A 53022-nucleotide genomic window follows, 5' to 3' on the forward strand; every position below is an offset into this window, starting at 1 on the left:
TTAGTTCACTGCACAGCAGTTCACTTACACCCATTTCACGTAAGGCCCCTGAAGTTTCTACAAGCACATGGTTTTTTATGTCCTCACCTGAGCTCGCAGCTGCTGACTGTCAGTGCAGTTCTGCTTCCAAACTGCAGGGCAAAGCACAAGCAGAAAAGGAGGCAGCAGCTTCGTCTTTATAGACTGCATCACTGCTGGCAGAGCAAGATTGCTTCCTGTAACTGTTAAACAAAGGAAATAAGGCTGGACAGTGAATGCCGGGAATGCCCTGCTTTCCACAGGAAACACATTCGTGTGTAGTGAACACATCACAACACCAGAAGCCGCCAGGTTCCTGGGGGTGGCCATCCATCCCCATGACCAGGGGCCAGCAGAGTCCACAGGGGAGCTGGGGACGCGCCTAATGGTGTGAAGCCCTGGGACAGCCTGGGTTTGTCCAGCCAGGACAAGGTGCTGGGCAGCAACGCAGCACAACAGGCCCTGAGCCACATGGAGATGTGCAGGAGCCCTGACAGCCCTGCACACTTCAGGGTGATGTATTTGGAGGGCTGGTGGGAGATTACGGCTGCATTTTGACCACTGATAATCACAGTGACATTGAACCTCTGTGCAAAAGCATCTTAACATATATTTTCCAGCCATTTGTGCTGTTCATGGTAGAACAATCCAGTGCCTTCCTGTCTTCCCAGCAGTCTCCAACTACCATGAAATAACTAGCAGAGCCAAAATGTCCCTCCCACCCCCTACAAATATCTAGGAAATTCCTGGCTCAACCAGGGAGGCTCTGAGCACGAATGACACAATCGGGACATACAGGACGAAATTGAGAGTGAGTAATCCGACTCCAGGCTTGCCTGCAAAATGGAAACATACTGTGAACTGGTGTGCTAGGCAGCAGACTGGTTGTCCTTTTACGATAACACATAAGTCATGCTGTGGGCTCAGGCACTGAGCTGGTCAGGGGCCGGTGACGGGCTTCCATGAGGGGACAGCTTTGCAGAAGACATCCATTGGTACCCACCAGTGCTCAGCCAGACCTCTGCAACTGCTGGCGCAGCCCATAATCCTGAGTGCACAATGCCATGCAGCAGGTTCTGGGCACCAAAATCCCAGATAAACTCCTCAGAAAATGTTCTTCAAGGCTGCGAGTGCCTGGGACACTCATTACCTCCAGGATGCAGCTGAGCAGCTGGCACATGCCGGTAATGGTAACCGGGACCAGTGACGGAGCACCCTGGTGCTGGTGCCTGTGGGCAGGAGCTGGCGCATCACCTAGGGACCCAGAGCTCTACAGGTCTACTGCTGTCAGCAGCACAGCATGGCCCCAGTTCTGGCATTCAAGGTGTGTTTCTGGGAGGTCCTGGGCAGCCAAGCCTGGCCCCAGCACCCCAAGACCAGTTCAGCCCACCAGGACCATGCCAGGAGATGGCAGCAGCATGTCACCTTTAACAGCTGGACAGGCTGACTGCTCCAGCCTCAGCTCCAACTTGTGGCCAAACCACTCATGTAGTTTTTTTAATATTTAGTCTCTGACAATTTAGCAAGACCCCTTGGCGTCTCTTCTGCCTCCCCCTTTGTCAGCAAAAGCTCTGACCCTTGTTTTATGCTTCCACCACCCACAATCCTGAGTGGGACATTAAATGCAGACCCGTGGGCAGGCTTACTGCCCGCATGCTGCCAGACAGGCCGGTGTCCCAGTGCCCTCTGGCACACGTTCCATTCAGTCGGTACTGCACAATAGCCTGTCCACATGAAACAGGCCCGTATTCCTGGCTCCTTGTCCCTATGGGCTAACATGCTGGGATTTGCTAACAGGAAGCCTGTTCTCATGCATTGCTACAGCCTGAATCACTGCACTGCACCATCCAGATAAGTCATCACCACTGACCTTCATTTGTTACCAATATACATTCCCATGCACTTTGGGAACAAACATGGGGGGGTCTTTAAACCATTTTTGGATGAGACCTGTGGCAGCAACTATTCCTGCTTTAATGGATGCAGCTTTTTCCCTTGTTTTGAGGAGGTTCAGCACTGGAGAAAGAACATGTGTGGCTGCATGGGCCCCAAAGAGCCCCGGGGACCACCCTACCCTGCACACAGCCTCTCTCCACCACCACTGCAGGACTCCATTACGGATGAGGCAAGGGTGCTATGTTGGTACTAAGATAAAATTTCCTAGATGGAGGTACTGTAATAACCTTTAAAACTTCCAACTGCCATTTATCATGGATTATGTGAAGTTTACCCTGTCTTGAGGAAAAGACACATGAAGAGGCTTCCTCCTTCCCTCCCCATCTTCATCTCCCAGACATTCACCTGGAAAAGCACTTGTCAGTTCCTCCAAGACAAACACAGATGTTTCCAGAGCCTGCTCAGGGCACAGCTCTTTCAGCAAGTCTCTATTATGTTCCATTTGCTGCGTGCATTTTTACTCACCTTCAGAGAGAAAGTGTGTCTTTCCTCTTTAAGTGAAACTAGTAGCAATCTTGTTTGTCTGTGTCAGAGAGCCTATTTATTTTATTTATTAATATAAACTAATGCTATTTAGATAGATGATGCAGAGATACACATCTGTATATGAAAGCAAGTTGAATCATTACATAAGTATGAAAAATAAAGGAATTCATATAAGTCTTTAAAATTAGCCTGAATGTGACGCAGGGAAAAGGTCAGACTCCGTGAGAGCACAACATGTGGAGTAATTTAAATAAAAATGTCAACGTAGAAACACCAAAAATAAACAAACACTGCAAGAGCACAAACTCCTTTAAAGGCAGTGAAACTGAGACTCAGCCACAAAAGCTGGAGTAAACAGATATACCTCACATAACGTGTGTTCCTCTCCAGAAAGAAACTCAAGTTAGCTGGCCCTATCATCAAAGAAAAGAAAAAAAACATCAGTCCTTACAAGATTAAATGTCAGCGGTGGGCACAGAACAACCACAAGCTGGAGACAATGCATCCAAGACTTTATCTGAGGATGTGGCAACAAAAATCACCCAGCACAAAGCAAGCAGGGGCACACGAGGGATTTTCCCTGCACGCCTACAGTCCTATCCCATTGTCCTGGTTTTGACTGGGATAGAGTTAATTTTTGTGTGTGTGTCCTAGTAGCTGGTTCAGTGCTGTGGCTTGGGTTTAGTATGAGAATAATGTTGGTAATGCACTGATGTTTTAGTTGTGCTAAGTAGTGCTTACACTAAACTAACGACTTTTCCAGCCTCCCGTTCTCTGCCAGGTACACAAAGCTGGGAGGGGGCACAGCCAGGACAGCTGACCCCAACAGACCAAAGGGACATTCCATATCCTATGACATCATGCTCTATATAAACCAGGGGGGAGTTGGCTTGGGGGGAGCCAGCGATTGCTACTTGGGGACAGGTGAGCACTGCTGCTCCGATGCTGGGATAACAGGGCCAGTAGTCTGGAATTAGAGGGGAAGGAAGCCAAACAACTGGGATCCCTTTCTAGGGAAGGGGGCATTGACAAAGCAATTGGAAACAGGACACAAGCCCTCAGCCTCTGGAGGCAACTCCTGTCAGGTGTCAAGGAAAGGTAACCCTTCAAGGAGGATGTTAACATGCCACCCACGCAAGTGGATCACCATGGAGAGAGGTACCCAGTACCTCAGGGAATTAGCCATGCTGGAGGTGATTTATAATGATCTGGACATCAAGCAGTTATCCAAAGATCCAGATGAAGTCAAGTGCACACAACCCATGTGGCAGAAGTTTGTAAGGAACACACCACCATCGTATGCCAACTCATTGGCAGTAATGACCTGGAAAGACAGAGAAGGGCAAACAGTGGATGAATTGGCTGGTCAACTCTGGCAATGCAAAGAAAGTCTCTCTTCCTCCCCACAGGCCTGCACCTTGGCTGTGAAAAATCGCTCTGAAAAACTGTCCCAGGAGTTCCAGCAATGCAAAGAGGATATATCCTGATCCCCACCTGTATGGAACAGTACCTCAGCTATCAGGAGTAAATGTCCCTCTGCTCAAGAGAGAGAATATAGTGGGTATACACCACGGGCCGCAGGCCACCTGTGTGACCATGGAGAGGACGTGAGGAAGTGGGATGCAAAATCTACCTTGACCCTAGAGGTACTGGTACGTGAGTTGCAAGGAAAAACAACCACAAAAGGACATTCTTCTAAGAAAACTGCTGCTCCAGTCTCCAGTGAGCAGTTCTCCAGACACAATAGAAGGGCTGGTCTTAATAAAGGGACTTCTGACTCATATCTACAAGAAGTGAATAATCAATACGATGACCACGACTAGAGGGGCCCTGCCTCCAGCCACGTGGAGGAAAGGGACAACCGGACTGTGTGGGTTCAATGGCCTGGCACATCAGACCAGTAAAAGGCTTCAGTGGACACTGGTGCACAGCGCACCCTAATGCCATCAAGCTATACAGGGCAGAACCCATCTGTATTGCTGGAGTGCACCGGTGGCAATATCGCACCAACCGAGACTCCCTGACTCCCACCGGCTGGAGAGCCAAGGAGTGATCAGTAAGACCTGCTCATCACCCTTTAGCAGTCCCATATAGCCAGTGCAGAAGCGGAGACTAACAGCAGACTATCACGGCCTGAATGAAGTCACTCTGCCACGGACCGCTGCTGTGCCAGACATGCTAGGACTTCAATCCGAACTGGAGTCAAAGGCGGCCAAGTGGTATGCCACAACTGATATCGCCAATGCATTCTTCTCCATCCCTCTGGCAGCAGAGTGCAGGCCACAGTTTGCTTTCACATGGAGGGGTGTCCAGTACACCTGGAATCGACTGCCCCAGGGGTGGAAACACAGTCCTACCATTTGCCATGGGCTGATCCATAATGCTTTGGAACAAGGGTGACAGACTTCCCCACCTTCCCGCATCACCCAGTGTTTGCACCCAGGTCCCTGAGCAAAAGCAATCCTACAAATGGGTTCGCCTTTGCCAGGGGCAGGAATAACCCAGACTCTCTTCCCCAGCATATTTTTTGTGTGCACTACAGGGACTTTATCCCCTTCCACAGTACAGTAAGAGTTTTGACTGGGCAGGGCCAGCTCAATTGGCAGATCCCAGGTTTTTAGCAGCTAAAGGAAAAGAGTTTCTTATTCATCATTCTTGGATATGCCAAGAGAGGAGTCACAAAAAGGCGGTCTTTTGACAGCCGATCTTGGCAGGGATTTTAAAGACTAACTGACAACAGTTTGGAGGCAGGACCTTTATCAGCACTGCAGGTAATAGCACTCTTCGCAAAGTGCATGAGGAAGTTTGCCAAGGCTGCAGGGTCTGCGGGTCATCTGAAGCAGCTGTTTGAACCTTTAGCTATTTAATAAAAAAAAGATCAGAATGCCCTTTTCACATATTAAAGGCCAATGAAAGGACATTATCAAAAGCAGATTTTTCTGGATGGATAGGCACAGGGGGCTTCCAGTAGTGAAAAACATCTTAGAAACATTAAGCAGGTAAAACCAATGGGCCTACAGGTTTTGAGTGTGGGAGTATTTTGGAGTGATGTTGCCCTTTCGCACATTTGTCGTACACTGACATAATATTAATCACAGAGCAGCTGGAACGAGCGCTCTTCAACACCTTCCTGCATTAAATCCTGTTGAAGTTCAACTTGTCCCATCTGTTTCATTGCACGTGACGGCTTTGAGATTGCTACACTTCCAGCCAGCAGCTGTGGTCTACGCTCATCAAATGAACTTCGTACTGGCTTTTAAAAGCCAGGCTTGAAATAGGAATTAAGATAAATAAGCAGGCCTGCTGATTCCCACCAGGCAAGGATGCATAAGAGGTCTAACCAAGAGGAAATTTTCTAGGTAGTAAATTCCAGAAGCAACTGATGACTGTCACCAAATTAATCTTTGACCCAAAGGTAATCACAGACCCGATTTGGGACACCATCAGTCGAATATTAGGTGGTGCTGGTCCAGAGCAGGAGAAGGGGGACAGTGCTAGGGTTGGAGGCAGGGCAGCCCAGAGATCTCTCTCCCATGTGCGTACAGGAGAATGGACTTTCAGCTCCAAACCTGAGTTTGCGAGGGAATCAAAGAGCCATAGAAATGTTGGTTGGACCTCTGGGGATCTCTAGTCTGACCTGCTGCTCAAAGAGGCCTATCACCAGCACCAGGTCAGGTCAGCTGGGCTTTACCTAGCTGAGTGGTGGAACCTTCAAGGGTGGTGATTTGAATACCTCCCCAGGTAACCCACTCCAGTGCTGCACCAACCTCCTGGTGAAAATGTTTTTCTTAATGCCTACCCTGGACAACCTGTGCTGCAGCTTGCTGCCATTGCCCCATGTCACATCACCTACAACAGCTAAGAAGAGTTGGGCTCCATTGTCTTAGTAACTCCCCTTTAAGGACTTGTAGGCTGCTACAAGACCAGTCCTCACCTCATCTTCACCAGATTAAACAAGCCCAGCTCCCTCAGCCCCTCCTTACTGGTTCTGTGCTTTAGGTTCCAACATCCTGGAGCCCTCCATTGGCTTTTCTCCAGTTTCTCTACATCCCCCTTGAAGAGCAGGCCCAGCTTGCCTTATCCATGACAGGAGCACAGCTGGCTACTATTCACCCTGGCATCCACCGTAACTTCGTGGTCCTTTTCATCCAAGTGCTGTTCAGCTTGTTGCTGCCCAGCCTGTACTCATGCGTCAGGTTAGTCCACCCCAGCTCCAGAACTTCGTGCTGCAGGGTACCCAAGTCCGCACGTTTATCCAAGTGTCCATGGGCTGAAGTTCTGTCAGTCAGTGTCCCAGCCACGCTCCACATCTGGTGTCATCTCCAGGCTGCAGAGAGTATGCTCAGTGCCGTTTTCCAGGTCATTGACAAAGGCATTGAACAACAACGGGCCCAGAATCAACCCTGAGGGTGCCCTGCTTGCAGCGGGCTGCCAAGCAGGCACTAGCCCTTGGTTGTTGCCCTTTGGTAAGGAGGAATAGCCACTGGATGTACTGAGTGTAGAAAACACGTCTCGCAGAGCTGGAAACAGTACTGTCATAGGCGGCCACCCAAGGTGCCTTTTAGCAGCAGGTTTGGGAAGTAGCTGTGGTTTCAGCGGTTGCTCTGCAGACACAAACCAAAACCCTGCAAGAGAGCTTGGGTGAAACATGCGCTGAGGCTGGGCATTCTCTTTTCAGACTAAAGCACAATAAATATACTGAGGTAGAGGGAAATAACGGATGCCATGACCCCATGAAATAACTGTATTCTTCATTTTGGCAAAACTAACAGAGAGATTGAATGGCATGTTCACTGGCTGAGACAGATGGGTGGCAGAAACCAGAGGGTGGGACTGACATGAATTCCTCTCAGACATCTACCCGTGGGCACCAGTGTCCCAGCCTGGCCAGCTCTTGCATTAGAGGCTGGCAGCAAAGAAGCAGGAAAAAGAAATGAAACAGTGGAGACCGTAGCAATAGGAAGAATCCACATGTTTTCCACTTCACCAAAACTATTCCCAGTCCTACACTCCCCTGAGTATTAGCTACTGTACCCCAAGTATTTGCTAACCCACCGAAGCAGCCCGAACCAACTCTTGGCCTTCCCAACAGCTTTCAGAAATGGAAGCAGGGCACATGGGGTTAATTCCATTAATTACAAATCTCTACATGTCCGTCTGAAGATATATTTTAATGGAAAATAGCGTTGATTAAATGTATGCCTTCCAAGAACAATGTCTGCTATATCATAGATCATCTCCCATCTCCCTTGTTGCATTGCAACTCTGATCCCGTCACACCAGCTCATTTCCCCCAGGGAAGACTGTCATCCCACACAGGAAATACAGTGTGGCAGGAGAGTCCAGGCTGTAAAAGCAAAGGGGAATAAAAGATGCATTTTCCAAGACAAATATCTTTGTGCCAGCCAAAAAATGTTGCTATTCACTTTTTTAAAAAAAAAAAAAAAAAAAGAAAAAAAAAAAGAGAATAGCAAAGTCGTTTCTGTGGGTACTTTTCCATTTTATTAACTCCAGAATTAACTCTAAATCTATTTGGGGAGAGCATTTTCTACAAATGCGCTGTCTTTTAGGAGCTGAAGAAAGTAGAAACTAGGAGTGGGCAGCATGAAAGAATCACTCTGTGTTTACTCTTCAAGTACGCTGTTTTAAACAGAGTTAGGAGAACAAATCTACACCATACATATACCCATCTGTTTCTGTTCACATTTTTATATTCTATTTTTTAAAAAATCTCATTTCACAGAAGAACATGTTAGTCAAACATCTGTTCCAGCTTCGGGATTGTCACTCTTCATGTTCATAGTCGTGCTGTAGTCATGGGATTTGTCCCACCAAGTTTCAGTAATGGCAACTAGGTCCTAGCTTTCTGGCAGCACGGTGGCTTCTGACTCCTCCTGTTCATTGCCTCATGCTGAGTGCATTGGTGCAGAGGCACTTCAGATGGGCTGTTGGCCATGACATCTTAGAGGAACTTCCCTTAATTCCTTTGAGGTATTTCACTGGCATTTCCCTTTTGGCTCCTATTACCTCAGGAGCCCCTGGCTTTTCTCTGTAAGACTTTGTGTGCTCCAGTGTACCTAGCATGTCTCACAGCAACAGGCTGAGGGCTCTCACTAGCACCTTGTCCCTCTAGCCTTGGCATGTCATCCCACAGCTTGTCACTGGCAAGCCTGATGTTATATCCCTCCCCCTTAAATTCTAGTCTTAAGTTTTATGGTATATAAGCTCTATGTGTTATTTCAAAGTAACCTTTGGCAGAGTATCTTACCTGAATATTTCAGAATAGCTTCTAGTAAAACATGAAGCTATTGAATAAATATTCACAAATTATCTCTTATAATCCTAAGGACCATGAAATTTGTTATTAAAAACACTGTTTTGTGTGACCACTGAGATTTAGGATTGCATTACTTGTTACATAAAAAACTTCATAGAATCAGAGAATCCTAGAACCACAGAATCATTTGGGTTGGAAAGGACCTTTGGAGGTCATCTAGTCCAACGCCCCTGCAGTGAGCAGGGACATCTTCAACTAGATCAGGTTACTCAGAGCCCTGTCCAGCCTGACCTTGAATGTTTCCAGGGATGGGGCATCTACCACTGCTCTGGGCAACCTGGGCCAGGGTTTCACCACCCTCATTGTAAAAATTTTTTTCCTTATATCTAGTCTAAATCTACCCTCCTTTAGTTTAAAACCAAATATGAAAATCTAAAATGTCTAAATGGTGTATTTAGTATAAATTTATAACAACTCTTCCTTGTGCTCTCAGTTTTATTTTTTTCATGGTTCACAGCATTTGTTTGAAAGACAAATTGTAAAAGGACAGAAAGAGTACAACTCAATGCAGAACAAACCAAGTCCAAGAGAAGCTGGCATTCCAAAGCACGGGCAAAAGGCAGCCCTAATTTCGAAGATGTACTGAGCCCTTTTACTGCCTTCCTCTTTTTCAGAGAAGATAATGGACAAGGGAATTGGAAGAGGGAAGAAAAGCAGAATAGCTATAGAGAAGGAAATAAAATGGGATGGAAAAGCAGATTATTACTTACCCTCCAGAAGCTAAGAGATGTTACAGGGACACCCTACCCAAACGACCCAGCAAGAACCTCCCTTTTCTAATGAACCCTTAAAGGTTGCATTATTTTTTTTTTTATCTGCCTCAGTCATGCAACTCAGGGTATGCAGCTTTCATATGGCCGCTAAACAATGCCTAGACAGGTGGTCCTAAAATACCCTATATCTGTTTATTTTTAGATCTTGTGATATTAAAACAAATACTGACATTTAAGAAGAAAAAATGCAGTGCCTGAGTCAGTGAATTCTGAACCCTAAGAAATGACAACGTAGCTATGTGTAAGAAGTCTGGAAACAAGTGAAGCAGAAGGAGCATTGACCCAACTGAAGCTGTGTCCCATGCTCATTTCAGAGGACAACTTATCTAAGCAAGCAAGGGCTTTTAAGAACATACATACATACATTTTGGCTTATAGCGCTGTGATTGGGAAAGTGATCCAATAGACTTGGGGCAGGTGGAAGCCAGTGTTGCTGTACAAGGAACATTTGCAGAAATTGTTTTCTCATCCTTTCTTGGAAACTAAACAAAATTTGCTATAAGTAAAAGCAGCTTCCAAACCACAGATGAAAACCTTAAATGCAAACTTTACCCTGTCTTCCCCAACACAATGCAAGTAATAGCCAATACATCCAGGGTAAGGCTCAGGCTCCTCATTCATGCTGGACAATATATTTTCCATTCCCCCACTCCTCTTCCTGCAGAGAAAGAAAAGGCTTTCTACTCCTATTCATATTTGTCTCTCCTTTTTGTATCCCCATGACTCCTGTATCTATTTCATGCCTAAAGTAGTTATGTGTGAACAAGACTAATGATGTCAAGCCTTTAAATACTGTGAAAATGTTTTAAAGTCTTAAAATTACTATACCCTACATGTGTCATACTGAACATCCCGTTTTAACACATTTTACTTAGAGTTGACTCTCCATCTCTTCTTTTTAACCTGTCATTTAACAGAGTAAACATTTGGGTAAGAATTTTATAGTAATAGCCTCTTTCCTAAGGGGAAAAAAAAACAAACAAGTGTGATGGAGAGTTTCCTGCTTAATTGCTGCTGTATAAAGTAGAAACTACAAGTAATTTTATGATTTATCAACATCATAAAACAAATCTTGAAGTTATAGCCTTTATGTAGAAATCTCTAAACCTAAATTAATTGCCAGAGGATATCCGGGGATATTTTGTAGACTTAGTGTTTTTTCAATACCTCCCAGAAAAACAATTTCCTAAATATAAACTCAGTACTTATTCCAACACAAGATACTGTATTTAGTTGATTTTTTTTTTTTTAGTTCAAATATCAAAACCTCAACTGGGAATCAGTTTTAAACTGGGAGAAATTAGAGGCAAAGGAACAAAAAGATGAAAAGATATACTGTAGTAAACAGACTTTTAAAAAGCAACAACCAAACAGGAGAGAAAAAAGCAGTACAAGATGCAGGGGATGATTAAAAACACAAGAGAAAGGGAAGGAAGCAACAAAGCCAGCATAACCCTACCTTTTCCAAAATGCAGATAAGTCAATAGCACACATATAACACATCCTCTCATTAAAGACAGAGAAACTATGAGCCAAACCACTGATTCCAGAGTCAGGATGCAAGGAGACAATTACTGAAATCTACGAAGTATTTGCAAAACAGGAGGAACAAAATCAGATATAAGACAATTGAAGGAAGTAAGAACAGGAAATCAGTTCTACTCCATGAACTTAAGGAAGTATTTGGCAGATCCTGGCTCTGTTCAAGCCAGTCCATGCTTCCCCAGCAGAGCTCAGCCATGGGAACTGGTTGCCCAGGGGGAAATTGGTGAGCTGCTTGCACCGCTGGATGCTCCTGCAGTAAAGATCAGTTTGTTTTAGAAGACTTACATGGCAGAACTAAGAAGAAATAAGAAAAGCTACTTCCTTTGCCTCACTACTGGCACATCTATCTGAGAAAAAAAACAAAATCAACAAAATCAAACAAAAAAAACCCCACCCCACCCTGATAGGTATATACACAGTGCAAAAGTTTACTTCACAGCTGTTCAAAGGAAGGGAGGTGTTTTCATCCAAATTAACTGAGATCTGCCAGGTTAGAACACACGAATACATATGAGCAGCAGCACCAAGTTGTATCTTCCAAGATGACTGCACAAAGGAAAGTTTTCTCACACTAATGAGCTGTTGCCAGCCCAAACATGTCCAATGTTACGTAGGATTGTCCTGCGACATTTTGTTGAAAAGGAGGTAAGACAGTTGACTGGCTTTTGGTTTCATTCTTACTGTGTTTTGGCTTGTTCTCAGAAATAAGAAATTCCCTTGTTTTAACAGAATTTTTAAGGTATGGATTGAACAGTGCCTTTTCACTGAAATCTTCCAGCTTTAAAACTTCTTCAGTAACATTTTCTTCATTTTTAATTGAAGTCTGTTGGGAGTCATATAAATCATCTTCCAGCATTTCTATGGCTTGGATTTCCTCCGTTGGTATCAAAGCTGAATGCATTTGACTTCTGATATCTTGATCAGTAATTATGTAAGGAATGGATGGTGAAAAACATTTAGCAACTTCATTTTCTTCATTATACAGGACCTTTTTACCTCCATTAACAATGCCTTTTGTATTCATATCAGTACATTCAGAAACATGATTTTCACAATTCATTAGTAGTGATCCTTCCTGACTTTCTTCAGGAAAACAATGTTCCAAAACACTTATGTCTTCAAAGTCTATCTTTTTAGCCTCAGATGTCACTCCCTTCAAAAATGAATTTTTCTGTCAGTACAAAGAGATAAATTGGAAAGTTATATAGGGATAGAGAATGTATTTGTTTATTTTTTAATATACAAAACATTGCCATTTGAGCTCTGCTTGACTCTTAATTTTAAAAGTGCATTAACAAAGAGTTCTGGTGCATTTCAGCTGAGATGCAGTGATATGTGAATGAGTACTAAAAATGACAATGTTATTCTGTACATTTCTTAAACACTTTCATATTAGGTTTTCTGTGCTTAATTAATACATAAGGCATTTCAGTGAAGCCTCAGAATCAGGCTCGGACTGATCCCATCTTTTCCACTCTAACCAGCCCTTTTTCAGACAAAAGTTTAAATCCCATTCCCCACAGATTACACTTTCTATGCAAACCTGATCAACTCAATTCAAATAAACAACAAAACTTTAATACTGAATAAATATCCAACAAAATGTCCAACAAAAAAACCCATGGAAATGTTAGTACAATTATATACCAAATCTTATTATATGTTGCACTACATTTTTTGTGGAGAAGGGAGGAGCTATCCAGATGTGGGAATCTGACTCAGTAGACTCAGTAACCTGAGCAAATTTAATTGACTTTATTTAATAAACCGTGTCCACCAATCACTTTATAACTCCAAAACATTATTTCTTGTTATCATATAAGAATATGAATACACTTTATAAAGATGCATCTTTTCTATTAGTTTAAAATACAATGACGAGCATTTTATGCCACTTAAACAGAAGAATGAAACTCAACAGTTTTTTTATTTAGTCGTAAAATGACTGTCAGAGAAGGACTTCTCTCCATTTGATCCCTTCTGTAATATATAAAATTGGAACCATTACCATAGATGCATCAAGAGGCCATTCCACTGCAATGCTCTCTGCAGGATTGGGTATATCAGGCCAGCAAACCTTTTTCAACCTATCATTCAGAAAGGAATTTTAGTCAAATGATGAAAGAAAAAGATTATTAAAAATAAAAATAATAAACCTCCAAAAAGCCCAAATACTGCTAAAATATCAAACTTTCACAAAGGAAGTCTTTCCCATATTAACACAATCTTTTTCATTAATATTATTTTCCCTCACATTTATTTTTATTACAAAATACCTCAACAAGTAAAAATCTTGGGTTACAGAGGCATTGCATAAAAATTATTAATGCACAAAGGTAATTTATTTTTAATTATACAATCAAACACCATAGATCAAACAACAGCATGCCAAAATAAGGCTGTATACAAAACCTGTTGTGAGCATGGTTTAGGGTGGTTCTTCAGGGAAAAGCCACCTCAGGTAAACTTTACCCTTGAAAGTGTCCCTAGCACTACACCACACTAGAGATACGCAGAGTTCTTATGTTAACAGCAGATAAATGGTGCTACCTGACACTGCAGCTTATAACTGTCTGATGGAACAGTAAAGAGGAAACAAAATTAATCGCTCATTGATACTGGATATATATGTAAGTGAATGAAAACCAGGCCATAGCTTGACTTTTCACATTGCATTTTGATCTACAGGAGAATATAAATACAACTACATCTCAAAGTATTCTCCAGAATCAAAACATAGTTTCTTACTATTGTAAAAATTTAGAATACAGAACACAGATGAAGATGTAAAAGAGCTGGAAATTATACTTACTACTTCAGCTATACTTACTACCTGATGCTTTGCATGACAACAATCTTGGTTCTAATAGCTTAGAACACCCCAAAATAGTTAAGGTTTTTAACCTTCTTATTAAGCTTCAGCCAAACAACCCAGTACTTTTCATGCTAAAGAAAAGTGCATTCTGTAACCTGAAAAAATCCTCACAGTCATCTTTCCGATGTTGTAGCATCCCCATGCTCTGAGGAAGCAATTTACAATCTGGCAGGGGATGTCTGTGACATCAGATAAAAGAATTGTGAATCAGGTATAGACATGGATCCATACTCATGGATCAAGCATCCAAATGCCTTCACAGGATGTAATTTCTAGTTTCTTCATGACTTCTTTACAGCTCAAGGGAAGTGTCACGAACTAACAACAGTAATATTGAAGTAGATAAGATAAGCAATTGGGGTTATGTGAAATATGTTCTAGTGGTGTACTAGCAGCTATATTAAGACTGCCTGGGAAACTCTATTTTTGGCATTATTAACTTTTCGGTATGCTCCCCCACTTAATTGACCATGGAACTGCAAATGGCATGTAGCATTTTCCATGAACTGATACAGGCAATATGTAGATCTGTTTCTCGTATTTCTTTTGTTCTGATTTACTGCACTATCTAAAATTAATATTTTTTTTGGACTACAGCACACTATCTGCAGTTACAAGATAACCTGTACACTTAGTTGCTTGTTACTCCAACTGCTTATTTTCCTAATTTGACATTGGTTTGGAACCCAACAAAAGCATTTATAAGATACATTAAATGTTGCCTTTTACAAGGTAATTTTAACTGATTGCATTTGTTTTAGAAGGTAGAAAAATGTACTTACGCATGTTTTTTCAAAATGCATGTTATCCAAAGGCCCAACAGAAACAACATGCCTAATCCAATGGGTAGAGCAATGAAAATAACATCTTCTTTATCTTTAGAGGGAAAAACAAAACAAAAACAAACCCACAGATATTTATGACTTCTTCATGTATTCCCTTAAGACAGCTATTTTCGTCATCCAAGTCACCTAATTCACAAAATTCTGAAAAGCTCTGTCAAAACTAGCCAAAATAACTCAGAATACTGTATGGTGCTCATAGTAAGATGAGTATTTTGAATCCAACAAATCACAGTTACGGAGCCAAAAAATCAGGTCATGATGAGACTTCTCAGGATATCTCAGGAACAGATGTATTGCATTATAAAATTTCCTTTATTTAATAGAATCACACAATAATTCAGATTGGACAGGACATCTGTAGGTCACCTAGTCCAACTTTGAAATTAGAATCAGGTTGCTTAGGGTCATACCAAGTCAACTTTTGAAAGTCACCTAGGATGAAGAGTCTACCACCTCTCTGGGCACCTGTTGGTTTAGAGTCACCTAAAATTATCATATAGTGCCAATTCTACCTGTTACTACAAAATAAATAGTAGATTCAATGCAGGAGATAAGTTTTAAATACACAAAAAATACAGTTACTCTGCCTCAGTGCACAGATTTCTGAGCTAGCTTCCAAGTACCTACCAGAGGTAGGTACTGACAGCAAGAGACCAGACGTCAGCATAGTCTAACTTACCTTGCATTTGAGTAGCAAACTAGCAGATGAATTTACAGGCAAAAAAAAATGAGCTTTGAGTGCCGTGACAAGTTTAAGGATAGCTCGTGCACTTTTTGTATCTCAGTCGGGTCACCACTATGACAATTAATGTATGTATTAAAAACATTCTTCCAGAAGCAGAAATAAGAAAGAGCCTGAACTTCTGACCTGCAACCATCATACCAACCTCCTTGGTAAAATCTGGCTAAAACAAATAGTAAGAAATAGGAAAAGATATTTACGTACACACACTGGCCACAACCTGTACACTCATTTATTACTTAAGCTTATATAGAAGAAGAGATGCAATGCAATGCACAGCTATTCTAAATCTACTACTTCAGACGAAAATATCTGCTTTTTAATAAACTGTTAGGCACCCCATCCCATAACTGACAGCATAAAAACTGTTGCTCCTACAAACATCCATAGTATTCCACAGCTTTATTGACAGCAAAATAAAGATTTTGGGTTTTGACTTCTAATCTTGAGGTTTTAGTCTGTGAGATGATCAGTTAAATCAAGTTAAATTCAGCTAGTGTTGGTAATTCTTGTTTTAACACTAATTTAAAAAAAGCCTAAACAAATAATGTCCTATATTTCTTATTCCCAAACCTGTTTTTAAAATAGTAATTAGCAACCTGGAATATTACTTACTGAATTTCAAAGTCTTGAAGGTTTTTGGCTCTCCACTGGTTCCACCAGCTTCATTGCTTGCCATTATATACACGGTATATTGCGTATTAGCCAATAAGGACTTCAGTCTGTATTGCAGAACATCAGAGTTCACAGTTTCATCTTTTTAGGAGAAAATTTATGACAATAAACACAAAAAATGTTATATCAGGGAACTGTACACTTATTTAGCATCTTCTACAATGATAGATCACAAAGTATTTTAAAGACAATTTGAAATAAAAAGCGACCTTATCAGTTCTTTGAGAGAGAAAAACTTAAATTACCAAACAATGTTTATCAATGCTACTTAAAAGTTTAGGGCAAAAAAAATAACCCATTATGTACGTACTTTTAAAAATAAATAAGCTTTTTTTTTGGGGGGGGGGGGGGGGGGGGGGGGGGGTGTAATATTAAAGATAGGCAAATTATGATCTCCTGTAGTTTATTTAATCACTGAAACCAGTACTCTCAGAACTTTATTTCCTGGAACCTGCGCTCAGAAATTAAAGAACTTAAAATAGTTGGCTCAAGAAGTCAAAAACTTAAAATAGTTTCTGCAGCTTGTGAAATTTAACTATATTTCTAGAACATGCAGTTAGACACCGATCATCCAAAAGGTTGCAAGCTATCAGTGCTGGGATATCACCCCAATAAAGTCAAAGGAAAGCCAAACCCAACAGGAGTTTTTTTCCAAGTTTCAGGATGCTTTTCTGAACAGAACTCAACATTTCCAATACCTTCTCTGTTACTGGAATTAGTATGGTGTGCTTAATTTTTCTTTTTTTTTTTAAAGCAGGGCATATATCATAACATTATATGCCTACAAACAGTATTAAAAAGCATGTTCATATGTTGAAATCGGTAAGTCCCTGAAACATTTTCTGGTGCATAAAGTCAAAGCCAAATCATGTCATCATTCAGTTCAGTCAAGAAACATTCAGGAAATAGATACACTGCAACATGGCCTGAGATTAAACAAATTGAGTTCTTTTCAAATCAAGGAAAGGAAAGAGAAGTTATAGAGTTAGAAGGCCATCAGTGAAGTCACCTTGGCACAAACTCCATGTTCTGTTCTTACCAAAAAGATGTGACATCAGAGAAGCCTCAAAAAACATCAGTACACTAGGGTTTTGCTGTTTAAATTTAACTCCCTGGTTTGCTATTTAAAATTAATTTCCTAAAGCAACTAATGTGAACCCTTAAAACGGGCACCTTCTGCTTGATGTTAGAAGTAATATAGAGACATATGGCTCCATAACATGAGGCTGCAAGTCTTGAGGAAGACCCTGCACAGAGCAGTCAGTATTAAATTACTCAGAAACCGATATGGCAGGAAAAATTGCATGTAGAGGACTGAATCTGACAGAAGTAAAATCTTAGAATCATAGAAAATAATCAGCTCCTTCTTCGTTCCCCTGACTCCAAACTGGATATCCAGAAGCAACTGAAAACCTCACAAGATTTCTAAGTTTGAGATCTTTTTAAAAAAATATTATTAAGTGTCTGCTAACAGTGATGTCTAAAACAGAGGAAAAAAGAACCATTTCTAATGCACTGAATGATGCAACAGCATTCTTCGCAGACTATACAGGACGAACAAGTTTAGGTCACCAAAACACTTCTCATAATAGATTCTGCTGATATTTACACTAAAGAAGTTCTGAATAGATAGGATTATACCGACTCCTTGTATGGATACTACTCCTGAAGTAGGAGATTAAAAATAGGCTCAAAAAGTTAGCTTTCAGCCTCCAGAGCAGAAAAGCAATACCAAGCACAGAAAATCAAGCACGTTTGAAGAAAGAAACTATTTCTTGGCAGCTTATTTTAGCTTCTTGGCTATCATTTGCTATTTTGCTTTTATTATAAAACTGACTGTAAAAACATTTTAACCAGAAAATTTCCACCATACTGTTCCAGAAGCTGAGGGTTCAGGAAGGGCATCCTTCCAGGGACATGCATAGAACTTATAAATTCACTGAACTCTCATGAGGTTCAAATTCACCATTTTGCAAGGGATCTAGGACTCTACAATATATTTTAGCTCCACTTTAACCTCTCTACTTCTGTCATGACTTTTTCCATTGGCTTCAGAAGTGTGTCATGATGGAAGAGAGATTTGAAGACTAGTATATATGTAAAAGGAGAAAACAACAAGTATCTGAGAAATAACGCTCTCTAAGTGGGCATAATCCTGCAAATTTTATTTTTTTCCTGTTGATGGAGAACACTCTGCAAAAAGCCTCTCATATATGAGTTTCCATCCTGGTCCGGAAACTGAAAAGGAATGATAGTGCTGCCATACTCTGACTAAACTTGTCACCTGGACGTCCATCAGATTTGCATCTGAGAAGCAGAAAGGACAATGTGGTCGACAGTCATGACTGTATTACCATGGGTAGTACAACAGTAATAGTAAAAAAGATTTATTAAAAGCAAGCAGTGCCGTACAAAATAAGTTCAGAACAAAGAAATTGAACAAGAACACATATGTAGTACTAAAGCAGGGACTATTCACTAGAATACAGCATCATTTCAATTAAACCTAAAAAGGTTTTTATTCTTTATGTAAGCCACATTTCAGTACCAGTACTTTCAGATATATTTATAACATACAATAACATAGTATGCTAATAACTACAAAAATAACCCTCTTCAGACAGCAGATAGTCATAACCCTGTTGAAAGCCTTGATTTTCAATGTATACTTACTCAATTCTTCTCCATCCTCAGGTTTATAAAATATTGTATAGTTACTGATAAATCCATTTCTTTTATCCTTTGAAATCTCCTTCCACTTTATTGTAACTTCGTTTTTTCCTGGAATGCCTGTGTCAGCCACAGGTCCTTCTGATGGCTCTACACAGAAGCATTATAAATTAGAAAGAGTAGTAAAATAGTCTAAGTACTGCAACGTTATCCATCTGTGTTGCTTCAAACGTACCAGTAACATTAGGGACAACAAATGTACAAGTAAATATTTCATCTTAGTGCTCTGATATAGCCCTTAACTTTTCTCACCTTCTTTAACGTGTGATTTCTTCTGATAATACTTTCCCTCATCTATTCTGGTGTTTGCATAGCTCTCAGTGTTACTGCATCTAAATACCTAAAGATCATTGAAAGGCTCTAACCCTACAACATCAGAGAGAGATCAAGAGGTAAAACATCCTTATGCGCTCATGGGGGAACTCAAGTGCAAGGTCACTGTGTACACAGAACATCTCTGCCTGTGCTGAAATTCAACTAGGGTCTGCAGCACCCCCAGTCTTTGCCCATTACAGTAGACAACGTTTTTCTACTTATACAATACACCCTCATGTGCATTGCTCATAACTTTGAAGCAAGAATTCTATATGTGTCAGTTTTAAAACAAATATCTTTCTTCCCTTTCTCTGACAACCTTTAGTACTGTCACAGCTCCCCAAATCAGAAAGCACTTGAAACAAAGTTCTAATTCTGCTAGTATTACCCAAAGTTACATTACCTCCTCCTAGTAATTATCGCTGTTTAGTAGTGCATTGTAATACGCCTGCATGCACACTTACATAGACCTGTATAAGCACACACACAAATTTACATTTTCACATGAAATCTTAGAATTACAAGAAAACTACCTCCTTATAGTTGGCTGTAAAAAAAAAAAAAAAAATCACTGAATTCACTTTAAACCTGTACAAATAAATAAACCTTCCTTTCCTCCCCTCACAAAACACTATTTCATCCACAGCCCATCCAAGCGCAAACATCATGGCTTCTTACCATTTTTTAATGTGCGGGACTGCAAGTATTTTGTTACATTATAGAATTTAACAAAAAGCAAGTTTTTCTAACCACCCATTTTATTCTTTGAATAGAATTTCCTCATATATTAGGACTGATAAATGCAGTCAAGCATTAAAATCAAGCTTAATTATATAACTAAATGAGCTGTAACATTTAAGAGATTGCCAGTTTAAAGAACTGTTTCATGTTTGTGGCTATACTCTTTCCCAGTGCTTTGTATACAGTATGTTAGCTTTACAACAAATGAGTGGATTCACACAGCAATGTATCTGTATCACAAGATATAAATTTTCCTTACTGAACAATTCACTAGCTGATCTATTAACAGAAATCAGGCAACCAAATCCTGTTTTTTTCCCAGCATCTACATCTCTCCTTCAGTAATGCCAGTACCAAATTGCTCAAAGGTAATACACCTTCAGAGACAGACTACAACACATCTTTCACAACATTATTATTTTAAAATACATACTTTTTTCTTGAACATAAGTTTGTATGGAATATGGAGCTGCTACTTTATTTCCATGGAGAGGATACACCGAGATGTTATAACATATAAATGGTTTAAAGTTCTCTGTAAAGGAAAAAAGGGAATATTTGCATACAATTTTCTATGTGAGATTAATACAATTGTAGAGAATAAATCATAGTGCAGTTCTAAATATTCTGTTACAGACCTCTATTTTCTTCTTTTTAGCAAGCACAATATATACTTATTGCCTCAAACGCTCATTGCTGCCCTTAATGCAATGAATTTTATTTAGTAGTATTCATAAAAGCACTTGGTTTCTAACTTTTTCACTAGAAATACTCTGTATGGGTAATTATACTTCAGTCTTAAACAGGTTCTCTATACTCAACTTCTAACGGTTTAATGTTTTGGAGGAAGTTTTTGTTTTCAATAACCAGTATAAAATTATTCTTCCAGGAATACTTTTAATTTCACATATCTTTAGTTTACTGCTCTGCAGAAGAGTTCATGCATCAAGCAGCTTAGAAGGCACAATGGAGCCCCAGCTCTGAACTCTATGTTGATGTTCCAGTTATGCCAACTGCAGATCTGCTTCTAATCACCTTGACTCAAAAGTACAACTGTGCAAGTGAAATCTCTGCAGTAGAATTTTATATGCGTCAAGACATAGTTCAAGCTTCTGGAAATGAAGTTTTGAACTCTGAACAATCCAGCAGCCAAGTAATCAACGGGGTACACCTCCTATTTACAAGTAACTCTCGTCAACTCTGAGACGACACATCTCTGGCTTTACACCCCCTGGGATGAAACCAGTGTAAAGTGTTTGCTAGACCATTACTCCTCAAGCTCTACATCTTGTTCAGCAAGAGTAATGGCCATCAACAGATCCCTGCATTATATCACCACTCTGGTGCTTTTTCAGTCCCTTACACCTATCGTAACCCAGCAAAAGTTATGACAGCCCACATGTCATCCTTAATTCCACGAAAGAATACCAGAATCAGACCTGAGTAACAGCACGTCTGAATTTGCCTTGACATTCCTAATGTGACTTGTGCTTAGGGTAAACAAAGATCTCCTAATCATGCTGAGGAGGAAAGTAGGTTTTTGTATATAATGAAAACTATAAACAGCATTTACTCCTCACAGTAAGTTGTTGAAATAGTGCAGTTTTCAGCATAAGACTAATGACTCACCTATCTCAGTTCAAGGTGTAATAAACTGCTCTTGAATTTTACTTCAAATAGATTTTTGTTAGTTTTACTGTAACACAGAAACTGTATTTATATCACTGTTGTCTGAGCCAGTGAGACAAATTTCCTGGGCAAGCTAGCTATATTCATCATTAACAAACCGAGTGTTCCTTTCCACTTTAGAAAATGCAGGGTACTTGTCTTCTGCAAACTTTGGAAATTCTTTTCCTTGGTGTAGGATTCAGAAAGGATGTTTTTTCCTTGATGTAGGATTCTTATATGAGCAAGAACTGCTTTCAAATCTGATAAATTTAATTTCACTAACGGAGAACAAAAGAAGTAACAATCCAAAATTCACTTATCACATATATCACATTAAACATTTTCACCATTTCTCCTGTGTTTGTGAAAAAAAAATCCAAATGTAAAAAGAAAAGCAGATGCATTTGACTAGCACAGGTAATGTGCATGGGATATTCACAGTGACATCAACATTCACAGTTTTGCCTTTGCACATACCTCTTGAACTCTGCATGTTGTTTGGTTTTTCATTGAAACTACATACACATAGCCAAAACACTACTACTCAGAGAGATTATCTGTTTAAAAAAGTCAGCTTCTAAACCAAAAAAAGTTTACAGATCCTCACCTATTTGTCAGTGCATCATAAGGCCACTGAAACCTCTTAGAAATGCCTTAGGTCTTAATAGAAACGTGATTATGTGATACTTACACGGCAGACTGACCAATCACTCTACTTGCTTATTTTGAAGTAGAATTCTCCCCCAAATCCTCTTTCAGGTTTCTTGCTCTCTCTCTCTCTCTCTAACACACATGAAGGCACGTGATCTTTTCCCATCTTCAAACTTATTTTTTTAGTTCTAGATTTCTCTGCTAAAATAGAGTACATCTGCCATAGGCCTCCCTTCTTAAAAATTCATGGCATAAGATGAAGCCACAGAAGTGCTTTAACCTGAAATCTGTAGCCTACTCCTATATGGGAGCAAACACCACCTTGCTTGCTGTGTGAAAATTTGAGAGTTAAAATTGCTATTAAATTACATGCAAAGATTTCAATAAAGTATGTCATAATACTGTTATTTTTTAAAATGGACTGAGGAAAGCTGGATGAGTTCATCGTTATTTGTTCATTGTGCCTACCTATAAATAAATATACATAGATACATATATATATGTCTGTACATTGTTATGGCTGTAACTGAAAAAAGAACATACTTTTGTTAGTTTTCCAGTTTGTAGAACTTGATACATATTGCCATGACCTGCGAGAAGGATCTGTCTCCAATTCCTCATACCACTCAACTACATATTCAGTTACTTCTGGCTCAGAGGCTATCCATTCCACAACAACTTCTTCATTTGTTGTAAAGGTCCTCACTGTTTCAATAATCTGAGAAGCTAAAAATTTAACAGAAAATGTCAGCAATTTTATCTTCGTAAACACTGCAGCAAGAAAACAATTCATTTATAGCAAGCTGAGATTGTTTCTTTAGAAGAGTATGGTACATAGTCAAGTTTTAAAAAAAGTTTAAAAAGTTACTTTATACCTATGTTCACATGCATTTACTCAAAATACTTCAAAATTAAGCATATAAGAATTGTTACAATGAAAAGGGTTTGTGGGGTGGTTGAGGAGATAGTAGTCAAGGAGATCTACACATACAGAATCAAAGACCAGTCTCTCCTTTAGGATCTGAATTTTACAGTCTAAAATTTTACAAACCAATTTAGTACCAATTTTACAGGTAGTGCAGATAAGCAAGTTTTGATTGAGATGACAAAGGCAGTAAGAAAACAGTAAATCAAGTCAGCAAGGTCACGAATGACAGTGAAGCAAAAGTGAACCATCAGCCTGCAGAACAGAGGTAATGAGAGTTTGAGTGAAAACCCAACCTGGCAAAGCAAAGTTGAAAAGACCTGGTGAAGCAGAGAGAAGGGATGTATGTAGGGGAAAAAAAGAAGCACGTCACAGCATGGAAAAGTTGGAAAACATATATTGTGGGATACAGAAGTAGATAGAGGGGTAGGCAGCAACCTCCAGCACAAGATGACATCACATCTACATATCCTGTTTTCTGATTAGACTGGAATTTGATTGAGCAATTCCACAGTGACATTTGCACTTACTTCATGAACAACTGACATAGAAATGATTCAAATGTGTCAAATGCAACCTCTCTTCTGTATCATGGGTAGGCAGCAGGATGTTGCAATACAAGGCTCACAGACATATCAGAATTAAACATAAGAGCCAAAGAACACAACTGTTATGGAAAAGCAGACCAGCTTCTTGACCCTGGCAGTGGGTAGGATGGGGTGCTTTGGGAATGCCTATGAAATGAGACTAAACACAATGTTTCTATCTTTGTTTCCACTGATGCATCTTAGGGATGTCTATTAAACACATATTTGAATGATGTTGTTAAATGCACTGCAGTGCTCTGTGGTAACCAATTTTATGACTTAGTAGAGGGATGAGATGGAATTGTTTGGGACTCCACAAATTCATTTGGGAGGTCCGAGGTTAAAAAAACCAAAACCAAAAAACCCTCAGACAGTAATAAAATAGAAATTCGAATAAGACATCAGGAAGTGCTGATATCTTAACAACTATATCTCAAAACAAAAACCCCAACAGTAACAGTCCATAACAAAAACATAACATGTGGTAGCAAAATACGGCAAGCAGGTAATGTTCCGGTAAAAAGTAACGGACTACACAGCTCTGTGCAAAATACAGTTCTATATATCCATAGATCTATGACAGAAGTCCTTAGCACAATTTTGCTTCCACTATAACAGAACTTAAACTTAAAGATGTCCGGAAGGTAATTTTTTTAATGAGAAAAATATATCAAAATATTGAGAAATCTTACATTTTTCATCAGTGGATGGAATCCTCAAAATAGCCTCAGGAGAATTTCCAGCAGTGTTATAGGCAGTAATAGATACTATATACGCCTCTTCATTTAAAAGTAAAGTAATTTTCTTATCAGTAGTGGTGTTTGTCATTTTAAGTGCAGCATTGTTTTCTGGAAAATACTGTATTTTGTAGCCTAGAATTCTCCCAGAAAGTGGAAAGCTGTTTAATGGCTATTAAAAAAAATATGCAGTAGTAAGTGTTTCATAGTGTTAACTGTATAGTCAAAAGTATATACTGCATTAAAGAGTCTAAATCAAATTACAAAATGAATACACTATGTTTAGAAAAGCAAGGTACTTTCTTCAGTCCCACCTTCAGGACAGTCATCTGCAACAATGTACTTGAAGGAAAGGTTCAAAATTCAAATCCTGAGATTTGAAACTCAAAGAGCCTCTGGTCACTCTACTAGAAGATTAAAGTGAATTTAAACACAGCTTTCGTAAGCCATATTATTCAAAAGCAGTTATAAGGACTTTCAATCAGATTTTCCGTGATCTGAACACAATTAAACCCTTCCATTAAGCACAGATTATAAAACTCTATTCATCTACTGTTCAGTAAACAAAAACCTTTTCAATTCTGCTGTATTTCAGCGAGGTTTTTCTCTGATGACAGCAAAACCCCTTGGCAGTGTCCTAGAACACTAAAATATTTCAACACAACATCAGCTGCAGAATACCAATATGACTATCAATTCACAAAAGAGTATATACCTTCCATATAAGATGTACAGATCTATTTCCAGCTGAGTGTGAAGACTCAATTACCCTCCACAAATCCACTTTTTCTGAAGGAGCTATTTAAAGACACGAAAATACCTTGAAATTTGTTGTTACATTAAAAAGATAGTGCAATATGGTAAAAACAATCAAAAGATTTCAAATATACAGTCTGAGCAACTTATTAAAAATAAGTTTTCCCTTGTGTAATTTGTGCCTTTTTTCCCTAATTAGTACAGCTTCTGTCTTTCCATAAATTTCCTTTTGCCTTCTTTTATTTGCAAGTTCTAAAGGATATTTTCTAGTCTTGTTTTATAACTGGCAGTTTAATTTCTCTAGTTATAATCCTTTTTTTTTTTTTGACATATTTGCTATACTACATTTCTGCTACTGTCCTACTTAGCAATGCTCATTCTTCATCTTCACTCTTAATTTCTCCTCTCTTCACTGTCTACCTAGTGACTCATCTTCTTCCTCAGCTCTATGTTGCTTGTATTACCTTTCAAGTCTCCTCCACTCCTTGCTTGTCTTTCACTTTTCCCTCTTCTCTATTTAAACAAACTACACGTGCTCTGTTTAAACTACAGAATTCTAAATTCAAAAGACTGATAATATGCTAAAAATACAGTTTCCCATTAGTAAATCCTAATGCCCCAAAGTATAACCAAAGAAAAACTTAGTAAATAGTTAGCCTACCTTTCTCTTCTGTGCTTGCTGTTTTCCCTCTACTCCATTCACTCCAAAATATTGACACATCACTGATACACCGAACGGCAACTGAATATTCTGTGGAGTCCCACAGACCTGTGAGATTCCATGAACCTGTTTTCTCTGCAGAATCCAGTAGGACAGTGACAAATTCCTGAAATTGGACACATGAACAAAAAGTATTTGCTATAAAATTGCACAGAGATATATGACTTAGTTTTTTAAAACTACAAAGGATGCAGTTTTCATGTTTCCCACCCCACTCCTCTGAAATCCAAAACTACTTGTTTCATATTTCATTTTTCTACGTAGCATCTTCATTCTTCCTGTAAAACTCCAGGGTTTGAAAAACTTGAGCCAAAACTAGGTCTGTACTGACCAACCTGTGGCTTGAACTGTGTGTGGCTGTCACACAATTCCAGAACAGCTGTGCTGGCACAGGGGGGTGCTGGATGGCTGCAGTTCCCACTGGTGGGAAACAACTGGATAGTGCTAAAGCCAGTGTCACCATAATGTCCTGGATATAGCTCCACCTCACAGCAGAAGCATCCCTGGGGAAGCAGCGATCACCTGCAACTTGTGAGCCAACTGCATACTTGCTTCTTTTCTTGTTTTTCTTTTCTGAGTTACAGGGTCTTCTAGCTCTTAGCCATATAACAGTATGGCTGTAGGCCACCCCAAAGATTATCAGCGTATAATTAAAATGAATAGAGAAATGAAAACACAGAAAATTCTCACACCAAGAGAAAAAAATAATACAGAGTCTTTAAGTGATGAGGAAGATGAGTGTAAGAAATAACTGATGCAATATTTTCTTAGAAAAGTAATGACAAGGTGAGCAATTCCTCATCTTAAAAGGAGCCCACTCACATCTCACTGATGGCAGACACAAGCTAGACTGTTGTTCCAAAACAAAAGGTGAAAGACAACATGAAAACCAGGATTTGGAGTTGGTGCATCAACTCAACTAGACTGACAATGGGAAGTAGAACAGGAACTATAGAAAGATTTATGGGTTTGTGTACAGAAGGATTGGTATAACCACTACACCAACATTAATGTCTTCTCTTCCAAACTGCAAAAATTAACCAATAGTTAACAACTCCTCTTCCCTCAAATTTCAGATGAGTGAAACAAAGATACTAAAATAAATGTTCAAGCTAACTGAATTCTAAGAAAGTCAGCAAAGAATCATAGAATCACAGAACGGTTTGGGTGAGGAGGGACCTTTAGAGGTCATCTAGTCCAACACCCCTGCCATAAGCAGGAACGTCTTTAATCCGATCAGGTTGCTTAGAGCCCTGTCCAGTCTGACCTTGAATGCTTCCAGGGATGGGGCATCTACCACCTCTCTGGGCAGCCTGGGCCAGGGTTTCACCACCGTCATTGTAAAAAATTTCTTCCTAATGTCCAGTCTAAATCTACTCTCCTTTAGTTTAAAATCATTACCCCTTTAGCTATTTACAACATTAAGAATTTAGTTTCAGAAGAAAGTGTATGTAACTTACCGAAGAGTTTGAATACAAGTTTCTGTATTGAACCTGGCAAATGGAACCCTGTGAAGGGATAACCTTCTCAGGCATTTTCCAGGTTACTGTCAGCAACTGTTTTATACCGGTGATTGTTTTAACTGAAAGTATTTCAGGAGGTTCAAATTTCTCTAGAATGCAGAAACAAAAACATTAACAGGGAAAAATGCTTCTATAAAAGTGCAGAATTCCTCCATCTATCAGAGTTCCAAGAAGTTTAATTATTATCCCAATAATGTACATCGTATTTATTCACATGATGGTCTATTTTATAGACATAACACTGCGTATGGGAAGTTATCTATAAGAGAGATTGCACACATAACTGATTTAATGCTGACAAACCCACTGTCAAACAGATGTGCAGAGACAACAGCAGGGAAAATAAACAAAGCAGAGACAGGATGATAAAGTACTAAACTGCAGCTGATGGAAGAATTCAGTTGAAAAGGATTTGAGGGGGAGAGAAGTGTGAAGGGGACAATGGGGGAAGAATGGATTAGCACTGAGGAAAGAGATGGCTGGTACAGAGGGTGTAGGAAGTAATGAGGAGACACAGCAGGTCTGAACATAGGGTATAAAGGAGCATATGGCTGGAGAGCTGACAGAGTGCTGCAACAAAAACACTTAATTAAAAGGGTTGTTGATTAACTACACCAAAACTAATAGAGGAAAATGCAGCAGAGTGCAGAGGGAGGAAAGGTAGACAAAATATTATTATTGCTTCTGGGAATCACAGAACAGGTGGTTTTTAAACATTCCTAACCAGGAAGTAGAATAGCAGAACACATGATGGGCAGACCTGGAGAAATTGTAATACCACTATTCATTTACAGCCAGATATTGCACTGACATCTAGTACTACTCAAAAATACAGAAGTACAGTCCAAGTTCCACTCAGATGGACAAAGAGTTTTAGTATATGGCCTTTTCTTGTTGATTATTAAAAACTTTGTAATTTATAATGGATATGTCAGATGTTAGCTTATAAAAAATATTGTTGTAGTTAGACTTTTCATAGTATGAGTACAGCACACTATCATTTTTCACCACTTCTTGGTAAGACAAAGAAATTGCTGAAAATTCCTGCTGTACCACCAACCAGTTTGAAGAATTTTACATGGAAATGTCATCAATTAAAACATAACAAGAGACTTGCTTCAACTAAATTGGAAGTATCTGAATTTTGATTAAAAAAAAATGGGGAAGGAGGAAACATTTTAATCAAACCATAGATGCAATTTCAGAGACTTCATGATTTTAGCTAACAATTAAAATTAGATGGCACTTCAAAACTGAAACCAATTTAAAACCAAATGAAACCCAAATAATAGTTTCAAAACTGTTATACTGATTTTTTCCCATTATTTTTTTTCTACGTAAACCAACATTGATTACATAATTTTTTTCAGAGTTCTCTAACCTGCATGCGATAGGGAGAGAAAAAGAATCAGGAAGGGTGCAGTCAGTTCCACACACACTGCTTTATCTTTATCTAACTTTATTTTAAATTACCTATTTTTTCCATAGGAATAGGAACACAGTCTGATAAGGCTTCACCCAAAACATTTTCAGCTTTCACCTGAAAACAAAAAGAACTACTATATGGAGTATCTGGATAATAAAATGAACATGACTCCGTTTTGCTTTGGCAGGAGCTCACTGTATTTGGAAAAATCACCCTTCCTTCTGTCATTCTAAAAAAAAAAAACAAAAGAGAAAAATAAAAGGAGTTAGAAATTAGAGGATTTTCTTAGAATAACACAAACTGATTGTTGGGATATTATTTAGTTATTATTTACATGTTTTTGAGGTTGCAGGCCATTTTTACCAGTGAACATCTCCTTAGATGGTATGTTTGTGCAACAAATACCCTTTCCTAACTACACTGCTCCTGCAAGTGCTTATAAACAGCCTGCACAGACTCAATTAGTAATACAGCTTTCCAGGAGCAGTAATGAAGAGTTAAAATGCCTTAATAAGGGATCCACGTACCATTATTATTTTAGATTAAAATCTCAAAGACTAGTGAAATAATGTAATTCCACAAAAGACCTCCTTTAAAATACAGATAGATAGATATAGCTACTAAAACCACACGGAACTATGTGATAACAAGCTCTTATTCATCTTTTAAAAACAGAAAAAAGAAAAGACAAATTGTACCACTGCCAAGCTGTTACAAGGTAACAGAAATTTGACAGATTTTCCTGAAAGAACACACTGATAATATGCTGTCTTTACAGCATATACTTTCAAAATAAGTAGCGTGGGATGCAAAACTAACAAAATTTGTTTCATTTTACCGACCCACAGAGAAATTCTTCATCAAATAAAAAAACATATATGGAGCCTGTGTTAAGTATTTCCTGTTATGCAGTAAGCAAGTAGATGCTTCATGTAACTCAAAAAACAGTTTGAGGCTGGTATTTCATGAACATTTTTAGGCTAGCGTAAGCCTGCGCTGCTGTGAAAGGAAGCAATCCTACCTTCCCTAACATGCACAGCTGTTTGTTTCCATCCACAGCTCTCTGCCCCCTTGTACCAGTGCCTTTGCAGTCATATGGTAAACTCAGCTGGGGAGTCATCTGGATTACAATTAATGGTTAAATTTTACTGGAAATAGTTCTGCAATCCAATTCACTGTGTGGTTAAAGAAGAATTTGTGCTGGTACAGGAAGGAACAATATTGAAACTTACTTTCAATAGTTGTTCTAGTTTATGGCTTCACAAACTCAGCTAAGTTATAAAATGTAGAACACTAGAAGCAGTAAAAGCTGCACCTAATGATGGTGGAAGCCTAAAATATCAAGCCTAAAATGGAGATAAAACTGAAGATGTTTTCCTGCCCTACCATTTAAATAAAAAAGATACCATGTGGTAGCATAACTTACAATAAGAAAATGCCTCCTTTTGGAGTCTGAATACCTTCCAGTTCTCAAGAATAATTTTAGACATTTTAGAAAACTTCATGAAATCATGTTACCTAGAGTCTTGATCGGGCAGAAAGAGAGCACTACAAGCAGCACTTATGAACAACAGACTGGCAAGTATATTTGGGACAAAATCTGTGCCATTACCTTTAAAATCGTATCCAATATCTACCTTGGAACAACATTGATTTCATCATTTTCACAGTAACTTATGAAAAAGTAAGCTTCTAAACAATATTTAAAATTTAACAGATGCTGAATCAAGTACATATGCTTCTATAAAAGGGTAAAAAAACAAACAAACAAAAAACAAACACTAAAAAGCATGAGACTACATAATTTGTATTTGTAAATACAAATCCCAGATGCAAACAATCCAAAAAAGACAGCTAACTCTGGACTTTTTCACTGAAACCTTATGACTCAAAAGGTCCCTATGTTAAATCCTACTGATGTCAAGAAGAACAACTGGGCCTTTAAAATGTTTAACTGGGAATTGTTTAAACTAGAGGAGGAAGCAATCTTTTTTACCCATCCAAAGAAAGGACAGTTAATAACACAGAAAGTTTCTAGGTAACACTCCCACAAAGTGCCTCCATTCTCCATTTGTACCTAGGCTCACTCAACTTTTGATTGAATTAGTAATGCTATTTCAAGGAAACAGATGAGTATCAGTCTGATATAAACATTTGTCTACTGAATATTGAGTCCAGAATGATCATTATCTTTATACAGCATACTAAAAAGGTAACAGATTGTACCTTTTTTTCAACCACTACCAACCCCAAATTAATTGAATTTACTGAGGAAATACCATGACTCTCAAATCCATGATGTTTGCAGGTTTTCTTTAATCAAAAGTCACAATATGAGGGGAAGGGAGCTGGTGGTCTGACCCCAGAAACCCAGTTCCCAATACAACCTATACTTACATTTTTCGGTAAAGAGTATAGTTTGTAGTGAGATTTGTTTCTCTTCCCGAAGTCCAGGTGCAGGTAAGTTCAGTATCAAAGTAATAAATGCAGGAAATATTTCCTGGTGTGTCCGGTGGAACTATAATGACAAATGAAAAAAAATCCAGCAGAAATAAGTAACTTTAATGTACAACTGATTTTGTTGGTCAAAAAGCAGATTATGGCAAACTTCACTGTCTTGCATAGCACTTCATTTTATAATTTCTTACTGCCCTCAAAACCAAAATCAAAACCACTCTTTCTTTCCCTGGGGAGAGAGGGTGATTTTCTCCAACTACTTCTCAGAAGTACTTAACTAAGTGAGCCTGGAGGTATTTTTGCAGTGACTGTTTAATTGTCTTATATCAAACCACTACATAGATTGTCCTGAACCTCTAAGTATACCCCCCACAACATGTCTGTAGCTCAAGGACAGCCCACAGAGTAAAAGGAAAACAAAGAAACAGCACAAAAGTTCAGGAAAAGGCATTCTCTGAAAGATAAAACTCCTCTTGGTTCCCTCCCAGAATGTCTAACCACATACCCTATGAAAACCCCTAATCTGAGGAGCCTGCAGAACCTCAGAGTGCAGAAGGGAACCTCCTCGGAAACATGTCTACATGACCTTGAAGAAATCGCTAATTCTAGACACTCTATCTTAAAAGCAAGATAGTGCAAAGCAAACAAACAATCCTCTGCAATCTCTATAGTCTGAAGTCATTCATTAAAATGTAACACCCTTAAAGATTTCTTAGTTAAAGGCAGACTTCTTCACTTGATAGAAGAAATTGGAGTTGAAACGAAGAACTGTGCCCAGCGAAATAAACCAGTGGAAAAGCCCTCTCTCCAAAATAGTACTTTTCTGTCCCACCTAATAAAAAACTCAAAAGATCTTTCTTTTATTGACAAGCTTATGGCACATTAAACTTTGCAGACAGGCAATACCTTCTGCTGGTTTTTATTCCACAGATGTATTTTTCTGCATTTCTTGTTTCTTCACTAGAATGGGACCCCCAAGGCATACATTAGTGTAATCTGGACTTAATGTATTCAATAAATTAGAAAATTTGTATACATATTTATCCTGTAGCCTTCTCCATAAGAGATTGTAATTATAATTTCTTTGGAACAGAGGATTAGAAAGGAAATCCTCCCCGGAGAAAGCTAAAGTTAGCTAGGCTAGACAAAAGACATAACTAAAAGAATAGACCCAGTACCCTGTGAACTCAACAGAAAACCTCCACTCACTTCAGCTGGCCAAAAGTCAGGGTCAGAGAGACCATGGACCAGTGTCAGTACGGAACGCCTGTAATTTCATGCTTTAGTTCAGAAAAAAAAAAAAAGAAGATATTTGAATACAGGTGTCTTACAATGCCATAAGCTAAAGAAAAATAATAGTTGTTTTAAAAGTAAAATTTATACAGGAAGTTATTAAAACATGTGAAAATTCATTTTTCCACATTTCTACTTACAGCCAGATTTAACTTCAGTGTGAACCAAAAGTTGTTCTTTGCCCAAGTACTTAGTGAAACACCTCACATGAGCTTTGCTATAAGTGAAATTATGGATGGTTATACTAGATACAGTCTCATTCACAATGTAATAGTTTTCCTGAGCAATTAATTCATGATTCAGTTTCCAGATGATGTGGCTTGCATTTCTGTGAGGTCTGTAGCGTTTTCCAAGAACACAGAACAGTTTCAAGGTGGATCCTCGTTCAATTTCAGGAGATGAAGGAAAAATGTCAGCATCTCTAATAGAGTTTTCATCTAAAAACAAAACCAAATACATTACATAACCTAATTCCTTTTAAAATACCAGTGGAAAAATGATAACTTATTTTGTTGTCTACAGATCATTTAATTAGATTTTTTTCATATGCAGTTCAAATAAAATGCTCATTCACTTGAATCAGATATTGCTGTTTGGAAACTCAGTTCACAATAATTACTATATTACCATAGGTACTATATAAGAATTATGTTTCTATACCTTCCCAGAAATAATGCAAAAAATTTCAACTTGAATGGTTTTTAATAGCAGAAAATGAAGAAAATATAATCTTACCTTCTAAAAATGTTTTTTAAAAACATTCCTATATGTAAAAGGTATGCACACCATTTAGATGTTATCATTACTAATTACTGTATCAGAAAAATATATCAAACTTGCAAGTTTAAGGTTTACAACTAAGCTGCAATATTTCAGTATCTCATTAGTACTTTTACCCCTCATAGAATTTATATGCCCAGATACAGTGAAGAAATTGCATAGAAAATGCATATAAAATGAAAAGACAGAAGCAGGCTGAATGAATTCAGCAACAGAGTTATCAAACAGTGCAAGAATCACCCATTAGATTTCTGCAAGGAGCTAGCTGTTTATTTTTTTGCTGCTACTTATTTCCTGAAGCCAAATTTAATAAATTAATCTGTTAATCAAAACCAAAACTGCACCAACTTTTACAGACAGAGCTTCTTTGCTAGAGTGTAGGAATGAAAGGGAATAAAATATTAAACTTTCTTCCTTGTTTTCTGGTGATTCTCTCCTCTTTGGGTGTGTTAACTGTAAATTGCTTTCTATGTTTCTTTTTGTGTCCTTTTTGTTTCAAAGTAATATATTTATGTTTCAAAGTCGTACTAATGGCTATTTTACACTCTACTGCACGAACTTTACTGTGTATCAGTTGTAAACAATTATCTGCACTGTTTCATACATTGTTCAAGCTTATAAAACATATGCACTCCTCTTCCGTGTAATCCCTAAAGAACTTAAGACACAAATACCATTATATAATAAATTACTGTTGTGTGCTAGGTTGTATGGGATAAAGTGCATGTGAACTTTCAATTGTTGTCACAAAGTCATTACTTCAGTCTGCCCTTATGATTTCCTATTCTAACCTACACTATTCAACTTAACCAGTTTAAAGTGGCACTGTTGTCACAAGAAGCGTTTTTAATCCTCAACCACTCATTCACTACTGTTATGCCCCCTGTGTGCCAGAAGAAGTGCCTGTGTAGTGAACGAAAAGGAAACTGATATAGAAGAAAAATAAAAGCTTGGCAAAAAATAACATCTTTCTCCATCCAGATCAGGTTCCTCACTGCTTCACAACTAGCCACACAAACATGCACTCCAGCTGAAGGAGAGGAAGATGAGAGGCAGAGGGAGCATGGAACTACCTGCTCTCCCAACTTCAGCAGTTAAACTGACTGTGGAACTACCACATTTGAAAACAAAAACAAAAACACCAGTAGTCACACATTGTTAGGTAACTTAAAATTAGGAGTGAGAACATTGTAGCAGTAGTCATTGCAAGAAATTTGACTTGAAAACAAGATGTCAACTGCACTTTAAATGTTCATGTGTTACCTAAACATTAATTTGTTCCATCAGCAGATCTCCAAAGTTACCAGCCCTTACAACCCAATAGGAATTAAACTATGGTATAACACCAGGTGCAGATTCCCCTTCTATATCCTGTGCAACATGGAAACAGTTAACAAATGAAGTTTTAAAATTTTTTTTAAATACTTTAAATACAAAAGAAAACAAATCCAGGCTATCATGGTCACAGTTAACATTCCACAAGAGGACATCAAGAGTGCCATAAATTAATTTTTCTCTATATACTGTACACCACTTAGTCAATCACCTATAACTTCTATTTTTAAAATACTTTTTTTTTTTTTCCTCTCATTTTCAGAACTCTTTGAAATTTCATTTGGAGAAGGTCACCTTTTGGAAAACTTTCTTATGGCAAGACAGGTGCTAATAATCAAGAAACATACCTGCTATAGAGCTGCAGAACAGGATGAACATCCAAATCACACAGTTGAACATTTCCTTTTCAAGTGACTATGGGCAGGAAATGCTGTCATAAAATAAAAATAAAAATAATAAAGTAAAGGTGCCCCTGTAATACTTTGTAAGCATTTTTATAAGAGTTAATAATGCTATTCAGCAATTCGCACTTGCATTCAAGTATTGCTTTGTCTGTTAATTTCCTGCATGATGGGAGAAATTTGATGCAGTTGTCCTAAAATAAGGGTATACATTTCCTATAAAGAAGAGAGAAGTAAGCGCACCTGAAATCTTTCTGAGGGCAATCCAATCCACCCAAGTAATTTACCTGCCAAAGACCATGTAAAGAATTGGTAAGAAATATATCTACATCCACTTAAAATCCATCCTGCCTAGCCATCTTCTCAGCAGATTCACTTAGCAAAGTGAATTATTTTGACAAGGAAGGCTGTTGCGGAAGGGATGATCCGCATCTCTTGTGTGTCACCATCTAATAAAACAATTGTTTGGGAAGTGGGCAACAGTACCAGGTCATCATCCACCCAAGAAAGGGTGGATTCACATTGTTTTTATCCCAGCTAAGTGTCCTAGATGCCAGACTTGAGGACAATCCAAAGGCAAGGGAAGGCTTGCTCTTTGAAGCTGAACTGCTGTGCAGCCATAAAAGCCCAAAACTCTAGGGTAAGAAGGAGGAAAGCAAATAAGTAGTATGATTTCTTCTGAAGGTACAGCTGAATCTAGGGTTCCAGGGGAAAAATAACAGAAAGCAAACTTGCCTCAGGCACTGCTGTCATCACTGACAGAATCACAGGGTGGCTGACATTGGAAGGGACCTCTGGAGCTTATCTGGTACAGCCACTCTGCCCAAGCATGGCTACCCAGAGCCAGTTGCCCAGGCACATGTCCAGATGGCTTTTGAAGATCTCCGGGGTGGGAAGTCCATAATCTCTTGGGTCAACCTGCTCCAGTACTCAGTCACCCTCACTGTGAAAAAGTGTTTCCTGATGTTCAGAGGGAACCTCCTGTGTTCTAGTTTGTACCCATTGCCTCTTGTCCTGTCACAGGGCACCACTGGGAAGAGCCTGGCTCTGTCTTCTTTGCACCCTCCCTTCAGGTATTTTTGAGATCCCCCTGAGCCTTTTCTCCCCCAGGCTGAATAGTCCCAGCTCTCTGAGTCTTCTCCCCTGTGACAGATGCATTGGACTCCCAGTATGCCCATGTCTCCCTTGCACTGGGGAGTCCAGAACTGGACACAGTATCCCAAGCGTGGCCTCATCCATGCTGAGCAGAAGGGCAGGGTCACCTCCCTTGCCCTGCTGGTTACACTCCTCTTAACACAGCCCAGGATGCCACTAACTTTCTTTGCCACAGAGCACACTGCTGGCTTATGTTCTACCTGGTGTCCACCAGGACCCCCCAGGGCCTTTTCTGCAAAGCTGCCCTCCAGTTGGTCATCCCCCTGTCTGTACTGGTGTCTGGGGTTTTTCCCCCCCATGTGCAGGATTTGGCATTTCTGTGATGAACTTCCTGATGTTCCTGTCAGCCCATTTCTCCAGCCTGCCAAGGTCCCTGTGGATGGCAGCACGATCCTCTGGTGTATCTGCCATTCATCCCAGTTTTGTGCCATCAAACTTGCTGAGGGTATGCTCTGCCCCATCATCCAGATCATTAATGAAGATGACAAACAGGACTGGATCCAGTATTGACCCCTGGGGTACACCACTAGTCACTGGCCTCCATCTAGGCTTTGTGCCACTAACCACCACCCTCTGGCCCATTCATTCAGGCAGTTTTCAACCCACCTCGCTGTTGCTCATCCAGGCCACGCTTCATCAGCTTGTCTGTAACACCTGTCTGTAAAGTAGCCCAACTACAATGTGAAGGGCAGAAGACATTGCAACCCAGACTACTCCTTTGGCTAGTAAGTAGGAGATGTGCCTGTAGAAAACAGAGGTTTCAGACCGCCTTCAGCAGATGAGGGCCTAGGGCCCAATATTCCTACTTACCGGACCAAAAAAGGCATCTCCTCCTCCCACAGTTTCAGACAATGCTAGGAAACAGATGTGCACCAGGTCACTGTTTGAGACAGAGATTTATAGGTGGGGTGTAGGCAGAAGGGGTTCTGCACTACGTTATGATCCTTTCCACAAAAATATCTTGGTTTTGCTACAAAATAAAGTTTTACAGTAATCTAAAAGAGAAAACCATAATAAAAAAAAAAATGTTTTGTGTTCAGTTTTTGCCAGAACTTATCTTAAACATTATTTTCAGTCTGTCTCAGGAAGCATTGTATAAACTTTAAGGATGTGACAAGGCAAAACAGGAGAAAAAAATGGAAAGGTCATATGGGATAAAAAGACAAATGAGGGAGCAGTTCACCCAGTGACACACTCCTAAAATACAGCTGTAGCAAGATGTGTACCAACAAGAAACAAAGCAATTACAATACAATCTATTACTACTTTGATTACCTAGAGTGTAAGTTCTTGTTCTCAAAGCAATAAAGATGAATTACACTATTGACAGCAATAAAAACAATGAACCTTAAGTAATTATTCCAAGTTTTCTGCACCAGTAGGTACAAAATTAAAAACAGACGCAAATTTTTAAATATTTAGATGGTTATTTTTAAATTTTAGAATTAATATTGTCTATAGCAATGTTAATGAGTGGAACTAGAAGTTCCACTCTGTTAAAACTAAAAATATGTTTTGTAAGCACTCAAGTGTGTGTTTATTATTCTTATATTTTTTAAATTTTAAGAAAGGTACCTAAGTAAAAACAAAATCAGTCCCAAAGTCATGGCTATAAGAAAACTACTTGCCATTCAAAAGTAAAGAAGAATCATAATGATGACTAAAAAAGGCTTTCCCAGCTTCACAGGAACACACACCAATGATTGCTATACAGCTGAGGTAAGCACTGATGTAGTCAGTACTTCACTGACTAGTAATAAAAACCAGTAAAAGATGACGTAAGATTAGATAACAGTATGTCAAGAAACAACTGCTTTCATACCATATAGGCAGCAGCATCATTTCAAACGTATGCAACTATAAAAGAATCAAGCAAAAAGAGAGAAAAGCAATGTCACCACAGAGCAGCTGTCAATACTGAACTTGACTACACTGCTCTAAGTAAAAAGTGCTAGTAAGTTTTCCTACTTTGTGGACTACTCAAAAAAAACCAGCTAATACCGAGAACAAAATTAAGATCATGGTTGTCCCCACGTAGGACACGCAAAGTCCCTTCCAGCATAGGAAAGCATCAATTTACAAAATGTTTTCAATAAAATTAACAGTCTATTTCAATAGAAGACCTAGTGCAAAAAACACAACCAGGAGTTGACATGGACACTGGCTTTATATGGGCGCAGCTACCACTGTTCTTCTGGAAATTAAATTATTTTACAGATCTTTGCTAAGAGGTTGTGAGAAAAATGAAAATACAGTATGAGCAGAACCACAGCCTTTGGTTAAAGCATAGAACATTTCAAAGGGTACAAAAACTCTGCAGGGAGATGAAGAACAGACTGCTATATAAAAACTTCCAAAAAAAGGAAAAAGCCTATTAAGTTTATCAAACATTTCCCACTGTCTTTCTTTGCTTACAACTTGGCAAAGCTCTAACAGTTTCTGCTGATATTCTACATATGCTGGTTTGCTGTTTTTGAGGGGACGTGAGACAAAAGGGGCTGCATTTCAGCCAAAATAGTTCAGCTATTTCCAAGAGTAAGTAAAACTTTTTTTTAATTATATTCCTTTGACTAGCTCCAGCAATCCCACAATTTTTAGCAAGGAATTGGAACTCAAAAAGCATTGGGAAATCATAAAGACATTTCCGATTATGCTTGTGCCAAGAATACCACATACCACTGCATAATCCACCATGGAGCACAGTGCTAAAAGATGAAGCGTGGCACATCTGGCCATGATCACAAGTTACAAGCCCTTGAAAAATTCAAGTTCCACATGCTCACCGGAAAGCTTAAACAGCCAAATATCCCACCCACACTCAGTGTGTGCTCCTTGTCCTGTACCTATACACACGTCTTCTCCCTCTTCTAGTGCTCCTCTAGCGCTCATCACACAGTAACTCACTTCTACTCACTAAAATAGCAGAAAACCAAGCAAAAAAAATGTTTTTGTGCTACACTAGCAAATGTAAGCAACTTGCTACATTATTTCACAGGCACCTGAGTTGGTGAAATAGAGGAGAGAACTGGGGAGAGAGACCTCCCCAGCTGTGAACTGTTAATTTGCTTCAGTCCTGATGCTATGCTCCATCTCCTTCCAGTTTCTCCAATACCAATTAGCAACCAGTTATTTCACACACTAAATGTTAGCTGCTACATGTCAGAGACCAGGGTAGTGACTCAGCAGGTTGCAACCCTGCTCAGGTCTTACCTGGCTGTCAGTATAACAATACATGACTAACTAGATCTTTGGCTGTTACTTAAGAGATCGCACATGTGAAAGTGATGAAAGAACTGTCCTGAGTGAAAGTCACATCATAAACGCAGAAATGCTTCACTTAAAGATACCTGTAAAAGCTAAATGCTGATGACTAAACAAACAGTACGAACAGAAATGTCTTCTTCAACTATCTAAAAAACTGATTCACCAAAGCCAGTTCTTGCAGGAAGGGACAATCTCAGTGAAGGTCTCATTAAAAAAATAAAAAATTGTGAAAGATAGTTGATGAAATAAGGCTTTCTCAATACCAAAATCTCTGGTTTTCCATCTTAATTTTGAAACTTAAGTTGTTTGGAAGAGCTATGGTTTAAAAATGTAGAAGAATAAAGAACGCAAAAGAAAAAATTACCCAAAGTAAACTTACCCCATACTCTATTTAGGACTATTTCTTAACCACTCTTCTCCCCCATTTTGGGACAGGAAATCTTTTTCCATTCTGATCCAATTCTAAGATTGTTTTTTAACTACCCAAACACATACTTCTACATGTAGTGCAGCTGTTACACCAAGAATAAGGAACATGGAACGTCTATAAATGGAGAGACAGTATACCTTTAGCCTATATAAAACATAAGGCCAGTCATCTTCAAGAATTTCTGCCATCTTTGCTGGAACCTGACAGGGCATCCTTTCCTACCAAGTCTGACACTCTTCCAACAACTTTGAAAGAGGAAAGAAGCTCAATAGCCACTGCTGTCTTTTATTTAGTCTTTAGTAGCAGCTGCCACAACTCTGCCATGCGAGCTTCCATATGGAAAGACAGACCTTGCCCTACGCAAGATCAGCCCATGCTGAATGCCAGGAGCCTGAGCCTGCACTCGGCCCACTGGGCCACCCAACTGCAATGTGATGCACAGAAACAATTGGAAAAGCCATAACCATCAATTTTCAGAACTCCAAGGTTTAAATCCATCAGCAGTTACACAAATCCTACAGGGAAAGAGGACATTTCAGGCAAACAATCCAAATATGAACTTCAGCCTCCTTACTAGATAACAGGGTGCAGAAGCATCAGCTTCCAGCTCTGGTCAGGATTCCATCAATGGCGAGCATCAGTGAGCATCAGAAGAGGAAAACAGAGGTTCCTCGACATAGGTCAGAGAAGAGAATGACATGTAAACATCCTGGAGGAAGCAGTAAATGGGAAGGACAGCTAATGGCTTTCCCAACATTCTAATCCCTATAAATCACGCAATGACAAGCTCTTCCATGGGAAAAATGACAGACACTGTAGCGAAAGATCCTGAGGACATTGGTTTCATAATCCCCAGTCCTTAACTGAGCTAAAAACAATTAGTGGAACCTCACACCAGGATGAATAAGCCTTAAAATTTTAACATTTAAATAGAACTTGATCTGAACAGGACTTAGCTGCTTTTTCTTCTGAAAAATAAACCTAAGCTTGACATAAGCCTTAAGCTTGAAATTATGATAGTCTACCTTAAAACATAATGCTATCATAATCTACTAAAATCACTTAAATTCGAACAGTATATATTGAGAAAACAGAAACCACCAAGCTTACAGGCACATCTGAAGGAGCAGAGTGGAGCAGAGCTCCTTGAAATGCTGTGCCAACTTTTGATCTCAGAAACTTTTTCTAAAAATGCCATAATGGGGAGGGGGGAACACCAGAAACAAAGGCTGCACTCATCAAGTTCAATGACTTGTTAATTTAAAAGCTGCAAATTAACCGGAAACTGAAAAGCAGGAAAGCCGTTTTCCTCTTTCAGTCTTTAAATAAAAAATAGGCACAAAAGGATAAAATACCTTTGTTCTAAAACCCTGAAGGACATAGTGATCAAGAAAGGTCAGTTCAGTTAATAACTGCCAATAACACCCTAGAGCTACAGATGCAAAACATGTTTTGATAAACACTTTCTTTTGTAAAAAAAAAAAAAATATTTAACAGCATATTGAATATTAGTACATTTTAATATAAAATGCTATACATTGTATTTAAATTCCAATTTTTAACTAAATGCAGCTTGATACTAATACAGAAAAAATAATTAATCCATATCTAGTAAATAGAATATAATTCATTATTTTCTCAATAAGCATAACAAATAAGCCTCTAAATATATCTTAAGGTATAAAATGCACAGCTAGATATAAAGGCTGCAAAAAAAAAAAAAAAAACCTTGTTTGCTAATTAATATATTATACCTCAAAATAAAGACTTCATATTTAGGCAAAAAGCTTAAAGCTACAAACACAAAACAAGATTTAATAGCTTTACTTTTACATATTGGTCACTTTTTTCCATTTTAACTACATGATTATATCCAATTTGCTAATGCTCACTAGAAGAAGGGCCAGCCATCAATATCACTAAAACTGACTGTTGGTGATACTACCAGGGAGAACTGCAGCTCTCATAGCAGCACTGTCATTCCTTGTTCTTTTTTCACTGAGAAAGAAAAAACAGTCAAGCTAGGGCTTAAACAGGCTTCATGTACAGGTCTGGTTTTGGAACTTTCTTCTTAGGCTGCGTTTGAGGGACTACAAATCGAATTTCGGCTACAAGATTCTACTTTAAGAGATGATTTTGTGTCAGACGCTTGCCGTTAGTAAGACTCTTAGACAGGATGGTTGCCTTTGTGCCCCTTCCTTGAACACAGTCACGCAAGCAAAAGTAGAGAACAAGATGCCTCTGCCATGGTAAGCAACTAGGTGAAAAAAACCAGAGGGTCAGGGCAGGAGGATCCAGGCACTGAGCTTTAAAGCCATGTACAACTCTCATCAAGAGAGGGTGGCCAGATCCAAATCTCTTAAAGTTGCCAGATGTTGGTGGTTTTAACTCGATGTTTGTACAGAATACACACCTGTCAGAAAATCAGAAGGAAGATTTTCTGTACTACTTCAGAACATCAGTTCAATTTGTCCAGCCTTGCCTCTTAAACTAACACCAATTCCAGATATTCCAGAATGCCTCCCACAGACCCAGGGAAAGATAAAAAAAATGAGCGCAAAACCTCACTTTCATACTTTATCACTCAGAAAAGACGACCGCACCCCTGCAGCTTACCTGTACATATAATACACCATTCTGAAAAAGATATTTAATCAGATATTCTAGAAAACATTATAAACTCAGGCTCATTACAGCCTCAGCTAATAGTGAGTTTTGTGCTTGTACTACTATTGCATCACTCGTTCTTGTTTTTAGAAGTTAATTTGGAATATACATAATATCTACACACCATTTCATCTCATATCCTTTTCACAGTTATTAAGAAACTTGCTTACACTCCCACTATCAAATATCCTTCTCCATATTTATCTCAACCTTGTATAATCTGAAGAGTATACTTTAAGTCTTCTTTAAAAGGCTTGTTTTCCATTTCCTTTGGGGTTTTTTAGTTCTTTTTTGAAGGTCCTCCAGTACATCACACCCTTCCTGAAGTGCAGACACAATATCTGAATAGTCAGAGATAGATTTGCAGGAGTGAGCTACAGTATCCACTGCATGAATGCAGTCAATGTGTAACATGACAGGGAAGCCTCTGCGCAGCAAACCTTCCTTGCCACCCTCCACTGCTGAATGCTAAACGCCTCATGTATCTTGTTAGAGGAACGTAAGGTTGCTACCAGACACTTACTTGCTATTCCTATTACTGTACATCTAAGAGAAATGTTAGACCTTTCCTTCCCCAAAGATGACACAGTCATCTAAAACAGTCTTTACGTCACTACTTTCCATGCAACCTTTTGTCCTGTTGAGCATCCTCTGTTTTTCTTTGACCCCAAACACATTTATCTTGGTGTTGACCTGCATAAGACAATTGCCATATCACCCTGATAATTCAGATCATCGCATAAATATATCCTGGTTTTCTTTTGTTTACTACCTATGCTGCAAACTTTACTAACAATATTTTTCTATACTAGACAAAACTGCTAGCTGCAACATGGCACGGTAGTGCGAAACCAGGCTCCATGGGACCTACTAGAAACAGCTATGCGTTGAGATCTCCCAATATGGCGTTTTTCAATTTAAAATGTTCCCTATAAGGACCAAGTAATGCAAAAAATTACCAGACTTACATGACTATTATAGAAAAATCAAGACCTTTAACATTCAATACTGTAACCTCTATGATATAAACCTAAGGCTTTCCTCCCCCCATTTTTATGCCTTTCCAGACCTGTTTTGCTACTGATTAGCCTGTATCTGACAGAAAAATCTGAACCAACCATTTCTTTCTTTTGCCCAATACATGAAGTTTTCTTCAAGCATGAAAACAATCTCTTGCCCAGCGTCTCAATTCACAGATGGAGGCTAGAAGTTTGATTTCAAGTATTTTAGACAATAATCTTCAAAAAACAAGTCATACAGTCCATTACAGATCAGTTTAGTGCAGCTTCCCCAATTTAAGCATGAGTGTGCATAGGCAATACTCATGAAGGATGCATAAGCAAATAACAAATTTATTTTTTCCCAAGAGGCAGAAACTGCAAGCATAGAAGCAGCATGGAGCCAGTGTACTTTGAGAAAATACGAGTTAATATAAATAATTTAAGCTGCCAGTGATTAGGAGAGAGCTTTTACTGTCTTTGATGATTGCATATATTGCAAATATTTTGAGAACTAACTCTTACCACACAGAAGGAAAACCACTATCAAGCATCTGCATCGTGTTCTTCCCAAAAAGAAACACAATCAGCTAAATAGGAAGTTGCAATTCTTTTTGTCTCATGGACTTGAAAGAAACTGGAAGGGGTTGCTTAGCCCGGAGAGACACAGAAGAATGCACTGCCTCAAGTCTGGGATGGACCTCTAGAGATGTGAATGCAAGCATGTATCACCACTGATGAAAATCCGCTCGAGTAACACTCCGGGGGAGAATGTCACGCTTTCCCACGCTCCATATTAACAAAAACAAGCAGAGGGACCTCAGCTAAAAAACAAAAAAAAAAAAGAAAAGAAGCAGCACAAACCCCTTTCTACTTACCGCCGCTGCAGATCGGGCACTTGGCTTCACAAGGACCTCTGCCTCCCCGCGACTGCCGAGGGATGCAGCAGAACAGGAAGTCACCAGGCTGAGCACGAGCAACACTTTCCCGTAACTCTTGACGGACAGAAACCGCCGCCCCCGGGGCCAGGACGGGCGGGGAGCGTCGTCAGGCTCCCCGCCACCTCCGTTGCCTCCGCACCGGCGCGGAGCCCCGCCGCCCGGGGAGCCGTGTCCCCCCTCCGCTCAGCCACCGCCTAGGGACCCGCGTAGGCCTGAGAGGGCGAGCCCCCAAGGCGCCCCCACACCCCTTTACCCCGCCGGACGCCTCCGGGCCGCCTCCCGCCGTGCCCCGGGGCCGCGGGGTACTGAGGCACGGCGGCAGCGGGACCGCCCCCGCCCCCAACCCGCACCCCGCCCGACAGCGGGGCCACCCCCTGCACCGCCCCCTCCCAGGCCGCCCCCTGCACCGCCCCCCTCCAACCCGCATCCCGCCCCCTCCCGGCAGCTCCGTCCCGCGGCTGTAGATTTTTAGGGTCCATTGGCGCAAGTCTCGCAGTCCTTTCAGAGGGCACCAAGTAGGCGGCAGGCAGCAAAAATTTGATGCGGATGAGTCAATTCAACATATTGGCACATCAATTTAAAGGCTAAACTGCATTAACATGGACGATGAAACAAGCATACCAGGTAACATCACCGAGGAGCCCCCGTGCTCCAGCATGTACCTCATACATTATCGCATCAGCACTGTGAGAGAAACAACTGAAGTTACGGTCCCTTTTAAAGCTAACAACTGTATTCCAATTAATGACTTAGAGGAAAACCGCAGCCATCAGCAATGTAAAAAGGAACAAAAGGAATGAGAATGAACATTGCAGTGAAGAAGGGTACTGTGAAGTTAGTAAATGGAAATCCAAAGTCCCCAGTAACATGCCTCTTACTACGCACTGGCAGTCTTTGCTAAGCAGACATTCTCCAAGAGGAGATACTGCATTTTAATATCTTAATCCATACAGGTGTCATCCAGCAGTCTTGGCCCCAATTCAGGAAGCAATCCATAGAAGACAATAAATGTTTTTATCCTACACTACTATCACAGGCAAGACAAGCTGTAGCAGATCAGGATACAGAGGTTTATCTTAAAACTAGTGATGTCTGAGCTGTCACCCTGATTATTTTGCTCTCCCACTCACTTAGGCCCACTGCCCCTTCCCATCAGGGAGATGGCCGCTGCCCTGGGAAGGTTGTGCTGGCTCCACAGCTGCTCACCATTACCGGCCCCAAGCATTACCGGTCAAGGTCCCAGGCTCCCACTGCATTTGTCTCTATGTACCTCTCCCATCCCCAGGATCTCTCCCTCACTTCTAATATCCTTCTCCCTGCAGGATGTTCACCTTCTTCCCATCCCCCAAGGCCCTAGCTTTCCCCTGTGATAATCTACATGCAAAGGCACAAAGCACCATCAGCCTAGTCCCTGGCTCATGCCTACTCACTAACAGGAGTTTAATTCAGGAGTCACACGCAGCCCACACAGCCATAGCTAGTGAACGGCAGGTTCGTACTCAAGAGTCCAGAAGTTCAGTTGCAGACCCTCACCCTACACATGCACCCACAATTACTGGTGGTAATTACCTATCACATTGAGAATTTAAGTTTTGTTTTGGTTTTGTGCGGGGTTTTTTTGTTTGTTTGGGTGTTTTTTTGCCTACCACAAGCACCCAAGACAACACTTCCCTGCAGACCCCGGCCTGTAACTGAAAAGGCTGGCTAAGAGCAAAATCCCCCAAGCACAAGCGTTATGGCTCAGGCCAAGCTGTTGGTGGGCTGACACTCACTTCATTGACTTGTTCCTACTGCCATGACTTGTCCAGCTCATGTTTTTGCATGCTTCTTTCCCTCACCGCAGGCATTTAAGCATACAATCTCAGCACTCACTCCAACTTTCAGAGCATTCACTAGCCTTCACTTAGTTTAGCTAATCATCAGATTCAGACACAGAGCCTACTGAAACACTTTTTATTTTTTTAACGATGCTGCCACCTCCCCATCATCCACAAGCTCAGTATAAAGCTGAACTGTGAACAGCTTTGATGCTTCTAAATTCTCTCTGTTATTCACAGGTATTGTAATATGTTACATGTAATATGTTTACTACTACGTAACACAGAGAACAAACATGATCCAACAGAGACAGACCCAAACTGTAACCTAAACTGTCCTAGACATACCAGACTTTTTTCTTTTATTTACAGAGTATGAAATGGCAGGACTAGACTTTTTTTAATTATTTAGACCTGTATTCTGGACTGAGTGATTAATACATTGGTTTTATTGACTTATTGAAAGAGGGCTGCTCAATCTTTCCAAGTGATGAAAAGTTGCACCAGACCTAGCAGAAAAGTTAAGCAAGTCCTTAACTTTTTTTAAAAAAACCTGAGTCATCCTTCTGACTGCCTCAGGCCTACTTACATGCTTAAATTAACATTCCCATTGTCTTAAATGTTTCGGTGTGGATAGGCTGTAGCACTCAGGGGATTCCAGGATGCAGAGGGTACTTAAGGAAAGTGTCAATAACTGTTCCAGCTACCACCATTTGTAATGATTTTATTGTAAAGGGAAAAACATCTTACAAAAATAAGGTGATGTGCTTTGCCAAAAGTGATTTGCCATAGGAGACAGAAAACCTTTAGAGTATAACAGAAATCATGCCAAAAATGTGGTTTCATATCCACAGATGCTTTTATCCAGTTTGCACATGGATGCTGTGAAAGGACAGACTCTTCTGTCCTGAGGGTGGGAAAAAGTGAAGCTGCTATTCTTAAAACACAGGGGAAGAAAATGCCTTCGAAAGGTTTCATTGCCCACTCCCCTCTACCAGTGTTCTTGTAGCTGGTGATTCACGGATGGCTGCTCCAGGGACTGGCTGATCCCAGATGCAGATCCCTTCTTGAAGGGAGGCACTTGTGCTGTCCCTGTTGGCAGGATGAGACAGGACGCTGCAGAACTACTGCTAAAAAATCTAACCCTTGTCACACATTAATTTGTTACCTTACGGTAGCTCAGTTTTGAAAAAGCATTTATCTTCTGTTCCTCAAGTTGTGTCATGGGAGGTTTAGATTGGGTATTAGGAAGAACTTAACTGAAAGAGTGGCCAGGCATTGGAACAGGCTGCCCAAGGAGGTGGTGGAGTCACCATCCCTGGAGGTGTTCATAAAACACATAGATGTGGCACTTTGGGACATGGTTTAGGAGGCATGGGGGTGTTGGGTTGACAGTTGGACTTGATGATCTTAGAGGTCTTTTCCAACCTTAATAATTCTAGGTTAAGCTATAGTATTAAGTGACTTTTGCTTAATACCATTACCTCACTTTCACTTAAAAGAAAATACTTACCCATGGATGCTAGTGGCTAGTATTCGTTCTTGACAAAGAAAGGCTGAAGTGTAGCCTGCTTTTTTCTTTTTGTCCACAAAGGCCATGGTTTATTTGTGACCTTATCACTGAATAAACAACAAGAATGTGCAACAACTGTATCACTTCATTTTTACATAATTTTAGAGGCAGACCTACAGACTGTCCAAACCTATCCAAAGGGGTAAGAAATGTGCAAATTCCTGTGCTGTACAGTGAGCAACTACCCACATTTAATATATACAGAAAGGTTTTAATGGCTAAGTGTAATTATTTGTGAATCATCTCAATCTGTTTTAGAAAGGATTTATTCCTCAAGAAAAGAATCATGTGTTTTCCTAAGAAGGCCACAAAGCCGTTATCCATTTCAGAATAGAGAACTATGCAATACTTCCTTCTCATCACATCTTCCTTCACAGTATTGCAACACCATAACATCAGCTGTAATTGCAGTCTGTTAAAAGGCTGGTAAAGAGGAGACACTTTATCCTCAGAGCACTGCCTTTGGAGGTTTACTATAGAAATTTAAGTGTTTTCATCCTATGGTAATTCAAGCTTCTCAAACCTTTTACTATCATTACAAAAAGGCAGAGAAACATAATTAAACCCATTTGTACAAACAGACTAAGGGAATTACTGAAAATCCCATGTAGCTTTAATAGCAGGACTACAAGATGCCACTTCCTCTAATTTTCCCTCCCAAGACCACAGCAAACAAACTCACGATGACAACCACAACCAGCATGACTTACTCCTAACAGAGAGCCACAACATGGGGAGAGTCACAGTAGTTTATCATTAACAATCACCTGCACTGAAAGCTAGTTTCTCATAAGCATGTATTTTACAAAGACCAAAAAAATTAAGACTACATAGCTGAGAACCCCTTATTTTACAGATATTCCTCTCTTCCCACACACACCACATTCAGCTTTGAAAAGCCACGTGTTTCTGGAGCCAGTGTCTTTCAAAGGCAATATGCCCAACAGCACAACACTTTTCCAAATTAAAGGCTAGGAAGCACAGCACCACACAGATGATGGAGACAAAACTTCCAAGAGTCAAAATAGCCTCTTCAAAGGCAAACTGTGTTAATTACCAGATTTGTACACTCTTGAGTGTCTGCTAAGCAAAGTTCCTTGCTGAGCTGGCCTGCAAAAGGCAGGGGAGCCACTACTTCTCAGCTGTCTTACCTTAAAACAATGTGGTTCCTGCCCCACCGTATGCCATTCCAGGCTGGCTGTACTCTGCAGTGGCAACATTTGGGTAGCAGGGAGCTGCACCAGTGAGGAGAGGCATGGGCTGCCCAGTGCCAGACACAGCTGGTTCCAGCCAGCCTCAGCAGGCCCATTGCAGGGCACAGCTGAGCCCCTCAGCCAAGCTGGTGGGGGCCTCAGGTCAAAGCAGTTTAAGGGCAAAAATACCAGGCAGGCTGAGGAAGAGGGAACAAAAAGCAGGAGAGGGAACTCCAGGGCCAGAGAAGGCAGCACTCCATGGCAGAGCAGGTGTTTCCTGCAGCCCACAGAGGACCCACACCAGAGCAGATCGCCTCTGCAGTCTGTGGAAGACCTGGGCCACAGCAAAGGGAAAGTGGGAGAAGGAAGGAGCAGAGTGAAACTCTACATACTGACCACAACACCTCACCTCCCCATGCCCCTCACTGCTGCTCTAAAGGGAGTGAATGTAACCTGCAGTAATAATAAGATGGGTAAGTAGTCCCTGGTGTAAAGTTGAGGTTGGAAAAAGGGGGACAAGAGGTGTTTTCCCTCTGTTTCAATGTTTGTCTTTTTGGTTCCCAATGTGTACATCATATATATATAAAGTTGGCAATAAAGTTAATTCTCCCCAAGTCAAGCCTGTTTTGCCTGCAATGGTAATTGGTAAGCAATCTCTCTTTATCTTAATGAGCTTTCTTGTTCCTCATTCTCACCTGCTGAGGTGCAGCAGCAGTATGAGCAACTGGGCAGGAGTTTGGCTGTTAGCCTAAGCCAACACACCACATTCATATATGTTCTACTTTCTGCTCCCTCTCAAATCAACGGGATGATGTATACTGACATATATGTACTCACTTAAGTATGAGGTATTACACCTCACATAGAAGGGAGGGCACTTCAGACATGAAACTTTGCTACAAATCCTAAAACCTCCTGTCTGTACAGAAAAACTCACGGAGGTTCAGCTATGACCCCCTGGTACTGAAGGACCAGCACCCAGAAAGAGAGCTAAGGGTAAGGTGGTACAATCAAGCAACAGCCCACCAGTAACTTAAGCAAGAACTCCGGCATCAAAGCGAGAGCAGTAATAAGGCACTACCATTTTGCTTGGCAGCTACAGCCACACACTGAATTTAGTGTCTGTTGCCATTAACAGCTGATTGTGAGTGCTATGACAACATTTTAGTTCACTGATGATTCTACCTAGAACAGCCAGAGGGACTGTAGGCTGTCAGTTGCCAGCCAGGCAGCTTGGGACCAGCCACTGTAGCAGCTATGAACAGGCTTTTTTCTGAAGTATGCTGGTATTGTTATGAAGAAGTCTGTGAAACTTTTCAGAGTGGAAAACATTAACAGGTAAACCACTTCACTAATGAATCTCTAACCCTGTGTATCTGAGGTAAAACTTGGTGACTGAAGAATATAGTATGGAAGTACAACTGCTCTTTATAAAAATAAAGATCCCTAGCTTAGAGATGGAGTTACAGAAGCAAGCATGACCAACACAGATCATACTGTGCAAGCGCTTGCTAAGTCACCACATTTCTGGAATAGGACAAACAGTTTAGGAAATGGCTCTGATACAACTTATTTCCAAGTCTCTGAAATTCTCAAAAAGGATTCATAAGAATGACTTGAGCTCCTCCCTCCCTATCTGGATACCTATAATTGTGCATCCCAAGGAATCAGGACAAGTCTTTACTTGGCAAGACTGGGCATTTTGTTGCTGTCGTGTGAGATCAGGTTCTTCCTTGTGACTTATCACATGTCTTACAAAGGGCATATTAAGATTCCAGCTAAGACTAACATGCTACCAGTTATCTACACCTTCCACTAAATAATTGTTTTCTATTCTTACATTGTCTGCATTGTACTTGCAGTCTTTGTGCACAAGAAAAATTCCCAAAGAAGTGGTTCGGTGAGGGTGGGTTACATATTCACCAGCCTAGAGAGTAGATGTAAATATAGCAAGTGTGCTCAGTCCTAGAAATGACCTCTAAAGTTTGAGCAGACCAGCTGCTACAAAAAATGCTTATACTGCACACTCAGCAATTCATTCATTCCAGTGAAGAACCTTTTACTTAGTTAAGAGACCTTTTACTTAGTACACTTTTGTATGCTGCCTATGACCTCAAAATACAGAATCTCCTACGGGAACAACACATCTTTCCTTTAATATAATTGTTTGTTATATGACTGCCATGTTTAGGCTGAAAAGCCCATGGGATAGAGCTGCAGGGGTAGCTTCTGAGTTTCAACTGATGTATGATAATGGTCTTGAAGTGAGAAAAACAGCATATTGAAGCAGGGGGGTGGGAAGGGTGGTGTTTGGATTTTTTTAGTTTATCAAGACAAAGAATTATTGGTAAGTCACCTGCCTGTTTTCACCTCCCTGCTATTAGTGGTAAAAGGGAAGTGAACCAAAAAAACAAAGTTGAGTCAGCCTCATTCATCTTCCCAGGACAAAAAAAAAAAACCACCAAAACTTTGCAAGCAACCATCCCACCTCCTGTGACTATGTCCATATTTCACTGTGAAGAACGGCGAAAGAGCAAAACATAGCATCCTTTAAAGTTCAGAGCTGTTTAGTAATGATTAGATATTGAAACTTATTTTAGCTGACTTAGTGAAAAAAGCAGGGGGAAGACAACAGTGCAAGGAAACCCTGCTTCGTATTACACTGCAGTACTGATGACAAGCTAGTTCACTAAAATATGTTAACTACAGCCACTGTTCACAGATTGCTCAGAAAATACCAGCAGGCAACAGGCACATTTACAGTGAGTTCCAAAGAAAAATACCATTCTTCATTTATATATAGAAATCGGGCTCTGACAGATGAGTCAGATGTCTACAACTGGTTAGAAGCATGAAGAGGAAGACAGGTATTTTCCTGTAGTGTGTCGCTCCCAAATAATTTGTCCAGTCAACCCAGAACAAAGAGTTGACTCCCTAGTCTTGACACAAAGTAGTTCCTTGAAGTATCCTTCCTCATCATATTCTCACTTCCGCTTAATAAAAAGAAAAAAGCCAAACTCGTTATACATAGAGGTGCCAAAGACTGTACTGTACAGTTAATTGGAAGAAAACGGCAAAGAAGGAAAAACATTTCTTTATATTTCAAGCACTACTGAAGTATAGCCTAGAATTACTGTACCACTTGATTCCAACATTTTCTTTAATTAGAAAAAACACAAAGATCAGATAAATTTGAAGAGAATGCACTTAAATGTAAGACTCATGTCCTTGGTCCACATTCCATAAGCACCTGTTTTCTTCTACTGTTGGTTATTGGCTTCTGCAGCTAAGAGATGGAAACAATTGTACCATAAAAACCTCAAATAACACAGGGCTTACACGAAATGTCATTGGCAAAGACTGAAACAAAGCACATAAAATAGTAGTTGCAGGAAGTGAAATCTGCCACAACAGAACTAAACAGTATGTTTATCTTCAACAACTCCTTACGTACAGGACCATGAACAGACATCCACATCTGACCAAAACCCATCCATATATGATGTTATTAAGGACAAAGCTGTGACAGATGTCATAACATTACCCTCTTGTATCACCAGGGAATTCCCTGGAACTGCTGAACAGCATGCTCAAATTACTGAACTGGCTAATACAGGAAAAAAACACTTGAGACCTAGCATTGAAGCTTTACAATTTGTCTTACATGAGAGAAGAATGCAGATTTT

At 39.8% G+C, this 53022-nt stretch overlaps 1 protein-coding gene across 2 annotated transcripts; it reads right to left on the reverse strand.

The window, feature by feature from the left end:
* Positions 1-9216: 9216 nt before the first annotated feature.
* On the reverse strand, positions 9217-44831 carry IL31RA (interleukin 31 receptor A). Of its 2 annotated transcripts, none has more exons than XM_075078248.1 (16): positions 44691-44831; positions 35245-35327; positions 32923-33219; positions 31430-31550; positions 29080-29261; positions 27544-27695; positions 26024-26189; positions 25322-25404; positions 24562-24778; positions 22901-23083; positions 20472-20573; positions 18926-19072; positions 16193-16333; positions 14773-14866; positions 13124-13202; positions 9217-12286 (listed from the first exon to the last, which is right to left on the reverse strand). In XM_075078248.1, the coding sequence occupies exons 2-16, from the start codon at positions 35294-35296 to the stop codon at positions 11687-11689; spliced, it is 2616 nt and encodes an 871-aa protein (XP_074934349.1). In that variant the 5' UTR covers positions 35297-35327; positions 44691-44831; the 3' UTR covers positions 9217-11686. The 2 variants fall into 2 exon arrangements, with proteins under 2 accessions (XP_074934349.1, XP_074934350.1); XM_075078249.1 differs by lacking the exon at positions 44691-44831 and adding an exon at positions 35542-35577.
* Between the last annotated feature and the right edge of the window lie 8191 nt (positions 44832-53022).

This window comes from Phalacrocorax aristotelis, chromosome Z (assembly GCF_949628215.1).
Source record: "Phalacrocorax aristotelis chromosome Z, bGulAri2.1, whole genome shotgun sequence".
NCBI lineage: Eukaryota > Metazoa > Chordata > Aves > Suliformes > Phalacrocoracidae > Phalacrocorax > Phalacrocorax aristotelis.

What these genes read in the sequence shown, in the direction of transcription:
- IL31RA (XM_075078248.1), bottom strand. Translation starts at nt 35,296, where the DNA reads ATGTTCAACTGTGTGATTTGGATGTTCATCCTGTTCTGCAGCTCTATA. An exon ending in GTTCTGCAGCTCTATAGCAG is followed by an intron (nt 33,220 to 35,244) that starts GTATGTTTCTTG and finishes TTTTGTTTTTAG; the next exon opens with ATGAAAACTCTATTAGAGAT. An exon ending in TATACTCTTTACCGAAAAAT is followed by an intron (nt 29,262 to 31,429) that starts GTAAGTATAGGT and finishes TTTTTTTTTTAG; the next exon opens with AATGACAGAAGGAAGGGTGA.